General features: G+C 43.7%; 3 protein-coding genes across 3 annotated transcripts; all 3 read right to left on the bottom strand.

The window, feature by feature from the left end:
* Positions 1-47748: 47748 nt before the first annotated feature.
* Positions 47749-49367, bottom strand: C5H6orf15 (chromosome 5 C6orf15 homolog). The gene is made up of 2 exons (XM_077159192.1): positions 49183-49367; positions 47749-48999 (listed from the first exon to the last, which is right to left on the bottom strand). The coding sequence occupies exons 1-2, from the start codon at positions 49265-49267 to the stop codon at positions 47927-47929; spliced, it is 1158 nt and encodes a 385-aa protein (XP_077015307.1). The 5' UTR covers positions 49268-49367; the 3' UTR covers positions 47749-47926.
* Positions 49368-52073: 2706 nt separating this feature from the next.
* CDSN (corneodesmosin) lies at positions 52074-56203 on the bottom strand. Its single transcript, XM_077161260.1, has 2 exons — positions 56072-56203; positions 52074-54139 (listed from the first exon to the last, which is right to left on the bottom strand). The coding sequence occupies exons 1-2, from the start codon at positions 56154-56156 to the stop codon at positions 52767-52769; spliced, it is 1458 nt and encodes a 485-aa protein (XP_077017375.1). The 5' UTR covers positions 56157-56203; the 3' UTR covers positions 52074-52766.
* A 13450-nt stretch (positions 56204-69653) lies between these two features.
* On the bottom strand, positions 69654-71179 carry PSORS1C2 (psoriasis susceptibility 1 candidate 2). The gene is made up of 2 exons (XM_077159193.1): positions 71035-71179; positions 69654-70405 (listed from the first exon to the last, which is right to left on the bottom strand). The coding sequence occupies exons 1-2, from the start codon at positions 71087-71089 to the stop codon at positions 70050-70052; spliced, it is 411 nt and encodes a 136-aa protein (XP_077015308.1). The 5' UTR covers positions 71090-71179; the 3' UTR covers positions 69654-70049.
* Positions 71180-71552: the final 373 nt, after the last annotated feature.

Here is a 71552-nt window from a genome sequence, read left to right on the forward strand (position 1 = left end):
AAATAATTATAGAGTTGAGTTGAATTAAAAACTTTAATTGTTGCCTTGTGTTTTAGTTTGCTAAGGCCACTGGAATGCAGTATACCAGAGATGGATTGGCTTTTAATAAAGGGATTTATTTAACTACAAATTTACAGTTCCTCGGAGGAAAGGCAGCTAGCTTTCATCTGAGTTTCTCTGTCACATGGAAAGGGACACGGTGATGTCTGCTGACCTTCTCTTCCGGCTTCTGGGTTCCACCAGCTTTCCCCAGGGCATGTCTTTTCTACATCTCCAATCACGCAGGTCTGAGCTGCCTCTGAGCTGCATTGTGTTGGGGCTGCCTGGGCTGAGCTCTTTCTCTCTCTTCTGACCTCCTTCTCTAGCTTCTAACCTCTCGTTTTAAGCCTCAAGCATTGCGAAAGGCATGCCCCTTAGCTGACCACAGACGTAATCAGCCATAGACAATTCCACATGCTGATGATTTAAGGCCACAGCAACAGAACATCTGAACACCATCACTGCACCAAGTTGACACGTGAACCTAACTACTACACCTTGTAGAAGAGATAATCCACAAAGGAATTTTAGGAGCTGGGATTTTAGGGAATGACAGAAGGAAGACATGGAGAAAGCGGGATGCTGCCTAGTAGCATTCATTTCACCCCAGATTATCCACTGATTACTAAGGAGTACCCCCCAAAAGAAGTAATTTTAGTTGAATGGAGAAAGCTCTGGCTCCACTTTCCCTGCAAAAAAAAATCAACTTGATGAGATTTTCCCTCCCTCATTGGAATTACCTAAAAAATTATCAGTATTTTCTTTGATTTGCACAAATGTTTTCTGCAATTCCTTTGAGTTTTAATGTATTGCTCATGCTTTGAAACCCCTTTTTACTTTTGCTTAGTGTGATGTTGGTATATCTCCTTTGCTTATTTCTAAAAAGTTCTCAGAAATGGATAGAATTTCTATAAACTAAATCAATCTTGCTTTGATTTTCAACATTGTGCAATAATTGACCAAAGTGAATGATGCAGCTCTCAAACCACAATTTAAAAAATTCACTTCCATAATTTCAAAAAAATTGCTTTCAATGATGTCAGGCATGTGGTGATAAATATTTAAAGGAAAGTGTGGGGCAGATGAACTATAATATTTTATTGTGACAAAGAATTTAAACTCTGCCAAACATATAAGAAACTGGTTGTTGGAATAATATCCAATGGGAGAAAATAAAAATGTCCCAAGTATTGTCTGGTCCTTTAAATTTGAGGGTAACCCTATTTCTTTCTTAAGAAGCTTCTCTTCTGTAATGATCTCCAATGCTTGGGATTCTAAGAAACTTTGAAGGACACTTACTTAAAACTCCCAATGAAAGCAATAATTTTTTTCCTTTATACCAGATGATAGTTTTCCATTCTCTTCCAGAAGACATCTTATGACAGCAGGTGGAAATTAGAGGTGAAAAAAGGAGAAAATTTAGGAACCTGAAATTCTGGTTGCTCAAAGAGGAAAGGAATTGGGAATTAAATAAAGAAAGAGGTAATCTGGAGATCAGGAAACTATGAAACTGGGTTTAGGAGACACTTTGTAGTGTGAGAAAGAACGTCTGATGAGAGAAATCATACAAATGTGGTCTAACTAAGGTGGTGGAAAGAAACTGGCTGACATTACAAGAGAGACGACCTTCCCAAATGTGCCACAGCTGGGCTCTCAAGGTTTCTAAAAGAATCTATAAATAACTGAAATAGTCTTTCCTGATGACCCAGTCAGCTTATTCTATCAGCCAATTTCAGCTCATCCAAGGAAGAGCAAAGCTAAATTCATCGTTCTCCAACTGTCTTTTTTCTCTCTCTCTCCTCTTTCTTCTCTCTTTTATAAACTTTGTCTTTGTCCACCATCAGAGTGACCTGACTATACTCCTTTCCATTCATTTTTTTTCTATATAATTCTTCCTCTATTTCCTAACTATTGAACTCTGCTTCCTCAACCCAAATCAAGACACTTCCAGCTTCAACAGCACCATCATTGTCATAACCACCATTATCATCACCACCACCTCCATAATAACCAGCACCATCATCTTCATCATAATCACCATCATCATCCCTCCGTGTCCATCATCATCACCATTGTCATCATGACAGCCACCACCATCATCACCATCACCATCATTTGCTCCAGGTCTGTAATAAGCAAAAAGTACATCATCTAATCCTTTCAAGATCCTCAAGTAGGTACCATGATTTCCTTTTAAGAAAATGGAGGTACTGAAAGGTCAAATAACTTGTTCAGAGTTGTATATTTACATAACATTTAAAGCTAGGCCTGTTCAATTCCAAAGTTCAAACTCTTATTCACTACTCTACACTGAACTGCTTTTAAGAGTTTCTTCTAACTCTTAATATTTTTATGACTTTTTTACATTTCTATTTCTTAGTTCAAGTTTCTAATAGAGAGAATTTGGTTGGTTCAACTCAACTTTCAGTGCCGTCAGGCTATTCCGCTAGTCACTGACCAGCCTCTGGAATGGCCGACCTTGAGTCAGGTGCCCATCTCTGGGCCAATCATCTGTGGCCAGAAGGTGCAGGGGCACATAACCCAAAGCACAGCCAGCTGCCTGGGTCTGCCCTCCCAGCAGGGATATGGGGGAAGGGGCACTGTGAGCGGCATGGCTGGTACACAGGGCATGTCTGATGTCCCCTGAGAGTGTGAAGAAGGGAAGGACAAATTTAAATGTACATTTACTAACACTTCATCTCTCTCCATAGATTATTTGGAGTGGTTTACAATAAAAGCAAATACATATACAACAACTATTAAAGAAATTGAAATCGATCAGGTTTCAATTGGAGATCAGAATGAAGCTGATAGGGTTGGGACTAAGGTAAATCAGAATACAGGGGTAAGGAGGACATTGTCTGTAATTCAGAACATCACCTATCCAATGTGATCAAAGGAAGAGAGGTTTATTTTTTCCAATACCTAAATTTTCTGTAACATATAATCTAACTCAAACTGTCTGGATAGATCATTTAAACAATCCAAACACACAGAGCCCAGAATGGGAATGAGGGCTTGTAATTCTGTATAGTTTAACGTAGTGCCCAGATACGTCCCAGAGGATGTTGAGCAGATAATTTTAAAGTATTGGCAAATTCTTGACTCCCAGGGGTGTGGACCTTCCTAGCAACGTGGGACAGAAATCCCAGAATGAGCTGGAACTCAGCATCAAGGGATTGAGAAAACCTTCTCAAACAAATGGGGGAAGAGTGAAATGAGACAAAATAAAGTGTCAATGGCTGAGAGATTCCAAATAGAGTAGAGAGGTTATCCTGGAGGTTATTCTTATGCATATCACCTTGTTAGTCAAGATGTAATGGAGACTAAGAAATGATCATGATGATGAATAAAATAAATAAATAAATAAAAAAGAAATGTAAGCGAAAAAAAAAAAAGATGTAATGGAGAGGCTGGAGGGAACTGCCTGAAAATGTAGAGCTGTGTTCTAATAGCCACGTTTCTTGAAAATGATTGTATAATGATATAGCTTTTTCAATGTGACTGTGTGATTGTGAAAATCTTGTGTGTGATGCTCCTTTTATCTACCTTATCGACAAATGAGTAAAACATATGGAATAAAAATAAATTATAGGGGGAACAAATGTTAAAATAAATTTAGTAGATTGAAATGCTAGTGATCAATGAAAGGGAGGGGTAAAGGGTATGGTATGTATGAATTTTTTTCTGTTGGCTTTTTATTTCTCTTTTCGAATTGATGCAAATGTTCCAAGAAACGATCAAGTTGATGAATATGCAACTATGTGATGACATTGTGAATTATTGATTATATATGTAGAATGGAATGATCGTTTGTTAAGAATGTTTGAGTTTTTTGTTGTTATAGTCTTCTTTAAAAATTAAAAATAAAAAAAAAGTATTGGTAAAGTCTCTTGAGGGATGGGAGAAAATATATAGAACTATTAAACATTATCACAGGGGAAACCCCCGATACTATCTCAAATATTAGGGACTCCTAAGTTAATAGGCCAAGCCCTTAATCTTGAGACTTACTCTTGTGAAGCTTATTTATGCAGTGGAGAAGCTAAGTCTACCTATAGGTATGCTTAAGAGTTACTTCCACAAAACTTCTTTTGTAGCTCAGATGTAACCTCTCTCTCTAAGCCCAACTCTGCAGGGAAAATCATGACTCTCCCCACTACATGGGACATAAAATCCAGGTGTGAAGGTCTCCCTAGCAGTGTGGGACATGACTTCCAGGGATGAGCTTAGCCCTGGCACTGTGGAATCGATAATGCCTTCCTGACCAAAAGGGGAAAAAGAAGTGTAGCAAAATAAGGTATCAGTAGCTAAGAGAGTTCAAATGGAGTCAAGAGACTATTCTGGGGGCTACTCTTTTTTTTTTTTTTTTTAGAAAACAAACAATTAAAAATCAAAGTTTATTGCCTATATGAATGCATACTAATGCCTACAGAGGATTAGATGAGCATGGAGAAAACTAAGGGACATAAATTTTTCTCCATGCTCAAGGAATTATCAGGGGTTACCTTGTGATATAAATAAATTTTCCCATCTTCTTACTAGACTCATAAATGTCTTCTAGAAGCTATTCTTTCTCTGCTCCATTTCGAAGTAAACCCTTTCATGAGATTTTAATAGGAAACATCTCTGATACAACAGTTCTTGCATTTAAAATTTTAAATTTGACTTTTAGTTACATAAGTCAAACAACACATTCTGGTTTAAAAACTGAAAGCATTATGGATAAAGCTAAGATTTCCTTTTGGGGCCTACCTTTACCCATTCAATTCTGCAAGTAGTCATTATGAGTTTATGCATATTTCTAGATATTTTTACTATGCACCTTCATACACAGCAAGTATAAATTTTATAGTCAACTTAGTTATGTGCATAAATGCAATCACCTTTTTTTTCTGTATGTGAACCTAATCCATGAAATCTCTGCATCCCCATTCTGCCAAGTGCAGGCAACTTAATCTGCTTCTGGGTTTCATTATTTCTCTCTATTCAATCCAGTGAGTTTTTTTTTTAGGTCGGTTCAGGATTTACAAAAGCAGCCATAGTCTGCTTGGAAATTCTTTGACCTCACCTTGTTTTTCCTCTTATTCTGATTCTAAAATCCCAGAATACCCTGCCCTCACCTACCTCACCATCCTTGTTTCATTCCCTATCACTTTCCCTTTTGTTCACTGCCTTCCAGGCACATTTTTTCTATTCCTGGAATATGATAGCTTTGTCCTGTTGTTTGTACCAGTAAAGCTTGTATGCTCATTGCCCAGGCCCTTATGAGGTTGAATCCTGTCATCCAGGTTGAAGGACAAATATTACCACCTTTGGGACCCCACCTCCTATCAATCACATCACCCTGGTGACATGTGGCGAGACCTAATGTGTAAAGTCAACTCACTGGTCATCTGGTCATATGGCAGCCAAGTATTCTCATCCTGACTAACTACCTTGAAAACCAGGCTTCAGAGAGAAGAATGGAGCAGAAGCTCTGAGAGCTGCAAACATAAGTAGAGCCCAGACACCAGTATTTCCAGGTCATGTTTCCATTCGTTTCCTGAGGTATGGCTGAATCCTGAGCCCATAGATCCCATGAGTAATCTCAATGTCATATAATAAAAGTTTGTTCTTCTCCCTTTTTGGTGGTGGGGTGGGGTGTGCAACATAACCCAAGATGGGTATTGTTTCTAGCAACTAAAATCTTAATACAACTATATTATTTAGTGGATAGTTGTAATTGTTTCAGATACTGAGTATTTAAACTCTATTCCTACTTGAGGACATTCCTCATTATGAGATAGCTTGGTGAGAGCAAGAGCTCTGCTGACACCACGGAAGTTCAGGGGGTTAGGTGCTCCCTTTGAATCTGGGGGCAACTCTTTTACAAGCTTCAGCTAGATATTGCTGATTACCATGGTTTGTCAAACACTAACCAACATCATTCATATTAACCCTGAGGAATACCTATGGCTATATCTGAAATTCTACAAAAGTTTCACGCGTTAAGATTCCTTTCCAGAAATCTACAATCTCCAGATGATTCCTAGGCCAGATAAACGCTGAAACTCAGCAAGGCCAATTTCTCTAAGAACATCAACTAGTTCCATCCGCCTATCCCATATTGTCGACACCCCTTTCCAACAGCAAAAAGTTAAAATACCCCTAACAATTGGGAGAAGGATCAAAGGAGAAGGAAGAGTTATAACAGAGAAGATAGGATTTTACAAATGACTATGACTGCCGAATAACTACCTCTATATTCCTTTTAGTCTCCAGTGTCTTGGAGCAGCTAGAAGGAAAAACCAAAAATTGTGGAACTGTAACCCATACCAAACTCTGACATCTCTTCCATAATCTGTTCTACTTGCTACAAAGTACTTTGAAATTTATTGCGTTTTTGTATATATGTTATATTTAACAATAAAAATGTAAACAAACAAAAAGCACACAAAATGAAATGGCAATAAATAAATATACATGACAATTTTTTAAAAGCCCACCCCGGGCGCGCTCTGCTCATGTGCAGCCACTGCCCGGACTCCCGCTGTCATTATCAGTGTTTCCACTGTAAGCGAAGGAGGGCTGTGGAGCATCAGGGTTCCACGATGGCGCGGAGGGCGGTACTCGGCCGTGGTCGCCAGGTGTGGCCGAGCGCCTGCAGCCTCCCCTTCTCTGGCTTCATAGTTTCTACCTTTTCCCAAGAGCAGCAGAAATGAATAGATTCCAGGGAAATTCTGAGTCTTGCCAAAAAGGCCACTTTGCAGCAACTGAAGCAAGGCAGATCTAATGCATGGGAGGGAACCCAGCCATGGCCCACTGCTTGTGAAAGGACTGAAGGAGGATTTACAGTGGAGGCTACAGAGGGCCAAGATCATGAAAAAGAGTTCTTGAGTCAAACTGACTCCTGGGCTCCTCTCGCCCTGTCTAGTTTGCGCATTCAGTGGCCCAGTTTGGGTTCATAGAAGATGCATTCCAAGATTCTATGGGATAGTGAGTTCCAAGAGCTGCAGATTAGGGGTCCTGCACAATGCCGTGATTCCTGTGGAACAAATAAAATCCTGTGAAGTAAGAGGGATGGAACCACTGACACAAAATCCCACCGGGAAGAGAGACTGTGGCATTTGTGCTCTGCAGAATTTCAGAGCAGAGACACAGTCCCAGACAGGAGTAGATGCTGGAGCTGCAGGGCCGAGCAATTCTTTATCCCCTAGCTGAATAATATTCCATCATATGTATTGGCAATTATGAATAATGCCACCATAAACATTGGTGTGAAAATGTCTATTTGAGTTCCTGCTTTCAGTTTTTCTGGGTATATACCTAGTAGTGGGATTTCCGGGTCGCATGGCAGTACCTTACTCAGCTTCCTGAGGAATTGCCAAACTGTCTTTCACAGTGGCTGCACCGTTTTACCTTCTCACCAGCAGTGAGAAGTGCATGGGCCGGGAATTGAACCCACGTCTCCCGCATGGCTGGTGAGACTTCTACTGCTGAACTACCCTTGCACCCCCCTCTCCACCTGTTTCTTATTTCCAGCTTCATTGTATTGTGGTTAGAGAAAGTGGTTTGTATAATCTCAATCTTGTTAAATTTTGAGATGTGTTTTGTGACCCAACATTTTGCTTATCTTAGAATATGATCTATGAGCACTTGAAAGCAATGTATATCCTGTTTTGGGGTACAATGGTCTATATATGTCTGTTAGGTCTAGTTCACTTATTATATTATTCAAATTCTCTGTTTCCATATTGATCTTCTCTCTAGATGTATTGTGTATTGTAAGAGTGATATATTGAAATCTCCCACTATTATTGCAGAGGCGTCTATTTCTCCCTTCAGTTTTGCCAGTGTTGGCCTCATGAATTTTGGGGGACTATGGTTAGGTGCACATATATTTATGGTTGTTATTTCTTTATGATGGATTTCCCCTTTTATTAATATATAGTGTCCTTCTTTGTCTCTTAAAACAGTTTTGTATTTATAGCCTATTTTGTCAGATGTTAGTATTAGTACCCCAGCTTTTTTTTGTTTCTGTTTGCATGGAATATCTCTTTTCAGCCTTTCATTTTCAACCTATTTGTGCCTTTAGGTCTAAGGTGAATTTCTTGTAGACAGCATATTGTTGGATCATACTTTTTTATCCATTGTGCCCATCTGTGTCTGATTACGGAGTTTAATCCATTCACATTCACTATTGTTACAGTAAAGGCAGTACTTATGTCAACTTTTTCTTTGTTTTTTAAATATTTTTTTATCATGAACTATAATATATATACAAAAAAGCAATAAATTTTGAAACAGATTGTGGGAAAAGAATTGTAAATACAAAGAGAAAGGAAAATGAAAATGCCCCACAGTTTGAGGTTGACAATATTGAGGAGATTGAGAAAGTTTTATTTGAAGCTTTCTGTGTATAGAGACATGAGCAGTCTATAGACCTTAGGAGTAAAAAGAAGCAAGCAGAACTTTTTCTGGAAGTGAATTCTAAAATAAATTCCTCCCAAGGTGTTTCTAATAAGGGACTCTGGGTATTGCAAAGGTGAAGAAAAAAAAGTCCTCAGCAAAATTTCTGTACCATATTCTCAATAAATGATTTCATGATATTGTTCCCTATAGCAAACTTAGACAAGGAAACAAGACCATTAAACAGAACTCAATATAAGAGAATCCAGGATGGGTTAAATATATATATATATCACAAGGGTATACAATGTCTGTGATTGAGGGACAGAATTTAGGGAGTAAAAATGTTGTTATATCCGGGCTGATTGTAAAAACTCAGAAATGGACAGCACAACACTACCTAACTGTAATACAATTATGTTAGAACACTGAGTGAAGCTGAATGTGAGAATGACAGAGGGAGGAGGCCTGGGGGCACAAATGAAATCAGAAGGAAAGATAGACGATAAGGACTGAGATGGTATAATTGAGGAATGCCTAGAGTGTACAATGATAGTGAGTAAATGTACAAATTAAAAAATGTTTTTGCATGAGGAAGAACAAAAGAATGTCATTACTGCAGGGTGTTGAAAATAGAGGGTAATTAATATTTAAAAATTTTAACTTATGTGTGAGACTAAAGCAAAAAAATGTTTATTTGGTACAGAATTTATATTTTGACTAGTGCAGTTCCTAATATAACTTATGTGGACAGGTTAATTGAACACCATAAGTACATGGAATCTTGAGTAGGGCATAAGATTTTGTAGGGCTGTCCAGAGTGATGTCCCTATAAATTCCAAGTGATTTGAACAGTGAGTAAAAAATATTTGCAAAGTCCCCTTGGGGAAATGGTGAGAAAGGGGGAAAATTCAACTTCCCCAAGTGGAGAATTCTTGATATTCTCACAAGCAGTGGGGACAGCCACAGCAATAGGCTGAGTCCCCAATCTTGGGGTTTGTTCATATGAAACTTAACCCCACAAAGGATAGGTCAAGCCTACTTAAAATTAGGCCTAAGAGTCACCCCCAAAAGAACCTCTTTTGTTGCTCAGATGTGGCCTCTCTCTCCAGCCAACACAACAAGCAAACTCACCACCCTCCCCCTGTCTATGTGGACATGACTCCCAGGGGTGTGGACCTTCCTGGCAACATGGGACAGAATTCCTAGAATGAGCTGAGACTCAGCATCAAGGGATTGAGAAAACCTTCTCGAACAAAAGGGGGAAAAGTGAAATGAGACAAAATAAAGTGTCAATGGCTGAGAGATTCCAAACAGAGTCAAGAAGTTATCCTGGAGGTTATTCTTATGCTTTAAACAGATATCACCTTTTTAGTTAAGGTGTAATGGAGAGGCTGGAGGGAACTGCCTGAAAATGTAGAGCTGTGTTCTAGTAGCCATGTTTCTTGAAGATGATTGTAAAATGATACAGCTTTCACAATGTGACTGTGTGATTGTGAAAACCTTGTTTCTGATGCTCCTTTTATCTACCTTATCAACAGACAAGTAGAACATATGGAATAAAAATAAATAATAGGGGGAACAAATGTTAAAATAAACTGATTGAAATGCTAGTGATCAATGAAAGGGAGGGGTAAGGGGTATGGTATATATGATTTTTTTTTCTGTTTTCTTTTTATTTCTTTTTCTGAATTGATGCGAATGTTCTAAGAAATGATCATGATGATGAAATACACCTATGTGATAAAAAAAGAATGTTCATATTGTTAAAAAAAATCGCTTTTCACATGCAGTTAAGTAGAAAAAAAGTATATTTGGGGAAAAATAAACTAGGAGGAAGATACCCAAATCTCTTTGTATTGGCATTAGAGATTATTTTTACTTTCTTAGTTATAATATGTATCTTTTTCTCCCAGAAGGTTCCAAACCCAATACATGTTATTTTTAATGGAAGGAGGGAAGTTATTGAGCAAAAGACAGCCTCTTTCACAGTTCTTAAGATTGCCCTAATACTGTTCTACAGTCCTTGCCCTTGGCAGCAATATAAAAATGCAGATGTTTTATGAACATCTATAGTTGGGAATGCAAATTAGCCCACTTATATTCACCCTGTTTTGTTTCTCATCATTATTTAGGGGTCAAAAAAAGTAAAAATAAAGCTGTAACCTCCCTGGTGTTGTTCCTGGAAACCATCTCCATAGGATGATATGGCAGTAGCATTCTCAGCTGCCCCATCCACCCAGGAGAGGATTTTGTTGCAAGACCCTTGAGCCACACAGTGGAGTAGAGACTCAAGGGCTACCCAGGGGCAGGGGAGAGCCAGAGAAAATGGAGAGGAATCAAAAAGAAAGAGTCCTCACGCCATTTGGTTCTTCATGGCGCCAGTCCATCCATACCAGGGTCCACCAGAAATACCAGAAATATGGTGCAGGAGTTTTTAAAAAGCCTGAACCTGGGACAGGCCACCGTGGCTCAGTGGCAGAGTTCTCACCTGCCATGCTGGAGACCCGGGTTCGATTCCCAATGCCTGCCCATGTTAAAAAAAAAACAGCAACCCAGAACCTGCAAGGTCAAAAAATAACAGGAGACTCTGCAGTCTAAATGGATATATGAATAAATCGGGATCTGGACAGCAAATGGACAAATGTCTTACAGATAAGAGAAAGTAAGAGGTAAAATGGCAGTGAGAGAGTCCCAGAGGCAAGATGATTTCACAAGGCATAATGTAAAGTACAAAAGGACTGAGCCAACTACCTCCAAAAGTGGGATTCTAAGAGGGCCCCAAGGTATTTATGTGACTCCTGAGACTCAGAGTTAGAGCTCTGAAACTATGAAAGTCAGCACTACCCCATACAGCAACTGTTTAAAAAGTTGGAAAAGGGATCTGACTTTGACTACAGATGTGAAGGAAGCTGATCTGGAGAGGACTAAGGTAGAGAAGAATACAGGGTAAAGGATGATATCATCCCTATTTTAAAACTTCAACTTTTGTGTGAGACCAAATGGAGAGATGTTTATTTCATGCAAATTTTATATTTTGGGTAGTGCATTACCTAATTTAACTTGTATGGCCAGTTTAATTGAACACCATAAGTACATGGAATCTTGAACAGAATGTGAGAATTTGTTGGTTTGTCCAGGTTAATGTGATGCCTCGGTAAATCCCAGAGTAATTTGGGCAGTGAATAAAAAAGCACTTGCAAAGTTCCCTTGGGGGACTGGGGAGAAAGGAGGAAATATTCAGCCTCCCCATGTGGAGAATTTCTGATATTCTAGCAAGCAGTGGGGACAACCAAATCAATAGCCTGAACCCTTGATCTTGTGGTTTGCCTCTATGAAACTTATTCCTGCAAAGGATAAACTAAGCCTACTTAAAGTTAGGCCTAAGAGTCACCACAGGAGAACCTCTTTTGTTGCTCACATGTGGCCTCTCTCTCTCTCTAAGCCAACTTAGCAAGTGAACTCACTGCCCTCCTTCCTATGTGCGACATGACTCCCAGGGGTATAAATCTCCCTGGCAACATTGTACAGAACTCCCGGGATGAGCTGGGACCTGGCATCAAGGGATTGAGAAAGCCCTCTCAACCAAAAGGGGGAAGAGAGAAATGAGACAAAATAAAGTTTCAGTGGCTGAGAGGTTTGAGAGTCAAGAGATTATCTTGGAGGTTATTCTTGCACATTATATAGATATCTCCATTTTACTTAACAGTGTATTGGAGTGGCTGGAGAGAAGTACCTGAAACTGTTGAGCTGTATTCCAGTAATCTTAATTCTTAAGATGATTGTATAAAGATACAGTTTTTACAGTGTGCCTGTGTGATTGTGAAAACCTTGTGTCTGATGCTCCTTTCATGCAAGGTATGGACAGATAAGTGAAAAAAACAAGGATAATAAATAAATAAATAATAGTGGGGATAGGGGTAAAATAAATTGGGTAGATGGGGGAAAGAAAAAGAGGGTCCAGGAATGGAAGTTGAAGGTCTGTATAAGATGCCATTGGAGCCCAGATCCCCTAACTCACCCTAGATGGCAGAGTCGCTCCTGGGTGGCCACCTCACTGAGAGGTCACATGAAATGGAAGGCCTCCAGGTCTCCTTACCCCAGTCAGCTCTGCCCTGGCAGCCCAACTTCCCCCAGGAAGACAATGAGGAAATTCCCTCTGGCCTGAACAAGAAAAAACCCTACAGACACCAGGAGTAAGGAGTTGTGTTGGGTATTAAGTTCCAGCCACAGTCCCCACCCCTGCTAAAACCACCTTTGCCAGTTGGCCCCCTCTTATGCTTAGAGGGAGGCTGCGAGGCTGTAGGGGGAGGGGTCTTGCTCCCTGACCTTTGCTTCCCTATCCTGTCAGCACCCCCCAGCAAAGGGTCTTCAACCCGGCAATAATGGTCGATTCCAGTTGCAGTGGTTGGCCCCAATTGCAGTTTTTCCACACTCCTAGCATCGACCTTCTTACACCACCTCAGATACCAGCCCCCAGCCAGGTCAGAGCCACTCCTCAGAGGTTTGTTTTCCAGTTCCCTGGGGCCTTCATTCCAAGATTCTAAGATGTAATCATCCCAAGCTCTTGCTTTGGTTCCCTAGCCTCAGGGTCCATAGCTGCTTCCAACACTTTTTGCCTCTGTAGATCAATATATGCTTAACAATTCTTTATATAAAATTTTAATATAAATTTAAATATTTTTAGTTTTTCCTTTGGCCAGATCAGACCCTGTGTGATTAAAAGGATCTCCTGGAGAAACAGTTGAGCCTAATCAATCTACAGTTAAGATACAAGCTGAAAAAGCTACACCCACACACCTGAAGCTCCCAAAGAGCTTAAAATATGAGCCAAGAATTATTGCCTCAGGCAAGGTCCAATCCAGAGACAGAAGCTGTGATGATTAAGTTCATGGATCAACTTGGTCAGGTGATGGTGTCCAGTTGTTTGATCATATAAGCACTGTCCTGACTGTTACTATGAGGGTATTTTGTGGCTTTAAAGAATTTGCCTGTTGTTTGCATCTGTGGTTGATTGCACCTACAATCAACAAAAGAGATTTCCTTCAGCTATTAGCCCTCATCCAATCAGTTGGAGGGCTGAGACAGAGAACTGAGGATTGTGGCAGTCAGAAAAAAAAAATTTCTAACTCTACTTAAGCTTCTCCTGGGAATTCAACGTGAATACCATGTTCTCAATTTGTGGCCTGTCCTACAGAATTCAGACTTGATATCCTGTTGGTTCTGCTTCTTTCTGTTTTGGGTTTTTTTTAACAAGTGTTTTTACTGACATATCTTCACACACATACAGTCCATAGATGGGGGACAATCAATGGCTTACAATATCATCACATAGTGTGTATTCCTCACCATGATCATTTTTATAACATTTGTATCACTCCAGAAAAATAAAACGAATAAAGAAAAAACTCATAAATCCCATTACCTTTACCCCTCCCTCTCACTGCCCACTAGTATCTCAATCTACCCAATTGTGTGGTGGTGTTTTTTTTACCCCTTATCCCCTTATTTATTTTTTATCCATATTTTTTTACTCATCTGTCCATACCCTGGATAAAAGGAGCATCTGACAGAAGATTTTCACAACCCCACAGTCACACTGTAAAAGCTCTATCATTATACAATGTCTTAAGAATCAAGGCTACCGGAACACACTTCAACAGATTGTACACCATTGTATGGACTGTATGTGTGTGAAGATTTGTCAACAAAAATATTTTTAAAAAAACCCCAAAACAAACAGACTAACCAAATACAGAACTTCCCTCCAACCACTCCAATACACCATAAACTAAAAAGGGATATCTATAGAATGCATAAGAATAACCTCCAAGATAAGGTCTCAACTCTGAAATCTCTCAACCACTGAGACTACCTTGTCTCATTTCTCTCTTCCCCTTTTGGTCAAGAAGGCTTTCTCAATCCCATCATGCCAGGTCCCAGCTCATCCCAGGATTTCTGTCCCACGTTGCCAGAGAGATTTACATCCCTGGGAGTCATGTCCCACATTGGTTCTATTTTTCTGGCAAATTCAAACACAGAAAGTAAGCTCTAATGAAGCAGGGAAAGTTTAATACAGAGAATGATGGCCTAACTGGGGAGTGACTATAAGGATGTAAAGAGACTCTAAAGACTACCACAGAGCTGAAGGAGAAAACCCAACGAAGAACGAAGCTGAGGGGGTCTCCATATAGACCTACCAGGAAGGGTGTGGTTGAGCCCACCGCATGGCACAGAGGTTCACCGGGATGGGGGCCAAAGCTAGGCCACGTGGTGGGCTGCAGCGGAGGCTGTTTGAGCATGGAGAACCCACCCAACACATGCAAGACCGCAGATGCAGTGTCCACGTCCGCACCAGCTCCCGGAGGGACTGCACGCTCTCGGCAGGCGGCGGGGAGGAAGCCCACTGGGCGTCAGCACCAGCAGTGCTGATCCGCGGTGCAGCAGGAACAACAAGAATTAAAATCTCCAGCTCACTGAACGCAGGTAGGGAAGTTCCTTCCTCCTACAACATCCCTCCAGCGCCCTCTACTGACATAGACGAATTCTGTGCTCGCTGCAAGGAGAAATGCTTACAGCTCCATTCACAGAGCAGGTAGGCAAGACGGTGCACGTTCGCGGTTGAGGCAGTAATTGGATAAACCAGCACAGTCACCATTTAAAGAAAGCCACTAAAATGAAAAACAGAGATTGGGAAAAAAACAAAAAATAAGAAGCTCAGAAGAAACAGACATTGAAAAGAGCCCAATAAAACTAAGAAATTATCCATATGAAATAAAACTATAAATTAATTGATATGTTCTTAGAAATAAGAGAAGGTATTGCCTCCATGAAAAAAAGAACGAGTCTATAAAAATTAAACAAAAGTAAAAGGAAATATTGTTAATTTTAAAATATGATGTTAAAAGCAAAAGGTTTGTTAGAAGTGTTGGAATTTAAAGTTGAAAAAATATCCTAAAAGAAAGAAACCAAAATAAAGATATGGATATGGGATATAAGATATATGAAAATTGGATGATTAATTTGAAAGAATAATAGGATTTCTAGGAAGAAAAAGGAAATTATAAAAAAAAAAATTCAAGAAAATTTCCCAAAACTGAGACACATAGATGCCAAACTGAGAGGGATTATTCAGTGTCAGGCAAAAGGAAGGATGTCCCAGTTAATCATGATGAATTTTAAAAACACTGGGGGGTGCACAGGCGGCTCAGTGGTAGAATGTTCGCCTTCCATGCAGGAGACCCGAGTTCAATTCCCAGACCGTGAACCCCCACCCCACCCCAAAAAATAAACAAACAAAAAACCACAAAGAGGAAAACCCTAAAATATTTCAAAGAGAAGAAGACAGGCCACATAAAAAGGATTAGGACTCTGATGACAGGGATTTTCAACAGCAGTATTGAAAATAATGAAGAATTTAGTTGGAAATCAAGATTGAGATGGAAATTTAACAACTTAAAATTCTATGCTCAGTAAAATTATTAATGAGATGTGACAACAGAAAGTTATTTTCAGACAGAGTCTCAAAAATTTCTCTCCCTTGCCCCCTTTTTCACAGAGTTACTGAAACATGTGTTTTGACAAAGCTAGGAGTTAGATAAAGAAAAAAGACATGACAGCTTACTAAGAGAGGCAAATGGAAACCACAGGATGAAAGTGAGGGAACATTCCAGGATGCAGGAGACCAAGGAGCAAGAGGTCCAGATGAAAACAGGGGTTTCAGGCCAAAATTTTGAAGGAAAAAAATAGATCCCTTTACTTGGCTCCAGAAGGAATGTTTCCAGGGCAGAGATGAAATTGATTAATTACCATGCATTTGAATGGAAAGGAAATCTATGCTTCTGGAGAAGAATTTGGAAACAAATTAGTGATAAATTAATAGAAAAGCAATCAAAGGAAAATTCAAACAATCATAAACTCCTAGGAAAGAAATATATAGGAAATGAGATATAATTGCAATATGGTACATTGTTTAGCCATGAATTACACTTACATTGTCATGATAATATAAATAATGAATACCATTCGAACCAAAAATTGTTTTAGAACTATACTGCTTGGATGAGAAGAGAAAAAAATGCATTATAAAGAAGGAGGGAGTGAAAAATAATAATAAACCCATCTTCCAATGTATGAAATCAATAGATATCTAAAAATGAAAAATCAAGAAATAGCTGTATTAAAAATGTTCTTGGAACAATGGATTGACTCACTCAAACTCCTTTCTACCTTAGATGGAGAGGCTGCAAAGAAAAATCTATCTTTCCCAGATGCCTTTGCAGCTAGAATTCTTTTTACAAGTTAGATGCTTCCAAAGAGGTCCTCTCATACAAAATTTGGAAGCTTGAAATAAGGTGGATAGCATCTGCTTCACTTTGCTAAAACTGCTGGCACACAATATACCAGAAATGAGTTGGCTTTTACAATGGTGATTTACTACGTTACAGATCTACAATTCTAAGCCATGAAAACATCCAAATTAAGGCATCAAGAGGAAGCCACCTCACAGGAAAGGCTGCTGCATCCAGGGTTCCTCTGTAATGTGGGATGGCACATGCGACATCTGCTGGTCCTTCTCTCCAAAATGTCTCTGAGCTTCTGTGGGCGCTTTTCTATAAGCTCTCTCCAAAATGTCTCTGTGGACATTTTCTTTCTCCCTTAGCTTCTCTGAGCTCTCTGAGTTTTATCTGTCTTTTACCATCTCATAAAGGACTCCAGCAAGGAGACTGAGACCCACTTTGAATAGGCTGGGTCACACTCATCTCCATGGAAACAACCTAAGCAAAAGGTCCCACCCACAATGGGTCTGCTCCCACAGGGATGGATCAAAAGAGCATAGGCTTGGGACTTCCGGAGAAGATGGCGGCTTAGTAAGACGCGCGGGTCTTAGTTCGTCCTCCAGAAAAGCAACTAAAGAAACAGAAACAATACGAAACAGCTCCCGGAGCCACGACAGAGACCAAAAAGATAGCGTACCCCATTCTGGAACGGCTGAACAGGCAGGGAGAATCCGCTGCGGTGAGATACCCGAGGGGCGCGCATTTTCCCGGCCGGGGCGGCTGGCGACTGGGGTCCCCTCCACGCACGTGGCTCCCCGGTCTGACTGGGAACGTTGGATAGCGGGACCCTCCCACCACACTTGGCGTCTCGGGCCAGCTGGGCAATTTGGACCGGCACTCCCCCAAGCCGTGGCGGCCGGAGACCCCCCTCCACGCGCGCGGTTTCCTGGGCCCGACTGCGAGATTCGGATTGGCAAGCTAAAGGAGCCACAGCATCTTTTACTGGTGGGCCCCGCAGACAGACGAGCACCACGAGCGCCACCTACTGGGCAAGAAAAGAAAAACAGAGCCCAGAGATTTCACAGAAAAACCTTTCAACCAGCTGGGTCCCACACCCAGGGAAATCTGATCAAATGCCCAGACACCAGCAGAAAATAATGGATGACGCTCGGAAAATTGAAGATATGGCCCAGTCAAAGGAACGAACCAATAGTTCAAATGAGATACAGGAGCTGAGACAACTAATGCTGAATATACAAACAGAAATGGAAAAACTCTTCAAAAACCAAATCAATAAATTGAGGGAGGACATGAAGAAGACATGGGCTGAACAAAAAGAAGAAATAGAAAATCTGAAAAAACAAATCACAGAACTTATGGGAGTGAAGGACAAAGAAGAAAAAATGGAAAAAACAATGGATACCTACAATGGTAGATCTAAAGAGACAGAAGCTACAATTAGTGAACTAGAGGATGGAACATCTGAATTCCAAAAAGAAACAGAAACAATAGGGAAAAGAATGGAAAAACTTGAGCAGAGTATCAGGGAACTGAATGACAATATGAAGCGCACAAATATACGTGTTGTGGGTGTCCCAGAAGGAGAAGAGAAGGGAAAAGGAGGAGAAAAACTAATGGAAGAAATTATCACTGAAAATTTCCCAACTCTTATGAAAGACCTAAATTTACAGATCCAAGAAGCACAGCGCACCCCAAAGAGAATAGACCCAAATAGGCATTCTCCAAGACACTTACTAGTTAGAATGTCAGAGGTCAAAGAGAAAGAGAGGATCTTGAAAGCAGCAAGAGAAAAACAATTTGTCACATACAAGGGAAACCCAATAAGACTATGTGTAGATTTCTCAGCAGAAACCATGGAAGCTAGAAGACAGTGGGATGATATATTTAAATTACTAAAAGAGAAAAACTGCCAACCAAGACTTCTATATCCAGCAAAATTGTCCTTCAAAAATGAAGGAGAAATTAAAACATTTATAGACAAAAAGTCACTGAGAGAATTTGTGACCAAGAGACCAGCTCTGCAAGAAATACTAAAGGGAGCACTAGAGTCAGATACGAAAAGACAGAAGAGAGAGGTATGGAGTAAAGTATAGAAAGAAGGAAAATCAGATATGATATATATAATACAAAAGCCAAAATGGTAGAGGAAAATATTATCCAAACAGTAATAACACTAAAAGTTAATGGACTGAATTTCCCAATCAAAAGACATAGACTGGCAGAATGGATTATGACCCAGCAATACCACTGCTAGGTATCTACTCAAAGGACTTAAGGGCAAAGACACAGACGGACATTTGCACACCAGTGTTTATAGCAGCATTATCTACAATTGCAAAGCGATGGAAACAGCCAAAATGTCCATCAACAGATGAGTGACTAAACAAACTGTGGCATATACCTACGATGGAATATTAGGCAGCTTTAAGACAGACTAAACTTATGAAGCATGTAATAACATGGATGGACCTAGAGAACATTATGCTGAGTGAGTCTAGCCAAAAACTAAAGGACAAATACTGTATGGTCCCACTGATGTGAACCGACATTCGAGAATCAGCTTGGAATATATCATTGGTAACAGAGACCAGCAGGAGTTAGAAACAAGGTAAGATAATGGGTAATTGGAGCTGAAGGGGTACAGACTGTGCAACAGGACTAGATACAAAAACTCAAAAATGGACAGCACAATAATACCTAAGTGTAATGTAACTAGGTTGGAACACTGAATGAAGCTGCACCTGAAATATAGTTTTTTGTTTGTATCTTTTGTTTTTGTTTTTTTCTTTTTCCTTTTTATATATATATATATTTTTATTAGTATTATTATTTTAATTCTCTTCTCTATATTAACATTCTATATCTTTCTCTGCTGTTTTGCTAGTTCTTTTCCTAAATCGATGCAAATGTACTAAGAAATGATGATTATACATCTATGTGATGATACTAAGAATTACTGAGTGCATGTGTAGAATGGAATGATTTCTAAATGTTGTGTTAATTTCTTTTCTTTTTTTTTATTAATAAAAAAATTAAAAAAAAAAAACATTCAGAAGAGAAAGAGCACCAGGAAGGTTCAAAACAATTTCCTGCATACCAGGTACTGAGATAAATGAATCCATAGCTTTTGATGAAACTGAGATATGAGACATTCTTCTGGTTTATAAAAGGTTTATTATATATAAATATACATATATATAACAACAAAAAAAAAGAGCATAGGCTTGTCAAGAGGCTATTCTGGAAGCTACTCTTATGCGAGCTTCAGTTTGATAGTGCTAATTGCCATGGTTTGCTAAGCCCCAACCAACATCATTCCTGTTGATTCTTAAGAACACCCAGAAGGGTGTGCAAGTGTAGTTCAATAGCAGAATTCTAGACCCAGATTCAATTCCCGGCCTGTCTGCAACTGCCCAGTCATGGGCAGAAACAAGCTTGTTTGAGAGCTTGTCTGGAGCCTGTGCCTTCCCCAGAGGAGAAGTGAAGCCCAAATCAGGTGGATTCCCTCCCTCAAGGAATGCAGACACCAGGGCTTGGTAACTTGAAACCATTAAAACCAGCCTACAACTTCTCCTCTGTCACCACCACGCCCCTAGCAGGGAGAGTCTGCAAAGTTAAAGGTACCACATCATCTTATGTTGGTGGGACCTGCAGGCAGACAAGTGCCACATACTGGGCAGGATAAGAAAAACAGAGTCCAGAGATGTCACAGGAAAGTCTTTCAACCTGCTGGGTCTCACCCTCAGAGAAAACTGATGCAGGTGACTCTTTCTTCCTGACAAGAGGCCAGTTTGGTCTGGGAAAGTCCGGCTGGGGTCTATAATACCTAAGTAGACCCTCCTAAGGGTGAGGGAGGAAGGTATCATACAGGTAGGGCAAGAAACAAGAACTGAAAAATTCTCCTCTGTTAAACAAACCTAAGCTAGAGGTCCAGAAAAAGCTGAACTGAATGTCAAAGAACAGATAGACAACAAATTCATCCAGCAAGAAAACCCTAGGTAAAAGTGTTAGGTCAGTGGAATGGAGAAGCGCACTGCAACTGGAGCTGCGGAGGCTGTGTTGCCCCTCCCAACATGACTTCTGGAACCGCCCCTTCCAGACATCACCTGACCCCCTTGCTTAAAAACTGCCCACGCCATCACCCAGGTGCTGACTCACCTCCCTCCATCTTGTATTCGGTGAGCTCAGCCCGGGAGTGCAGAAATAAACCCGCCCACTTTAAATTTCCCAGTCTACCTTCCTTCTTTCTCACCGTTTCACCTCCTAAGCCTTTCAAAAAGAAGTGAAAACAATCTCCAGAATAAACTAATTAAGGTAATTAAATGCCTAGACACAGGCAAAAAATAACAAATCACACTAGGAAAATTGAAGATATGGCCCAGTCAAAGGAACAAACCAACAATTCAAATGAGATACAGGAGTTGAAACAATGAATTAAGAATGTTCTAACAGACATGGAAAACCTTATCAAAAATCAAATCAATGAATTGAAGGAGGATATAAAGAAGGCAAGGAATGAACAAAAAGAAGATATAGAAAGTCTGAAAAAACAAATCACAGAACTTATGGGAATGAAAAGCACAGTAGAAGAGATGAAAAAAACAATGGAAACCTACAATGGAAGATTTCAAGAGGCAGAAGATAGGATTAGTGAACTGGAGGATGGAACATCTGAAATCTTACAAGCAAAAGAAAATATTGGGAAAATATGAGCAGGGACTCAGGGAATTGAATGACAACATGAAGCGCGGGAATATACGGGTTGTGGGTGTCCCAGAAGGAGAAGAGAAAGGAAAAGGAGGAAAAAAATTAATGGAGGAAATTATCACTGAAAATTTCCCAACTCTTATGAAAGACTTAAAATTATAGATCCAAGAAGTGCAGCGTACCCCACAGAGAATAGATCCAAATAGATGTACACCAACATACTTACTAATCAGAATGTCAGAGGTCAAAGAGAAAGAAAGAATCTTGAAAGCAGCAAGAGAAAAGCAATCCATCACATACAAGGGAAGCCCAATAAGACTATGTGTAGATTTCTCAGCAGAAACCATGGAGGCAAGAAGACAGGAGGATGATATATTTAAATTACTAAAAGAGAAAAACTGCCAACCAAGAATTCTATATCCAGCAAAACTGTCCTTCAAAAATGAGGGAGAAATTAAAACATTTTCAGACAAAATATCATTGAGACAATTTGTGACCAAGAGACCAGCTCTACAAAAAATACTAAAGGGAGCACTAGAGACAGATACGAAAAGCCAGAAGAGAGAGGTGTGGAGAAGAGTGTAGAAAGGAAGACTATGAGTAAAGGTAAAAAGAAGGAAAACTAGATATGACATATAAAATCCAAAAAGCAAAGTGGTAGAAGAAAGTACTACCCATACAGTAATAACACTAAATGTTAATGGATTAAATTCCCCAATCAAAAGACATAGACTGGCAGAATCGATTAAAAAACAGGACCCATCTATATGCTGTCTACAGAAAACACATCTTAAACCCAAGGATAAACATAGGTTGAAAGTGAACGGTTGGGTTGTATTTCATGCAAACAACAATCAGAAAAGAGCAAGAATAGCTATACTAATATCCAACAAATTTGACCTCAAATGTAAAACAGTTAAAAGAGACAAAGAAGGGCACTATGTATTAATAAAAGGAACAATTCAACAAGAAGACATAACAATCATAAATATTTATGCACCGAGTCAGAATGCTCCAAAATACATATGGCAAACACTGAAAAGAGAAATAGACACATCTACCATAATAGTTGGAGACTTCAATTCACCACTCTCATCAATGGACAGAACATCTAGACAGAGGATCAATAAAGAAACAGAGAATTTGAATGATACAATAAATGAGCTAGACTTAACAGACATGTATAGAACATTACACCCCACAACAGCAGGATACACCTTTTTCTCAAGTGCTCATGGATCATTCTCAAGGATAGACCATATGCTGGGTCACAAAGCAAGTCTTAATGAATTTAAAAATATTGAACTCATACAAAACACTTTCTCAGATCATAAAGGAATGAAATTGGAAGTCAATTCCCGGACTGTGCACTTCCAAAAAAAAAGATCAACAAATGGTAATGCAATAATGGGATAGTCACATGGAAAAATAATAATGAAATGTGACCCCCACCAAACAGCATACAAAATAAAAAGAACACCTAGGGCCTGAACTGCGACTCTATAAGGGTTTCATGTAGTAGGTTTGCCTTCCTGGAAGATATAATTCCCAGCGAGTTCGTAGGTCAGATAAATCCTGAAACTCAGAGGAACCAGCCTCTCCAGGATTATCAATTAATTACATACCTCTGTCCTTTAATATTGACTCCCCTTCTCAACATTAACAAGTCAAAATGGTCATTGGGAGAAGGAGTAGAGGAGGAGGAAGTATAAGAGTAAATAAGATTTAACAAGAGAGTATGGCTGCTGAATCACTATATTAATATTCCTTCTAGCCTCCAGTGTTTTGGAGCAGCTAGAAGGAAAAATCTTGAGTTGGTGAAATGGTAGCCAATGACATACTCTGGAATCTATTCTGTAACTACTTGTGGATGTGTGCTTTGAAAATTATTGCTTTTTTCTTTCTTTGCTTTGTATATATGTTATATTTTACACTAAAAAAAGTTTGAAAAAAAAAAGAGCATAGAACTGCCTGAAAATGTAGAGCTGTGTTCCAATAGCCATGTTTCTTGAAGATGATTGTATAATGATACCGCTTTCACAATGTGACTGTGTGATTGTGGAAAACCTTGTGTCTGATGCCTCTTTTATCTACCTTATGGACAGATGAGTAAAACATACAGAATAAAAATAAATAAATAATAGGGGGAACAAATGTTAAAATAAATTTAGTAGATTGAAATGCAAGTGATCAATGAAAGGAGGGGTAAGGGGTATGGTATGCATGATTTTTTTTCTGTTTTCTTTTTATTTCTTTTCCTGAATTGATGCAAATGTTCAAAGAAATGATCATGATGATGAATATACAACTATGTGATAAAAAAAAAAAAGCATTGGCTTTTCTGGGGTACATATCAGGTTCAAACCAGCACAGCATCTATGATGGTTAAATTCATGCCTCAACTTGGCTAGGATATGTGTCAAGTTGATTGGTAAAGCAAGCCCTAGCCCAATTGTTACCGTGAAAGTTTTTGTTAGATGGATTTGCATCTACAGCTGATTGTATTTATAAATCAACAAAGGAGATTGCCCTCAGTAGTGAGGGGAGTCTCCTCATCCAATCAGTTGGAGGTCTTAAAGCCAGAACTGAGGATTTCAGAAGTCAGATAGAAGAATTTCTGCCTCTACTTCAGCCAGTCAGATTCTCCTGGGAAATTCAACTTCACTTTCATCAGAGATTCCAGCTTGCAGCCTGCCCTACAGAATTCAGAATTCTCAATCCCATGGGCCATGTGGGCTAATTCCTACAATATTCTGTTGTGTCTGTTTTTCTGGAGGGCCCTGGCATATACAGCATCTTTCTGAGACTCTTAGCCATTGTTGATGACTAACAAAGTTATGTTTTCCCTGCAACAATGTTCATGGATCCATCCTCCATCTTCTCTGATGTGAGAACTGTTTGTGGCAGTGGTGACAGCTGATCAGTGACCCTCAGAGCTCCCCCAGCAGATCTGTTTTGTGTTGGGCATTGTTTCACGAGGCTCAACCTAGAACCTGTTCCTTCCGCCCTTCGCTAAGATTTCTAAAGCAACTAATATCCTTTGTAAAATCACTTCCTGCTCAATTTACCTGGCATAATATCTATGCCCTACACTGTACCTTAACTGAGACAATTTGCTATTAAGAAATAGGGAGATAAAAACCAATTGAGCATTGAAATGTTTGCTTCTAGGAAGTGAGAGTTAGGGACTTGGCTGGGGTGGGGGTGGGGTATGGTAGTAGAGACCACAGGCTTTTGCTTCAAGCCTTGTAGAATTATTTAGCTTTTTAAGTTGTACAAATCTGTTTAAAAAGTTAAAATAGTCAAATAAAGAAAAACTCATTCGGGAGATAATATGCGTTAAAGCACTAACACCTATACTGGGTGTTTTAATTTATTAAAGCTGGCAGAAAGTAATATACCAGAACTGGAGCGTCTTTTTAAAAGGGAATAAGTTGCAAGTTTACAGTTCTAAGTCTATAAAAATGTCCAAACCAAGACATCCAAAGAAAGATACCTTGGTTCAAGAAAGGCCAATGGGTCCAGACCACCTTTGTCACCTAGAAGGCAAGTGTGGCTGGCATCTGCTGGAATCTCTGGCTTCTTGCTTCAAACATCTTCCCTGGGGGTGTTTTCTTTCTTTATCTCCAAAGGTCTCTGGCTCTGTGGGCTCTTTCTGCACTGAAGATTTCTCCAAAATGGTTCCCTCTTAAAGGGCTCCAGTAAGAAACCCCACTTTGAATGGGTGGAGACACATCTCAATGGAAACCATCTAATCAAAAATTACCACCCACAATTGGGTGGGTCACATCTCCAAAAATAATAAAAAAAACTTCACCCAGGAATATTGAATGAGGATTAAAGAGCATGGCTTTTCTGGGGTACATGACAGTTTCTGGGCCTTACAATCTCCACCATCCCAACTGCTGCTCTCCTCTCTGATTTATCCTAACTGTGCAAAAACCCAAGTTTTCCTTAGACCTCATCCAATAAAGTTGCTGTAGTTGCAAATAGCCTGACCCCCAAAGCCCATGAGACCCAATATGCTGTCTGTCTCTCCCAATCTCGACCTGCACCCAAGAGAAAGGCAGTTCATCTTGAGGTTTGTTCTGTGCACATAGCCTTCTCAATTTCATCTTCCAGACAATGCCAGGTGTAGGCCAAGTCTTCAAAGATGAGCTAACCAAGATTCTAAATCCTAAAATACTCCATCAGTCACCTAATGAGTGGCTCCCCCAGGTTCCTGGGAATATAGGCATAACGGACCCTTAGGTAAAAGCATTCTCCAAGGCTGGTGTCTAGAAAATTACGTAGAGCCTCTTCCTGCTGTTTAAGTCACCGTTCCTGTCCTCTGTAGGCTGCAGGGTAGGCTGACACAGGCTATCACCCATCCCTGCCTCTTGTCTAGGCAAAAAGAGGCCACATGGAGTGTACATGCTCCCTAAGGGAGGAAACCATAATAAAACCAGGAATAAAAAGACTTCCTCTACCTGGAATGTCCTCAACTTTTTAATGGAGCATATATTCTTCATGTCCTCCTTCTCCTCCTCCTCTCCTTCTTCTCATCTTTAACTTTTCTTTTAGTTTTGAAATAATTATTGATTCACAAGAAGTTGCAAAAACAGTTCAGAGATATCCATGTACCCTTCACCCAGCTTACCCACTGTACATCTTACATACAGTTGAACATCAAAACAAGGAAGAATGCATGCATATTTTCCGCAGAGCATGGAGTTGCCATAGATAGATGTGGGTACTTGAGATCCTAGAAATATATTTCCATCTATCACAATGAACAAAAAAGAGTCATAGCTTGGTAGATCAGCCCTTTGAAGAGAGAGCTGACAATTCTTTGAGTCAGCTAAGTCATTCTTTAAGGTGCAAGGGTCTGCAGTTTTCTGATCTAGTTTGCTTGCAAAAGGCTGACAGTCACTAGAGAGGCAATATATTGAGGCATTCCTGCAGAGAGTGGAGCTAATGGATGTTAAAAGATAATCCAGGGCAGAAGGAGAGCTACAGGGCCAGTGCAATTGGTTACTGCAGATGAGTTATTTGGACAGTTTTCAATGAGGGATGCTTCTCAATTAATTAAGTTTTCTATTGAAATTGATTAAGGTGGCAGAAAACATCATTAAGACGAGGAAACAGTATATTCTAGACTCTGAGAATAATCAACTTATTTTTCACAGACATAAAGTCTCAGTGACTGAGAGATTTCAGACAGAGTTGAGACATTATCCTGGAGGTTACTTTTATGCATTATATAGATTATATAATCTAATTCCAACAGAAATCCCGGGATGAGCCAGGACCCAGCATCAAAGGATTGAGAAAGCCTTCTTCAACAAAAGGGGAAAGAGAGAAATGAGACAAGATAAAATCTCAGTGGTTGAGACATTTCAAACTGAGTTGAAAGGTTATCCTGGAGGCTATTTTTATGCATTCTGTAGATATCCCTTTTTAGTTTATGTTGTATTGGAGTGGCTGGAAGGAAGTACCTGAGACTGTTGAGCTGTGTTCCAGTAGCCTTGATTCTTAAAGATAGTTGTATAATGATATAACTTGTACAATGTGACTGTCTAATTGCGAAAACCTTGTGTCTGATGATCTTTTTATCCAGCAAATGGACAGATGAGTAAAAAAAAATATGGATAACAAATAAATAAATAATAGCAGGTATAAAGGGTAAAATGAGTTGCATAGATTGAAATACTAGTGGTCAATAAGAGGGAGGGGTAGGGGTTATAGTATGAGGCTTTTTTCTTTTTAATTTTTTTTCTGGAATGATGCAAATGTTCTAAAAATGGTCATGGTGATGAATACACAACTATTCGTGATGACACTGTGAGCCATGGATTGTACACCATGTGTGAACTGTGTGTGTGTGTAGATTTGTCAATAAAAATATTTTTAAAATAAAGAGTGTTCATTGAAGTTGCACACACTACTCTTTCTCTCTTTCCGTTGGCCAGAACTTGATTGCACAGTAACATTTAGCTACAGTGGAGGCCAGGAAATGTGGCATAATCGAGGGGGCCATATGCTGGGAATGAGGGACTCTTAGTATGCGGGAATGGAGAACAGACACTGGAGAACGATCAGCAGTTCCTTCTTCTTGATATCAGACAGCTCCCCGGAGAGGGTGCTCTGAGCCCCCACATTCAGGATGTAAGACGGATGGACAGCCTGCAATGCTAAATGGTGCCTGCAGTTTATCTGCACTCACAACCCAGTACAAATGCAGCAGACTGCATCCTAAAACTCCTCTTGGACACACTCCCAGGTCCTGACAACCTCAGGCTCTCCCTCTAAAGAAGGCAGCTGGGATTACCTGCACCCTGAGACAATCCTTCGATAGGGAGGGGATGAATCAGGTTGGGAGGTTCATCGTTGCCCGATGAGTGTGTTAAGGACACTTTCTTGTATGAAATCATCGCCCTCGCTCCTCTTCCTACAGAAGTGCAATGGCTACAGGTCTCTCCTAGTGTACGGTGATTGCATTGCCCCTAGCACATGGACTTTCCATCCTTAAATGCCTTAGGAATGAGATAGAGCGGGGGAAAATATCATAGTTCCAAGACCCTCAAAATGTTAATAACTATTGAAGCTGGGGGAGGGCCGCTAGTATTTTCTGCACTTTGCTGTAAACTTGAAAATTTCAAGCTTGAAATGTTTTAGAGTTGTCCCGGCAGTTCACGTGTGCTGGTAATAAAGGGATAACATTTGTTGGCCTCGGTGGAAGAGAAAATGGAGAGCGGCGGTGTGTTAAGATTTGGGCCTCCTAAATTATTCGGGCTGAGTTTTCTGTGTCGGGAGGGCAGGGACGGCTCCTTCATGGATGCACAGCGCCATCTGGAGGGAAAAATGTCCCTTGTTCAGGAGGATGCTGTATTAGGTTGGTATTAGCTGGTTATCGTTACAACTGTTTTAGTCATTTAATAAGTTAAGAAACTAAAAAATGACTTTAAAAATAAAAAAGTAACATTAAAATTAATGGAATGCTGGAGACCCGGGTCCCTTTCCCGGTGTCTGCCCACGCAAAAAAAGAAAAAGAAAAAAAATTAATGGAAAAAAAAGACAAAAATTGAAAATAGGCAGGCCAAAAATTTTTTAAACTTAAAATGAGAGAGAACCATATTATATGAGTAGGACGTCATGTAAAACTTAAAAGAAAAGTATAAAATAAGAAAGAAGCAGAGCACAGCAAAAGGGAAAAGGACACCACAAAATATTGGAAACCAGTGAATAAAAGAGTAAAATTTCAAAATAACACAATAATCTAGGAAATTCAAAATAATATAAATGAATAAAGGCTCTAGGGGAAGGCGGGTTTATATTTGAAATTAAAATTGGTGCCAGGGCAAAAGTTGTGAACCGTCTGATAAAATAATGACACCTCTAGGCTACAACAGCTATGAAATCCAGTACAACTCATATCTGTCTCCTCAAGGCTGGGAGCTTGTTGCAAGGGCCCCCCGAGTGGAACCTCCCAGGTCCCCATTTTCTCTGTCATATACAGGCCACTCCCACCAGGGTCACGTCCCTTACAAGAGGCTGCCACAGAAAAGACAAAGGCCTGGGGCCCTGGACCAGCATCTGCTAAAACATGACCAGTGCTGGGAGTGAGAGCAAAAAGAAAAGGAGAAGAAGAAGAGCGAAACAGAAGAAAAGGGGAGGACAGAGGAGGAAGTAGCAAAGGAATGGAGAAGGGAGAGTCCAAGAAAAGGAGGAAAAGCAGGAGAAACCCCTGACAAAAGACAAGAAAGAGACATAAAGTGAAGCCCAGATGACCAGCTGCCATTCTGGGACCACTGCCAGGACTTTTCGTTCTTCAGAGCTGCAGGCTCAGTCCCAAACACCTTATCTAGAGAGAGAAAAAATAAAATTCCTGGGTAGCTACAGTAGCAGCTGCTGTTCGCTGCGCAGTAGCAGCTGTTGTTCGCTGGTCCTCAGGCTTTGGAAAGTGGAATTCATTTTGGATAGAAGTTTGGGAGGTAGTGGGACTCAGGAGGTCTGAGCAGGGAGAAAGGGAAGTCAGTAGAAATTGCTTTGGGCCTGTGTTCCACAACCATCCCCTGTTATCACCCAACAGTCATTTTTTATAACTCCCAGTGTCGCCATCACTGTGCCCGGGGAAGGACAGACAGCCTGCCTTCCCAAGGCCTCCAGGTTATCACAGAGGGTTCTGCTTTGGGTCTGCCCTACTAGCCCCATCCAGTTCAGCTCCCACCCTCTGTCTGTGAGGGTGGGAAGGGAAGGGGGTCACGCCTCCAGCAGGGGGCATTACTTTAATTAAGTCTAACTAGTCCATCACCAGAACTACCATGGTGAAAGTCAAACGAGATAACGGATGTAAAGTTCTGCAGACGGGAAAGATGAATGTAACTTGTTAAAATTCTGCTTAAGGGAGAAATCCCAGTTGCCCCAGGGGATTTTCTGTTTGCCGTCCTGCATTTATTTATTCCAGTGGAAGAAACCAGAGGGTGGAGGGAAACCAGTCCTTAATCTCAAAGAAATAGAGGAGTTGGGATTGTCAAAGGGGAGAGAGGTGGTAGACGGTGGGCTTAAGCGTCACTGAGAGCAGTCACAGGGAGAAGACGCTGCCGCCATGAGAGGCCGTGGGCTGAACGGTGACTTCAGGAGCAGAGGAGGTGGCGTACTTTCCAAACTCTGGTGCTCACATATATTCAGCCAGTGTGTAAATGTTTCTATTAATCCAAAATTGTTGACCTCTCCTGACTCTGAGTCCTTGGTCACCAAGCAATGTTCTGATTACCAGCTGGCCTTCCGGATGCGTTTCCTGCCCTTGCAGAGCTACCCTAAGGTGCTGGTTCCCTCGCAAGGCAACTTCTCAGACTGCCCTCTAGTGGAAAACTCCGGTATGAAGGGAGCGTGGCTTTCCCACCCCACCCTGCCCCGCCCTGTATTCCCTGTTTAAAACGCATGAATAACAATACGTACCTCACTGGATTGTAGCAAAGATAATTAGTAATTATAGTCTTCACAGTAATAAGAATGGCAATAGTCATAGTAGCTGTGCTGAATGATTTACATGAATCATCTTATTTAATCCATACAAAGAAGGAATTGATATTATACCCATTTACAAATGAAGAAACTAAGACTAGAGAATTTCTCTAACCTATCCAGGGTCAACAGCCAGTACTGCCAGAATTAAACGCATTCATGCAATAAACATTCTCTGAGTCTCTCCTTAGTGCTAGTTCCTTTCTCAAAAGCCTTCTCCTGAAAAACATCCTTTGCTCTTCATTACACATGGGTTCACCTCGTACTCAGTGGGACAAGGGAGTGGCTGCACTGTGTGTCTTGCCCCAAGCAGCTCCCTTCTGAGTTCTAGAGCAATCCTCCCTTCCAGGGATGAAACTGGGACAGATGCAAGATCATTAGTGGATCGCCAGTTTAGCGACCACTCAGTGCTGGAAAGTCTCAACCACAATCCAGGATGGACACTTCCTTGAAATAAGAGATCTCAAAGGGAAAGCTAGCTGGCAATCAGAACATTGCTTGGTGACCAAGGACTCAGAGTCAGGAGAGGTTCCCAATTTTGGGGACATCTCATCCAGGTCATGGTGAAATCCTATCCCGCAATAAAACATTGCATTAATTTATACCAGTCTTATTTTAAACTGAGATAGCTTAAACATAGTACAATGCAATTTAAAAAAAAAAAAGATAAAACAAAGGCAAATGAGTTAGAAAAGTCAGATAAAACCAAGAATGAGGTTAATGTAAACATTATGCTTAGGATGGAGGGAGGAGGCATATTTGGAACTGAATTCTCCAGCATCCAATTCAAAGACGGAAACACGATCATTACATGGTTTCCAGTAGCCATAAAGTAAAAAGAGACCAGATTCTCACAGCTATTCCTTCCCCTGACACCAGAGATTGTTCTCTTCTGGGTCCTCATGGATTGGAATCATCTCAACCACATCCTTACCATTAATACAAATTTCATGGGATTTGGTCATTTTCCCCAGTGTCCTGTGGCATCTGGTGGCACTGTGTTCAGGCAGAATCAGTGTCTGTGTGCCCACACAGCTGGCTGGCTTGATCAGGGGCAGGTTTTAGTCTAACCATGAACTCGGTAGAACACACATTCTTTCATCAAACACCCATGTTCACTCATCTTTTGATTCAGAGAGTGTGACTGTTAGTTCAATGTTATACCCATTGTAGCCATTTGGGGCTACTGATTAAGAGTAGGTTACAACAACGTATTCATGGACAGAGCATCCACTCTCCCCATGGGGAGTGATGACTAAACAGCTCATGATTCTTGTTCCTTGGACCCCATTTCTTAGATTCCATAAATCCCACTCCTTTCTGCAGCTACGGTTTTTTTTTGATGGACTCCATTACCACAGATTCGATTTTTGCCTCCTTAATTATGATCTCCATCCAGCCATGCTTCCCTGGGGTTGCCCTTTGATTGGACTTCTTTGCTCATGAATTTTCTTATTACCACCTGTGATTCCCTCCACAGATGGTGCCTTTTGTTTGCTGTGTACAGATTCCCACAACTTTCACTCAGGGATGATTAACTTCCATCTACTTTCCAGGAAGCCATTCGCTAGCTGTATGATTTTAGTCAAGTTACTAAACCTCTCTGAGCCATATTTTCATCATTTATAATGTTGATGATGCCTACCTTGGATGGTTTTCGGAATTAGATTCAATTGTAATAATTATAACAGCAGCAAAAGTTCATTGAGTTCTTGTGGAAGACACTAGACTAAGCATTTAGCATGCAGATATTTGGTTGAGTCATCTCAACAACCTTATCATCTAGCTACTGGACTATCCCCATTTTATAGATAAGGAAACTGAGGCTTAACTTAGTACCTGGCCCATTAGTTACAGTAGTTGCTACTTTGTCCAGTGTCATGAGAAAGGCACCAGGTGCACGGAGTTCAGTGGATGAATCATTTGCATGTGAATGAGCTTTTCTGTTTGGTTGTTTTTACTGTAAGCCCAGTACTGTATATACTCCTTGAGAAAGACCAAACAATCCATCCAAAGTAAAAAGCCGAAAAACTCCCACCACCAAGGAGTAACCACAAACATCTTCACAGACGAAAGGAAATCAAGCTGTACATCTACATTATTTTATTTTTTCTGAGTGACTTTTTTTTTCCTGATTTTCACTACAAGCATTGCTTTTTGTGAATTTGTTTCAACTCCTCCAGTAGTTTAAAACACGGACTTTGAAGTTCCAGTCTAATCTCTGATTGCTCTTAACTTTTTAACAAAGCTATTTAAAGTTCTATTTTTATTTAACATGAGAGATTAATCCGTTTCTTTATATCTCCCCTAAACCAAACTTCTTCTGCTTCTTTCCTCCTCCCAATTCCCCCATGGTAATCTCTCAGGTTTTGTTCAAATCTTCTGGAAATGGACTCTCTGGTGATCGAACAGACCATTCAGTAGGCAAAGAAAGAGGAAGCAGCTGGATGCCAGAAGCAAGGGCACAGAGTGGCCTCCAGCTGGTGGGTTGGCACAGTGTAGCTCAGCAGGGTGGGGGCCTGGTGCCTTCATTCATTCATTTGTTCCTTCATTCACTGGTTCGGCAAACATTCACTCCAGTGATGCCTGCCCTGGCAGAGAGCAGGGGCCAGGGCGGAGAAGAGGAGCAAGCCAGTGCCCAAAAGGCAGCCAGCACCGTGACTGAACAACAGTGAGAACTCCTGGCTCTGCAGCCCGCAAAATACTTAAGCAGGGGAGCGATTCACCTGGAGCTGATTTTGGGATGAGCTGGAGGAGGCAGAGCCTATAGGTAGGAGACCAATTAAGAGATTGCCATAACCACCCAGGCAAGTGTCCACGAGGATTCTCATTTGAGAAAGAAGGGTGTAAACAGGAAACATATTTAACAATTAAAGAAAATTACCCTCCTTGTTCATGGGGCACGCACTAAATCAAGCCCTGCAGAGCTGTCCCAGGAGTCATTTCCTCTCTCAGAGCCTTGCCTGCTAGAGTTATCTCTGGAAAATGTGATGCCACTAAACTTGCTGTCACTGAGCTCAATCTCCCTTTTCTGCACCCATTTGTTCAACAAATCATCAAAATCTATCCCTTCACTCATCCACACTTTCTTCTCTCCAATCCCTTCTCCACCCAGAGAAATCAGTTTGTTTTTTTTTAGTGGGACAAAAATTTTGTAAATTTATTTACATATGTCTTGGAGTATAAAAAGACTCACTAAGCAAGATGCAAAATCTCAAATCTTAAAGGGAAAAGAAAAATAAATTTGAACACAGAATTAACCAGGCAATACTTAAAATTAGGCCTAAGAGTTACCCCCAAGAGAATCTCTTCTGTTACTCAGATGTGGCCTCTCTCTCCAGCCAACAGGACAAACAAATTCACTGCCCTCCCCCTGTCTATGTAGGACATGACTCCCAGGGGTGTGGACCTTCCTGGTAATATGGGACAGAATCTTAGGATAAGGGATTGAGAAAACCTTCTTGACTGTAAGGGGGAAGACAGAAATGAGACTAAATGGAGTGTCAGTGGCTGAGAGATTCCAAACGGAGTTGAGAGTTTATCCTGGAGGCTATTCTTACGCATTAAATAGATATCACTTTTTTAGTTAAGGTGTAATGGAGAGGCTGGAGGGAACTGCCTGAAAGTGTGGAGCTGTGTTTCAGTAGCCATGTTTCTTGAAGATGATTATATAATGATATAGCTTTCACAATGTGACTGTGTGATTGTGAAAACCTTGTATCTGATGCTCCTTTTATCTGCCTTGTCAACAGATGAGTAGAACATATGGAATAAAAATAAATAAATAATAAGCCAGAAACAAAGGGCAAAGAGTGTACAGCCACATTTAGGAAATGCTTATAAGAAAATTAGGGCCTAGATTATAAACTTTTGCAGCAGTCACATTTATTCCTGAGTTTTAAGCGTTATTTCTAAATTCTGAGATTCTGTGCTCTTTGTGTGTAACTTGGTCGTTTCCTGGATTTATAGGTACCTATGTGACACCTAAGATGCAGAGTTAGAATTCTACAGCTCTGAAAGTCAGTAGTACACCATATAGCAACTGTTAAAGAAGATGAAAAAGAGATCAGACTTCAATTAGAGACATGAATGAAGCTAATCCGGTTGGGACTAAGGTAAACCAGAATACACAGTGTGTCGGTCTGGAAGGATTGATGTACCCTAGAAAAGCCATGTTTTAATCCTAATCAATCTTGTGAGAGCAAGTTTCTTCTAACCCATATTCAGTACTATAGGTTGGAAACTCAATTAGCTTATCTCCACAGAGATGTGACTCAATCAATCGTGGGTATTAAACTTGACTAGATGGAGGTGTGTCTCCACCCATTCTACTTGGGTCTTGATTAGTTGACGGGGATCCTATAAAAGAGGAGACCTTTTGGAGAGAGTCTTTCTTTTGAGAACGAGGAGCCGTGGAACCACAGCAGAATGATGAGAGAACCACAGAGTCCACCAGCCAGAAACCTTTGGAGATGAAGAAGGAAAATGCCCCCAGGGGTGCTTCATGAAACAAGGAGCTGGAAGCAAAAGCTAGCAGACTTCACCGTATGCCCTTCCAGCCAAGAGAGACCCTGCACGTCATTGGCCTTCTTGAACCAAGGTATCTTTCTCTGGATGCCTTAGATTGGACATTTGTATAGACTTTCTTTAATTGCCTTAAAACTGTAAACTTGCAACTTATTAAATTCCCCTTTTCAAAAGCCAAAAAAAACCATGAGACAATAAATGTTTGTTGTTTTAAATTTACATTTTAAAAACTGTATGCTGTCTATAAAAACTGTGCTGTGATTAAGGATCCAAAGATGAACAAATATAGATATTGCCCTTGGAAATCTTAAAAATAATAATAATACAAAAGATAGGTCAAGCCTACTTAAAATTAGGCCTAAGAGTCAACCTCTTTTTTTGCTCAGATGTGGCCTATCTCTCCAGCCAACACAACAAGCAGTCTCACCACCCTCACCCTGTGTACGTGGGATATGACTCCCAGGGGTGTGAACCTTCCTGGCAACGTGGGACAGAGATCCTGGAATGAGCTGAGACTCAGCATCAAGGGACTGAGAAAAACCCTAGAATGAGCTGAGAATTAACATCAAGGGATTGAGAAAACCTTCTCGACCAAAAGGGGGAAGAGTGAAATGAGACAAAGTGTCAATGGCTGAGACTCCAAACAGAGTCCAGAGGTTATCCTGGAGGTTATTCTTATGCATTAAGTAGATATCACCTTGTTATTCAAGATGTAATGGAGAGGCTGGAGGGAACTGCCTGAAAATGTAGAGCTGTGTTCCAGTAGCCATGTTTCTTGAAGATGACTGAATAATGATATAGCTTTCACAATGTGACTGTGTGATTGTGAAAACCTTGTGTCTGATGCTCCTTTTATCTACCTTGACAACAGACAAGTAGAACATATGGAATAAAAATAAATAATAGGGGGAACAAATATTAAAATAAATTTAGTTTGAAATGCTAGTGATCAATGAAAGGGAGGGGTAAGGGGTATGGTATGTATAAATTTTTTTTCTGTTTTCATCTTATTTATTTTTCTGAATAGATATAAATGTTCCAAGAAATGATTATGATGATGAATATTCAACTATGTGATGATATTGTGAATTACTGATTATATATGTAGAACGGAATGATCAAAATAGGAATGTTTGCATTTTCTTTGTGTTTTTTGGTATTTTAAAAAATAAAATAAAAAGGTTTAAAAAATAATAATAATAAATAATAGGGGAAACAAATGTTAAAATAAATTTAGTAGATTGAAATGCTAGTGATCAGTGAAAGGGAGGGGTAAGAGCTATGGTATGTATGAGTTTTTTTCTGTTTTCTTCTTATTTCTTTTTCTGAATTGATGCAAATGTTCTAAGAAATGATCATGATGATAAATATGCAACTATATGATTGAAAAATAAGAATGTTCATACTGTATATTGATTGGTTTTTTAATAAAAATTTTTTTTAAATTTTGTTGAGAGAGGAAACCCTGAACTTCATTGGCCTTTCTTGAGTGAAGGTAACCTCTTGTTGGTGCCTTAATTTGTGCATTTTTATGTACTTGCTTTAATTGGGACATTTTCTTGGCATTGGAACTGTAAACTTATAACTTATTAAATTCCGCCTTTTAAGTGCCATTCCATTTCTTGTATATTGCATTCCAACAGCTAGAGAACTAGATCACTGAGGGTTAGGATTTCAATATATCTTTGTAGGAGATGTTTTTCAACACAGGGGCTGTACGTGAAGGGGTTGAACTTGGTCTCACCCCCAAATGTCTGTAGTTCAAAAAGACCCTACCTGTATAAGAATGACAGATAGAAAAATCCCTGAGCCCTTCATTCTGTCCCAACCTGATGACTTTTAATCTCTATAGTTAACTGGCTTCTAATTACCCAGGCACCTCAGCCCAGGGTGTTGCCAAGTTCACACGCTCCAGCATGCCCCAGCCCTGCGGGGGTCTTCGTGTGTTCCTTCCATTGGTTCTGAAACATGATCTGGTCCAAGGCATGTCCCCTTTTTAAGGCTTGCAGTGGTTCAGAAAGTCTTCGTGCAACATCCCACACTCTAACAAAAGTAGGGTACAATAAACATATTATACTAAATTAGAAAATTCGATGTCAATTAATTATCTTAAAAGTAGCCAACAAATGAGGGAGATGACTCCCAGGGATGAAGTCTGGCCCTGGCACCCTGGGATTGACAATGCCTTCTTGACCTAAAGGGGGGAAAGAAGTGTAACAAATCAGGTATCAGTGGCTGAGAGAGTTCAAATAGAGCTGAGAACTACTCTGGAGGTTGCTGTTATGCAAGCTTCAGTTAGACATTGCTACCTACCATAACTACTTGCCAAACCACAACCACAACCGTTCCAGCCAATCCTAAAGAACACTTAGGGCATTATATAAGATTCTACAAAGGTTCAATGCACTAGGGTAACTTTCCAGAAACCCACATTCAGGACTCCACATGGATCCCTGGACCAGATACGTCCTGAAACCGAGAGGACCCAGCCTCTCCAGAACATCAGCTAGTTCCATCTCCCTACCCCATATTATTGACAGCCCCTTCCAACATGAAAAAGTTAGAATGGGCGCAGCCCAAATACCCTTAAAGAGTGGGAGAAAGATCAAAGGTGATGGTGGAGTTAGAGAAGATAGGATTCAACAAATGTATATGATTGCTGAATCATTATATTGATATTTCTTTTAATCTCCAGTGCCTTGGAGCAGCTAGTAGTAAAAACCTAAAATTGTGGAATTGAAACCCATAACAGACTTTGAAGCATGTTCTACAACTAATTGTTGCGGTGTACTTTAAAATTTTTTGTTTTATATATATATACATGTTATTTTTCACAAAAAAGAAAAAAGTCCATTGCGATGATAAATGCACAGCTATATGATGATACTGTGAACCACTGATTATACACTTTGGATGATTACATGGTATGTTATAAAATATATATCGGTAAAATTGTATTTTAAAAAAAGTAGTCAACAGAGGTAGCAGTGTTTTTGCTACCACTCTCCTAAGGACCCCCAGCACCCACCCTCTGATTTCAAAGGCTATTCTTCATTTAAAGAACTAAGACCCTTTAGAAGCCAAGGCTGAGATGATAGCAGTTTCATGTCCCAGGGAAGGAGTGAATCAGGACCAGACTTAAATATTCCGTTTTTGCCTTCAAGAATGTCAAGCTAAGTGCTAAAAAAGAACAAAGGAGCTACCATAAAAGAGCTCTTATTATTTGCTGAGACAATTGAGCATGAGAAGAAAGAACATGAGGGGAGGAATGATAATTATGGTTAATTGAAATAAATTGAGGCTGTAGAAGGCCATGAGCTCATTATGATACTCAAAAGATAAAAGGTAATATAACGTGCACAAAAGATGGCTGTAACACAAAAGAATGGAGATTTTTTAATTGATTTAATAAAAAGGGAACTGTTCATTTTGTTTCTTCTATTAATTATGTGTCTGTTTATAAAACAGAAATAGGTGCTTATTTTAATCTATGCAAGCAGAAAAGAAAAACACAGGACTGATGAAGCAGCCAAGTAACCCTAGTATAAGTATGAACTTGAGCAGAAATAAGAATGTCTGAGAAGGGAATGACATCAGAGAGAATAATGAAAGAGAAGATGGTTTCAATGGTAGATGCCAAAATGATAAATTAACCAAAAAATCGTTAAAAAGGCAGGGCTAAGTAAACTCAATTCCTCATCTCCTAGGAGATTATCCTACTATTTATAATGAAATATAAATAAAGAATGCATAAAATTTAATAGTGCTAATAGATCAAATCAGTATATTATAATGAGAAAAAATCACATAATAGTAGCAAAAGATGTTCATAGTATGATTTATTAAGGAGGGAAAACAGGTTGAAAAATTTTTCAATCTAAGGGAAAGATGTGCATTTTAAAAAGTTTTAGTCCACAGTGAGATGCCCCTTCACACCCAGTAGGAAGGCTAGAAGAAAAAAGATAGACATTAATGAATGTTGGCCAGAATGTGGGAAAAATGGAACCTTCATATACTGCTAGTTGTAACATAAAATGGTATAGCCAGTTTGGAAAAGACTCTGGCATTTCCTTAAAAGGTTAAATATAGAATCACCATATCACTCAGCAATTGCTCTCCTAAGTATATTCCCAAGAGAGATAAGAGCATATGTCTAGGCAAAAACTCGTACATGAATATTCAAAGCAGTATTATTCATAATAGCCAAAAACTGGAACTAACTCAAAATGTCCATCAGCTGTTGAATGGACAAATAGAGTGTGGTATATACATAGACTAGAATATTATTTGGCATTAGAAAGGTGTAAAGAAGTCCTGATACATGCCACAATGTAGATGAGCCTTAAGCACATTTAGGCTAAGTGAAAGAAGCCAGCCACAAAAGACCACATATTGTATGATTCCATTTATATGAAATGTCCAGAAAAGGAAATCCATAGAGTCAGAAGTTGGGTGGCTGCCTAGGTGTGGGGGTGGGTGTTGGGGAAGAAATGGAGAATGAGTGCTGATGGCCAGGGGGCTTCTTTTGGGATGATGAAAATGTTCTAAAATTGATTGTGATGAATGCTGCCCACTTTCGTCAATGTACCAAAACTACCATGTTGCATGGTAGTTTATATCTCAAGAAAGCCACTCTGGAAAAAGTTAACTAGTGAAATTTAGTTAAAAGGAGGAGGAGATAACGTAGGACATGACATTCAGGGGTGAAAGTCTCCCTGGCAACGTGGGAGATGACTCCCAGGGATGAGTCTGGCCCTGGCACCGGGTGTGTCAGTTTGAAAAGATTTATGTACCTTAGAAGAGCCAGGTTTTAATCCTAACCCCATTTTGTAAAGGCAGCCGTTTCTTCTAATTCCTGCCCAGTACTATAGGCTGGAAACTTGATTAGGTTATCTCCACGGAGACGTGACTCAATCAATTGTGGGTATTAAACTTGATTAGACGGAGACATCTCCACCCATTCCAGGTGGGTCTTGATTACTTTACTGAAATCTATTTGGAAAAGATTAAAGATCTGAAAGAGCCGCCAGAGTGATGGGAATGACATAGCCATGAGAAGCAGGGAGTCCACCAGCCAACAACTTTGAAGATGGAAAAAGCCCCTTGGAGAGCATCATGGACAAGAGGCCTGAATAGCAAGCTAGAAGACATCGCCATGTTCTCCATGTGCCTTTCCAGCTGAGAGAGAAACCCTGAACTTCATCGGCCCTTGGAGATGAAGGTAACCTCTTTTCGGTGCCTTAATTTGGTCATTTTTATAGACTTGCTTTAACTGGGACATTTTCTCGGCCTTAGAAACGTAAGCTAGCAACTTATTAAATTCCCCTTTTTAAAAGCCATTCCATTCCTGGTATATTGCATTCCAGCAGGTGGCAAACTAGAACACTACAAGATCAACAATTCCATCCTGACCAAAAGGGGGAAAAAGGGTAACGAATGAAGTATCAGTGGCTGAGAGAGTTCAAATAGAGCTGAGAGGCTACTCTGGAGGTCGCTCTTCTGCAAGCTTCAGCTAGAAATTGCTACCTATCATAACTTGCCAAACCCCAAGCAAAACCATTACAGCCAATCCTAAAGAATACCTAGGGCAATATATAAGATTCTACAAAGGTTCCATGCACTAGAGCAACTTTCCAGAAACCTACAACCTCCAAATGGGTCCCTGGGCCAAATAAGTCCTGAAATACAGAGGGGCTAGCCTCTCCAGAACATCAGGTAGTTCCATCTCCCTACCCCTTATTATTGACAGCCTTTCCAATATGAAAAAGTTAAAATGGGCATAGCCAAATATCCCTTAAGAATGGAATAGAAAGATTAAAGCTGATGGTGGAGTTATACAGAGAAGGTAGGGTTTAACAAACAAATATGAATGCTGAATCATTAAATTCATATCTCATTTGGTCTCCAATGTCTTAGAGCGGCTAGAAGTAAAAACCTAAAATTGTAAAATTGTAACCCATATCATACTCTGAAATGTGTTCCACAACTAATTGTTGTGCTGTGCCTTGAACTTTATTACTTTTTTGTATATATGTTATTTTCACAAAAAAGAAAAAAAACGTTGATTGTGATAATAAAAAAATATTTATTCCTTCTAACCTCCTATGTTCTGGAGCAGCTAGAAGTAAAAATCTGTGATGTTGGTATGATAGCCCAGGACAAATTCCAACTATCGCTTTTTTCTTTCTTTGTTTTGTATATATGTTATATTATACAATTTAAAAGTTCTTTAAAAGTAAAAAAGAGGAGGAGGAGAAGCAGCAGCAGCAATTCAAGCTGGTGATTGGCAGTTTGGGTCTAAATCACCTTGAACTGTGTAAGCTGATGTTATGTCCAACAGAAGCTCCAATGGTCAAAATGCAGGTCTAACAATATTGAGATGATTTTTCTTTTTCTTTTGGATTTATTAAGATTTTTGCAACCTCATAATGGTATTAAAAATAGAAAATACTGATATTCTAGAAAGATAATCCAAGAATCGAAGAAGAAAGGGAAGGAAAAGAATGAGGAAACAAATTTAAATAAATGATACTAGCCTTTTGTCGCTGAGTTTTGGTGGAGGTGTACTGATTGGTTTTGTAATCATTATGATAGTCTTTGCATTTGCTTGCTTCTTAGGGTGCTTAAGACATTTAAGAGAATCCTGTATATTTGACCTGAGATTTTAATTAAGTACTTATTTGAGCTTAAGTTTAAAATCGATATTTAATATTTGAAGAAATTTGGCTTATTAAATCCCTAAGTTTTTATGTATTCGTTGCATAAGTGGTATGTTAATAGAGCAATGTCGTTTGCTATTAAATGTTAATTGCTTAATAAATTATAAGGATAATAAAATTTACATTAAACAAATTAGAATAAATAACCGAAATGCCTTAAAATCCTTTAGATACTGACAGTTGTCTCAGGAGGAGAGAGAACACCCTGAGTTTGCAGTTAAGGGCTCACTAACAGAGAAGATCAGGTCTCTCTTTCTAGGTTTGTCATCTTCAACCCTGTTAATCACTAATAGAGTTACTTCTGAATTCATCACATTATCGTGGCACCTTGACCAGAGAGACCTGAAGCAATGGGATCCAGGAGAGGTGAGTTTTGATGGATGAGGTGAGAGGGAAAGTCTAGTGCATGGAACTAGGAGGGCAGAACCGAGCAAAGAGGAGTGGGAATGGATGCTCCAGGGTAGTGAAGGAGAAGTTTGAGCGCAACAAGCATCGGAAAAGGAGGTGGAAAACAAAGACAGAGGACAGAGGGAAAGGAAGTGTGCCAGTTTGAAACCATTATGTACCTAAGAGAAGTCATGTCCTTTAATCCTCATTCAATATTGCTGGGTGGGATTTTTTTATTGTTTCCATGGAAATGGGACCCACCCAATTGTGGGTGGTAACCTTTGATTAACTGGTTTACATGGAGATATATCTCCACTCATTCAAGGTGGGGTTGTTCTGGAGCCCGTTAAGTTTTTGGAAAAAACTTTAAAGCCATCAGAACCAACATAGCCCACACAGCCAGAGACTTTTGGAGCAGAAGAAAAACACACCTGGGAAAGCCTTATGAAATGAGAGAAAGCTAGCGGATGTCACCATGTGCCCTCCCAGCTGAGAGAGAGAGAAACCCCAACCTTCAGTAGCCTTTTCTTTGGAGTTAAGGTATCTTTCCTTGAATGCCTTAATTTGGACATTTTCACAGCCTTAGAACTGTAAGCTTACAACTTAATAAATTTCCTTTTTAAAAGCCATTCCCTTTCCAGTACATTGCATTCCAGTAGTTTACAAACTTAAACAAGGTGCTAAATAAAACAGCTTCCCCTCCATCAGTCCTGATTGCCATCTTGAATTAAATGGTCTTGAAATTATTTCCCAACTTGCCTCTACCATCTTTCCATAATGGGGCTTATCTAGCAGGAGGTCATCTGAGGCCAACAGTCATTTCCACTATCATTTCCTTCCTGCTCTAGCCCACTCCTTTAGAGCAAACAACAGTCACACACTACCTTTTACTAAGACCTTGAGATAAGCCCTATACACCCCATCCATCTCTGTGGGGCCAACAGTGCTCCTGGAAGAGCCATGGCCACTGAGAGTATAAGAGTTGTTCCCCGCCTGAGACCTAAAGCTCCCGCTATTCTCCCACCGTCCCTACCCCTAGACTGTACAGGCCTCCATGAACAGGATCATCTGTGAGTGGATAAAAGAAAAAAGCCAGGTGTGAAATGCCATTCCTGAGAGGGTTTGTGTGTGTGCTCACTCTCATACTGAATTAGTAAACCTGGGGTCTTCACAAAGTGTTCCCCAGTTTCCTGACAGTCAAGGGGTGAATGCCAACCTAGAAGGAGAAGAGAGGAAGAAAATAAGGGGCATCCTTCCAGCTGAATAGTAAGAGGAGCACAAAAGGTAGGGATCCAGTCTAGAGAGAGATAAAAACAGATCAGACTGCCGGCCTTTGGGTGTCGTGGAAGGTTGGCTGGAACTGAACTTAAGGAAGGAAGGACTCCAGGTGGTGATAAAGCCAAGGGGCTGGAGAATCTCGTGTTGACCTTCTCTGTGGGTTTGTGCCACCTTTCCCCACCCCACTCTACCCCATGATTGCAATTTCCAAATGGTACCATAGCCAAGCTCCACCTCTGATTGTCTTTGTGGCCTTGGGCAAGTTATCTAACCTTAGTAAATCTCAGTCTCTTCACTTGTAAAATGGAAATAATAGGAGTAACTACATCACTGGATGATGGTGGGGATTAATTGAATTATCCCTGTAACATGCTCAGTGTGTATTTAATATTTAGTAAAGGAAGGTATTATTATTGTCACCCAAAAGTATGTGTTAGGTAAAAAACATCTGACTAAATGAACACAGTTTGTTTGAGTAGTAATATATTTAAATAAGAAGCCAACTCTCCCATCCTGGAATAATTCCCTTGTGTGTAAATCCCAGCGGGAAGCCTTACAAAAACCAACTATTAACTGTGAAGGTCAACAGTGGCCACTTCACCAGACCAGCCTCCTTCCAGGACTGTCACACTGGGACCATTCATTGCATTATTGATTGATTGATTGATTGCATAGGCAAGCTCCAGGAATTGAACCTGGGTCTCCGGCATGGCAGGTGAGAATTCTGCCACTGAGCCACGGTTGCACTGCCCCATCTATTGCATTTTAATCAATCTTTTACAACTGCTTTTCAGTCTCTAAAGCACTCTATCATTATCTTAACCAAACTTCATAACAACCCTGTGAGGTAGGCTGGATATCTGCTTTCATTCCATTTTACAGATGATATGACTCAAAGAGGTAAATGACTCACCTAAGTGGACATGGCAGGGAAGGTTGTGCAGCTGCTAAGGTCTTCTAAATGCTATCCATGTGCCCTTACTGCTGTAGCACCTTGCCACCCAGGGCAGGAGAAATGACTTCTGCTGTTCCTGCCACCACATCACCACCAAAAAACATAGAAATGAGTGACCCAAGTGCATTACCCAATTTAACTTGTATGGTCAGTTTAGTTGAACACAATAAGTACATGGAATCTTGAATAGGGCATGAGATTTTGTTGGGTTGTCCAGGTTTGTGTGACGCTCCGAAATATCCCAGAGTAATTTGGGAAGTGAATAAAGTATTTGCAAAATCTCCTTGGAGAACTGGGGAGAAAGGAGGAAATATTCAACTTCCAGCCATTTGGAGAATTACTGGAATTTCAAGAATTCTTGATGTTCTCACAAGCAATGGGGACAACCAAATCAATAGGCTGAGCCCTCAATCTTGAGGCTCACACCTATGAAACTTATCCTAAACAAAGTCTACTTATAATTTTGCTTAAGAGTCACCCCCAGAGAACCTCTTGTGTTTCTCATACGTGGCCTCTCTCTCTAAGTCAATTCGGCATATGAACTCACTGCCCTCCCCTTTACATAGAACGTGACTCCTAGGGACTTAAATTTCCCTGGCAATGTGGGACAGAACTCCCAGGATGAAGCATGACCCAGCATCATGCGATTGAGAAAGCCTTCTTGACCAAAATGGGGAACAGAGAAATGAAACAAAATAAAGTTTCAGTGGCCAAGAGATTTCAAATAGAGCCGAGAGGTTATCCTGGAGGTTATTCTCACGCATTACACAGATGTCTCTTTTTAGTGTATGCTGTTTTGGAATGGTTGGAGGGAAGTACCTGAAACTGTGTTCCAGTAGCCTTGGTCCTTGAAGACAATCGTAAAAAGATGCCGTTTTCACAATGTGACTGTGTGATTGTGAAGACCTTGTGTCTGATGCTCCTTATATCCAGGGTATGGACAGATGAATAAAAAGTATGGATAAAAAATGGATAAGTAATAGGGATGATAAGCAGTAAAATAAATTGGGTGGATTGGAATACTAGTGGTCAATGAGAGGCAGGGGTAAGGGGAATGGGATGTATGAAGGTTTTCATTGTTCTTTTTATTTCTTTTTCTGGAGTGATGCAAATGTTCTAAAAATGATCATGGTGATAAATACACAACTATTTGATGATATTGTGGGCCATTGATTGTACATATGTATGGACTGTATGTGAGTGAAGATTTGTCAATAAAAATATTTATATAAAAAAAATGAGTGACCCAACAGCAGCCCCCGTTATTGTATCACAGATGACCGACCTCTCCCCACTGTCTTGTTTTTGTCTGTTGGTTGGTTGTTTGGTTTTGTTTTTAATAACAACTGATCTCAAGGCAAAGACCATCCCGACAGGGCTAGTCACAGGTGCCCCAAGACCCTCCCTTGGTGCAGTTCCACTTTCTATGAATCACAGCAAAAATTACTGGACGAACTTCGCTGAGTTACCCCTGTGCACTGCTTGACTCACTTTCCTCTCTGGGCCTCAGTGTCTCTCCTGTACAATGGGTGCAGCAGTGCCCACCCAGTGGAAATGCTAGGAGAATTAGCCAGAAATGTGTGTGTGTGTGTGTGTGTGTGTGTGTATGCAAACACATCACCCAGCGTCAGGCACATAGTAGGAGCTCTAGTCATTTTTTAATTACGTGTTGTACTTGAAAGCTCCCTGGACAGATAATAGGAAAAATTAAGTTTGAGTCATTCACTTTGTCACTTCTTGACTATGTAATGTTGTGTCATTTGCTTAATCCCTTTGAGTCTCAGTTTCTTCATCTGTAAAAAGAATCTCATAATACCTTCTTCACAGATAGTAATGAGGATTAAATGATGTAGTGTCCATAGCATTTTATGAGCTGAGAAGGGCTTTGTGAGATCCATAGGGACGTGTTGGGGGGGCCTTGGAAAGGCCATGGCAGGAGACCATAGACTGCGTGCAGTCGTGTGGCTCCAGAACAGGTTGGAAGAAGAGAGAAAACAAGGATGGTTCAGCAAGGGAAAGGGGGAGAGAGGGCATTTGTTCATTCACTTACTGTTTCCCGAGGGTCTACCCTGGTCCAGACAATGTTTCCCTGTCCCCACAGTGCTCACACTCGCATGTGTGGGGACAGAGAGGCAAAGTGCGATACAGAATGGGATAATGAAAATAGGGGTGAATAGCGGATGGGGCGGGCAACCAGAAAGCAGGATGGAGAGAAATGCAGCCCCAAGCCTGAGGGAATGAGCCTGAGCTTGTGAACAAGACAGGCTCTGAAGACAGACCTGTTTGCCTTACAACAAGAAGAAACCAAGAAAACCCAGGGTGAGCAAAGAATTGGGTGAGAAGGTTGTAATGATACAGAAGGGGGCGTGGTGGTGAGAACCCCGGGCTGATGGGGAACGTGTCCCAAGAAGGAATTCTCAACACAACCTGGTTGTGGCAGAAGCTGGAAGAGGGGGATTTTCTCCTACTTGGGCAGATAGCGCCTCATCTCTGCAGTTCTGGTGTTTATCCCCCCAACCTGCCCTATTTTCCCCCCCGGACCCGCAATGGTCACAGGCCTTGGGGAAGACGCACGCACCTGGGTCAGTGAGGGTGAAGTTCACGGCCTGGAGAGAAGAGGATGGGGAGGCCGCTAGAAGTACACCCTTCCAGAAACCTCCTCACCTCCAGCATCGCTCACCGACTCCTGTTAGTGCTTCCTTGGATTGACTTCCCCCTCCTCTCACTCCAGCTCCTATACACCGAAGCCAAACTCTTGGGAAATCAAAGGGAGGGCGGGATAGAAAACAGTGTCACCAAAGGAAGAGATTGTATTATGATTTAGGAATAAAAACATCATATGCAGCTGCTAATGGGATGTTGACATCAAGATTTCCCCCTCCTTTTTGCTTTCTCTCTTTCCCTTCTTCCTTCATTAAGGTCTGATATTTATTCGGCAAATGATCAAAGACCATGGTTCTCTAGTGCACAATGCACCGAGTGAGGTGTATAAGGGAGGAGCTCAGAGTATCCTCCTGGTCCAAGAGACTTAACTTCCCAAGGAAGAAAAGAGAAGTACAGACCATGTGAGTTGTTGTGACTCTGTGTATCTCTGTGAATCAAAGGCTATTCATTCCCCGCCTGGCCCTGGTATCTACTTCCTGCACCTCAGCCTTGCCTCCTACCACAGGTACCATCTCAATCAGTTGTATTCCCCTCTTCCCTTTTTCAGATTCTAGGACAATTCTGGAGTGGGCTTTCCTACCTAGGTAGGGTGAGACCATGGGGCTCCACCCTCAAACACCTGGGCTTTGATCTCTTGCAAAGGGGAGTGGGGAAGGGAGCAGGAGACATATGGGTAGGTGGGGGTGAGGGACCATGGAAGGACATGGAGATGGCTAGGAAGGATAAAACTGACTTCAATTCATGCTCAGAAAGAAGGACACTGAGAAGAAGCAAATTCCATAACTGCTTGTGTTTTATTGGAGAGCAGCCAGGGGGGAGCAGGGGAGGTAGTGAAAAGTGGGACAATGCTGGAAACAGGCTGATTGAATCTTGATACAGCTCACACTGCAAGGGGAGGGAGCAGGACTCCCCTTTCTAACTTCCAAACTAGGGTTTTCCCCTCTGTCACACCCCTAACCCCACTGGTTTTGAGGATTGGGGAAATCAGCTGGGATGTCCCAAGAAGAGCCAGGAGGATGGAGAATTCTTGGAGGGGACTTATTATCAATACCTGGGGGTAGATGAATATTCTCCCAGCTGCCTCCTGGATACTGATTAATATTCCCCCAGTTGGCACTGGGGTATTCATTATTGGTATCCCAGCTTCCCACGGGATATGCTGGCACGGGCCTTGTCACAGGGTATTTTGGCACGGGCCTTGTCACGGGGTAGGTTGGCACAGGCCTTGTTCCCCAGCCAGTTCCAGGACCTCCACCTCCCCAGGACCCACTGGGGTTCGGAGTTCCCCAGGGGTGTCGAGGCAGAAAGGGTTGACGAGGTAGAAGGGGTTGACGAGGCAGAAGGGGTTGACGAGGCAGAAGGGGTTGACGAGGCAGAAGGGGTTGACGAGGCAGAAGGGGTTGACGAGGCAGAAGGGGATGTCGAGGCAGAAGGGGATGTCGAGGCAGAAGGGGATGTCGAGGCAGAAGGGGATGTCGAGGCAGAAGGGGATGACGGATCTTGTTGATGGGAGCCCCGAGTGAGTGTTGGGCAGAGATTTCTCCCTGGGCTCCCTGTGGATTAGAATGGGGTAGCTCCGGGTCCAGGGGGAGAAGTAAATCCTCGGAGGAGGGGTCTGCAGAATATGCAGAGGCACCTGCAGGCAGAGGACCACTGTCTGGAGGCAGGGCACCAGCACTAGGAAAATGAGTTAGTCCTTCTGGCAGCACTTTCCCAACATGGTCCTCAGCTGCAGCCGTGAACATCTGCCAAGGATTCTCAGATGGCCAGCTGTCCACTGAGGGCAGCCCCTGGGATGAGGGCCACTTCTGCACTTGAGGGCCTCCTGCCAGTTGGCCGCCATCTGGAGAAGCATTGGGCCTCTGAGGAACCCCTGATAAAACATTAGACCCAAGGTCTGGTTTGGGCTGTGGATGTTCAGAGTTGGAGGGGGCAGACAAGGAAGGTTGTCCAAGCAGAAGCAAGTTGGTCCCCAAGTCTTGGGGGACTTTCTCCTCCACCCCACTGATACTCCGAGCAAAGAAACCTGCAGAAAAGGGAAGCTGAGGTAACCAATGAACTCAAGCATTTGGTCCCAATGCCATCCATTCCCTGATTCTCTCCACTTCAAGTCCTTTTACCTCCCCTCCTCAACTCTTACTTGGATCATGGACCCAAGCATGCTCCCCTCCCTCTGCTATCCATTCCCTTAACTCCACAGCCTCCATACCTGGGAGATGAAGACAGACCAGGAGCAGGCCTAGAGGAGCTCGGCTCCCGGCCACACAGCCCTGCATCTTGCTCAGCTCCAACATCTCCCTTAGCCCCAGGAAGCTGGCTCTTTATCCTGTAGTGGGGCGGCGGACAGCAGAAACAGGCTGGGCCAGTGGTTATGGAGACAATCAATCTCCACATTCCGCCCTCATTCCTAATTCAGTCTGTGGCAACAGGTGACATTTAAATGTCCCAGAGGAAGTTGGGTGTTTCCCTGCTCTGGCTCCTTTCCTTGAGCTCCCTTCCCCTGTCAGGCATCCTGGCTCACAGCTCATCAGAGGTTGCCATCCCAACCCCTCCCGGGTGCTCACACCAAGCACATGAGGACCTTCATTCTTGAGTCCCAATCTCTTCCTCACCTTTCCTCAGTGATAGAAACATGTGGTTCACATCTCTTTCTCTTTGAAATTCAGATCTTTTTCCCCTGGGATCCTGTTCCCATGCATCCGCTTATCTCCTGGGCTCTGACCCCAGTAGGTGAGACCTGTATCTAGGGAAATAGACCTGGTTCCCATACTTAAGAGATGATAGTGTGTTGGTTTTGTAAGCATGTTGCAACAAATGACCACAAATTAAGTGGCTTAAAACAACACAAATTTATTATCTTACATTTCTGAAAGTCAGAAGTCTAAAATAGATCTCACCGGGTTAAAATCAAGGTGTTGGCAGGACTGCGTTCCTTCTGAGGCTCCAGAGGAGATCCCATTTCCTTGCCTTTGCCAGCTTCTAGCGGTTGCCCACATTCCTTGACTAGTGGCCCCTTCCTCCATCTGCAAAGCCAGTGACCGTGGGTTAAATTCTTCTCACATAATATTGCTCTAACCTTCTTTTCAGCCTCCTTTTTCCACACTGGGCCCACTTGGATAATTCTAGGTCATCTCCCTACCGTAAGGTGAGCTGATTGACAACCTTTCTTCCATCTGCAACCTTAATTTCCCTTTTCCATGTAACCTAACATACTCACAGGCTTCAGGGATTAGACAATGGACCTCTTTGGGAAGGCCATCATTTGGCCTACCACACATGGTCAGATGTGTCCACAGAATATGAGGTAGTCTACATGACAGAATATAAGTGGATGTTTCCAAATGACAGAAGAGGAAGACATTTAATTGACCTTGTCCAATGGGTATAGTTGGTCACTGCTAAAGCTTGGTGATGGGGCCACAGGGATTTGCTAACTGTTCTACTTTTAAGTATGTTTGAAATTTTTCATAATAAAGAGCTTTTAAAAAAGCTTTATCGGGTGGTGCTACAGTGGCTCAGTGGCAGAATTCTCGCCTGCCATGCCAGAGACCTGGGTTCGATTCCCAGTGCCTGCCAATGTAAAAAAAAAAAAAAGGCTTTGTCTTCTCCATTGCTTCTAGGAGGCTCCTGAGGTGTACACATTAGCTGTCCGCACACTTTACTGTTCCACCTGCATTCACCCCAGCTGGCAAGCTACTGGAGATGTGGAGAGCTCCTCTTCAGAACTGGCCAGTGGGTGGAAGGCAGAGGCTCTTTTGGGTGACATCCACCAGTTTTGCAAAAGCCCTTGACTGGGGCCACACGAGAGCTTTGAGGAGTCCCCACTGGAGAGATTGTAGCCCTCTCTGCGGTTCCAGCCCGCAGAGTCCTGATCTCCTGACTCCTGCCATTGGCTACAGTCCAGAGACTAGATGCTGGATTAAGGGGTCTGGACAGTGATGACCAAAACAGGACTGTTCTGGAGACCTGCTTTGTCTTCAGTCAATCCTGCAGGGTGGCTGAGCTACCCCAGGCCATTTTTTTTTTTATCATAGTTAATATACTTCTGCTGGTTCAGTATTTAGAATTTAAACAGCACTAATTTTGGAACCAACTACACCATCCTAATAGGAGGAAATGGATTAGATTTCTCTCCGGTGAGAGCCAAGCAGAGGTTCTCATAAGGAGCCTGTGCTTTAGAAGGGGCCTTTCTTTTATTGGGCCAAGCCCACACCCCCTCCTTGGGATATGAGAACTTCTTTGGCCTCATCCCTTCCTTGACACAAGTCAATAGCCCTCAAACTGCCCCTTCCACTTTCTCTCTCTCCTCTCCCATGTAGACCACCTTTCTTTCTCCTTTAGAGCACCTTGCCCTTGCTCACCCTGCCTCCTGTGTACACCATATCCCACACGGCTGAAACTCTAGAACCACAGGAGAGGCAGCAGGAGGTGTGGAGGTGGAGAGGTCACTATCAGCCTCTGGTCTCCTGAGCTGCCTGCCACCAGCTGGAACATTTTTATATAAGCCAGTGAGTCACCGCCCTTGACCATGTTCCGTGTCATGCTCCTATCCTCTCTCTCTTTTACTCTCTCCACCCCCAGATTCCAGACCAACATCCACCCAGTCTCCTACTCAGTCACCTGGAATCTGGTCTGGGTTGTTGTGTCCTAGGCGGTCCCAAGATTCCAGGAGTCCCAGAAACTCAGGAAACTGACACGTATTGGAACTCCCAGAGAGAATGGCATCTGAAAGGTGAGGCAAGCTAATGGTGGAGATAAAGGAGGCTGGATGGGGAGGGGGAAATAATTAGGGCTCTATATAGGGGGAAGGGTGGATCATATGGTAAATGCGGACTGGGGTGAGAATGGATTTCCTGGAGGAATGAGAGAGAAGAGAAGTGGGAGGAAGGATCTTAGAGACCAGGCAACCTTTGTATTCAGTTCAACAAGTATTTATTATTCTCCCTCTTTGTGGGAGGAGTTGTAATATATATGAAAAAAAAAATACTGGGCCAAGTTATGAGTTGAAATGGGGGTCCCAGGGACCTCTAGAGAGATAGAAGGAGTACCACCCAGATCCTAAGAGGAGATCTAGGGTTTCAGGAACGCAAAAATTCTGCATCTAATTTGCACAGTTTATTGAGGTATCTGCCCAGGATCAAGAGAAAGCAGGGAGCCTGCTCCAGTCTGCAAGGTGTCTTGGTGTCTCCTTCACACAGGGCATCATTTAAGCACTGAGAGAAGTGGCAGCCAGGAAGAAAGGCTGGAATGGAGACCATAAGAAGCAAGGAAGTTTGTTGAGATTCACTGGGTGCAGTGAACACTATGCTGGAGGGGGATATTGAGTTGGTTGACCAGATGGTGAAGAGAGTCCAGCTTCTTGGGACCAAGCTCAGTGAAAAGCAGTCATTTTTTCTGATAACAGTTTGGGTTTTGCTTTATTTGGGGGGTTTCCCAGCCAAGAGCCTGAATGGATAGGGCTACCCAATGGACTGTACCATCTCCAAGAAATGGCAGAGGGAATTTTAAGGGCTAGTTATCTGGCAGAGAGGGCACTGCAGTGGAGTGGGAATCTAATCAGTAGGAGAGAATGAGGAGGAAGGGATTCACAGTTCACTATTGTGAAGTGATGAAGGAAGAAGAGGTGCTAAGGAAGAGTTTGCGTCATTGGGGTAATTGGAGAAGTGGAGCAGCTCTCTAGGGAGGAAGTGGAGAAACTGAATTGAGCCCATGCCTGAGCCTCTTGAATTTTCCCAATTGCAGATGGTGTGTATATATGTGTATACCCATGCATGGGTGTGTGTAAAAGTTGACTTATGAGCTCTGATTTAACTGTTCCTTGGGTAAGAAAACTTTGGGATCAGCTAGCTGGGGCCCCAAGGGCTTTATTTGGGTCAGGATGTCCCGGATGGAGCGGCAGGGGTTCTTTCCAGAGCTGCTGGAGCCACAGGGCTTGGCACCAGCTGAAGGGTCAGGATAGGGGGAGCCATCAGGACCCCCACTCAATGTCGAGGAGGAGAAAGAAATGCAAGGTTGACGAGAGGAGCTGGACTTGCTGTTACAGGGCTGAAGGATGATTTTGCCAGTAGATTGGGAGCTGGAGCTGCTACTGACAGAACCAGTGCCCCGGGAGGAGCAGGGGCCCCTAGAGCCTGAGAAGCCAACCCCGCAGGGCTGGACACCACCAGAGCCCACAGGCTGGAAGACAATGGCTGGGGATGCTCCAGACTGATAGATGTTGGAACTAGAAGAGCTGTGGCTGGGGATGATGGGGTTGCTGGAGAAGTATTTGCCCTCAGAGATAGGAGGCCCAGCCGCAAAGGATGGGACCCCTGGAGAGCCTTTGATAGGATTATCTTTGGTGAAGTAGCCTACAGGGTAGATTTTACCCCCACTGTAGGTCATGCCTGGTACCAGATAACTGTTGGAGGAACCACCTACCACCTCATACCTACCATAGGATTTATCTACAGAGGTGATAGGGGGGCAAGGCTTGCCTGGAAGGCCACCACTGCCACAGGGGACTCCTTGAACCACTCCAGGACCTCCAGAGCCATGCTGCTCCACCACCACCACCACAGGCCTCTGACCCCCAGACACCGAGTGGGAGCTTGAGATGTAGGGGCTAGAGTGGGAAACAATGGGTCCCCCACTGCAGGGAGAGTCAGGGATGTCGGCACTACAGGGGTGCAGGTTGGAGCTGACTTTCTGGCGACCACTGCTGGACGTTGAGGAAGTTTGGGAACCAGAAGAGCTTGAGCTTCCTCCAAACTGCGAAGAGCTTATTACAAAGCGGGAGGATCCACTGCCGGCTGGTAGAGCTGAGCCAGACCCTGACTGGGAGGAGCTGGATGCCCCCTGTTGAACAGAGCTGGATCCTGAGGAGTAGCTGATCTGGGAATAGCCGGTGTCTGGCTTAAATACTGAAGGTCCTGATGAACCACCCTTGGAGACACTGGATCCGCTTGAGCTCCCACTGGAACCACTGAAACCACTGGAACCACTGGAACCACCACTGGAACTACCAGAACTAGAAAAGTAACTGCTGGAACTGCTGGAACCGCTGGAGCCACTCTGGCCGCTGAAGCTACTGGAGCCACCAGTGAGACAGGGGTCATTAGGTGAGGTGATGCGGGTGGGGTCCTTACAGGGGTCTAAGAAGGTCCCAATGCTCTTAGTCAAGGTTCCTGTGGAGAAAAAATAGTGGTTAGTTAAAAAAAGGCTTGGCTTTCTCCTTTACCTTTCAGCCCCATCTCAGGGATCCACCACTCTGATTTCTCCCAAGAGGAGCCCAGGGAGGGTCACAAGCAGGAAAACAGGTTGTTGTTGCTAAAGGATGCTGTGATGGCAGAAGGACAGCTTCATTGCTTTGGCAGGGGGAGGAGAGCAGCAAGCATCTACTAGAAAAAAATTGAGACTCAGAAGTTGAGACCTCAGAGGAGTATGGAAAAGGTGAAAAGGAATGGAGGGGAGGCAGGAAGAAATAAGTCTAAAAAAGAGGACCCCAAATACAGAGGGTTGGAGAGACTGAGCTTCTGAGAGATGGGGGCATAAATCCAAGGGAATAAATTCTAGGCAAGACTCTAGGACCAAATGGAAAGAGAAGACAAAAGACAAAACAATTGGGGACTGAGAAGAGAAGGGAAAATATAAAAAGTGAGGCTAGGAGAAGAGACACAGGGTGATAGAGGGCTGAGGGAAGGAAAAGGGTAGTTAAGGATTAAAAACTCGGTCACTAGTTTATTCATGAGAGAGTAGCATTGGATAAAGGATGAAAATCTTGCTTCCTGTCCCAGCACTGTCCGTGTCCATAAAGCTGGATGGAGGCCAAGATGTGGGGGCACCAACTGTTGCTTCAGAACCTGCTGATACCAGTGTAGCAGGGCACCGCACCCAAAGACATCCCTGCTCTCTCTGGCCCAGCCCAGAGGCACTGGATGAAACCTTCCTCTATTTCCAGCTCCTTGCTTCCCCCACCTGGCCATTGTGAGCCTAAGCCTGCCACCCCCACCCCCACCCCCACCAGGCCACCATTGGACTTCGTCTGCCTTTACTTCCCTTGGGGATGGAGAAACAACACTTCTTTCCTTTAACTGACCCTTTAATCCCACCAACTGCCAGACCCAATTTATCCCCTGTCCTTCCTCTTCTCCTCTCTTTCTCTTGGTTTCCTGGCCCATCCCAACCCCTTCAGGTCCCAGGTACAGTGGAGTGGACAAGACCACATGCTAACTGTGATGCTGGGTCACTTACCCCCTCTGAGCTTCAGTTTGTACATTCAGAGGCTGAATCCAGCCTGCCTCCCTCACCACATTACTCAAAGACTCAGTGAAACTATCTACATGGAAGGGACCTTAAAGAACCCAAGGCATTATGATCTATTGTTGCCGCTCATCTTGGAACCTTCTGCCAACAACCAGGTCTTCATAACCTATGATGTTCTGTGCTGCCCTCATTCTTTCCTCAAAAAGATATTCTCTACATCACCTCCACCCCGAGCCCCAACTCTGGCTACAGCCCCCTTCACGGAGCTGCCCGAACCACCAAGCATTCCTTCTCTTCTGCCCTGCTCCCTCAGACAGAACTGGGATTGCCCTCTGCACCTCTGGACTATGGGTGGGAGGGCCGCATAAATCCTCAAGAGCCATACAGCCAGAGGTCAACAGCTGACCTGTCATCTTGAGCCAGGTTCCTAACCACGTCAAGCCTCAGGGTCCACACTTGCAAAAAGGGAACAACAAATCTCTGATGTGGTTATCATAACGAATGGAAGTGCTAAGGCGTTTAAAGTGTATGGAAGTGACTGACACATAAAAAGGATAACAATACTATCACTTCTACGCATCCGATCTTCATTTCTAATGCCTCAATAATAATAACAACAATCAGAAACCACATTTACATAACCCTCTAGAATTCCCAAGGCACTTGTCACATACATTATTTAATTTGAGGCTATTTTAACAAAGAGACTACACTGGGGTTTTATTACTGAGCCTCAATCCCCTGGCTGGGTCCTCTCCTGGATTCTCCCAGCACGTTAGTCTCTCTCCCAGACTTTGGATCTTTGAGCTGGTGTCTGCCCCCACCTGCCCACCCAAGGGTCCCCAGCCCCCTACCTGGCAGGAGGAGACCAGCCAGCAGCAGTGCCATCATTCCTTGCCCTCCCACACACCCCATCCGGGGTGCCCTCCAGGAGCCCATCTTGGTCCACGCAGCCTTCTGACTGACGGCAGCTCGTGGACACCTGGGTCCTTTATGCCAGGGCTGGACATTCTCTGGGCAGGAGTCACTGTGGGGAGGGGAGGAGAGGCGGAGGGGGTGGTGCCTGGGGGAAGTTGGCGTGGCCGGGAGGAGATGCTGTAATCAGCCCTCAGCATCTGCCAACTCAGCAGCAGCAGTGGCTGGAGTGTGGGGTGCCACGGCCATGGGTCCTAACGACTCCTGCCACCTGACCAGTCTGCCTCTGGCTCCCCGTTGCCTAACCCGGAACCAGGCGCCCCACCCCAAAGGCTGCCCACTGACCTGCAGGGCCCCTTCCCTTTCCCTCCCCAGTGTTGGTCTGCCCCACTCCCCATCCTCCCTCCACTTGCAGACACAGGCACTTCAGCTTTACCCTCTGGGCCCTTGCCCAGGCCAGCCCTCCGAACCAGGGTCCCCATCGCAGCCCCCCCATCCTTCCCCTTAACTTGGGGTTCCATCACTCCACCTCCACTTTCCTCCTCCAAGGCTCTGCCTTCCCCAAGCTGTCCCTGTTGTTGTCGCCCCATTAGCATGCCTGCCTCTCACTCAGGTTCTATCGTCAGTGAGGGAAACTTTTCCCAGATGGAAACTAGGCATGTATGTCTTGAAAACCAGCCCCCTGACCTCTCCCTTCGGTGGTGGGATGGCCCCAAGGCCCCAGGGACAGCAGGGGGTTCTGGAGAGAGACCTGGGCTGAGCCTTGCTGGGTCCTGGTTACTCACAGGCAACTCACAGCCCCTCCCCCGTGGCCGGTGCCCCTGACTCCAATGGTGAGCAAGAGGCTAATCAGGCTAATTGGGAAGGTGGGGACCCCACGGCCAATTAGCTGGCTCCCTGACCTGGGTGAGTGGACAGGAAGCAGCCAACTCGTGTTTAGGATGAACAAGGGCTGGCAATAACGCCCCCCAACACCCCTCCGGGATCCCCCAAAAATAAAAGAGTTGGAAAAGTGGAAAAGACAGGACGGAAAGACAGAGCCTGGGATGTGCTCAGAGGTTTCTCCCCCATCACTTTGGCCCTTGCCCCACCCCAGCCAATTAATTGCTCACCAGTATTGCCAAGAGTATCAGTATCAGGGGGAGGAGCCTGGGAGTCGGGTCAAGCTGTTCTCTCCCTCCGCAGGAGCCGGGCCTGGTGGAGCCCCTTGCCCACCTCACCCCAGACTTTCATTGACATCACTTCCCTGTGATGTAGTGCTATCCCCAGAGGCCTTGAGCCACTCTGTCCCTTCCCCTCCACCTCCAGACCTGCTTTGAAATGTTTTATATCTGCAAGCTGCCGGATGCAGCAGTCCCTAGCCAGATGTGGCTGCTGAGCCCTTGAAATGGGGCTAGGACAACCAAAAAGCTGAATTTTTAGGTTTAATGAACTCGATTGAAATAGCCACATGCAGCCATCCAGCCTAACCCTTGACTTTCTGGCAGCTTTCATCAAGGGAGTGGGAGGGAAGGGGCCTGGGGGAGCAGCAGGAAGAGGAGACAGTGGGGTTGCAGCCCCTGAAGAAGGCTAGTGCGGTAGGGCCATGGGGGGGGGGAGGTCTCCGGCTTTAGAGTCAGACTGACGTGGGTTCAAATCCCAGCTAACCCCCTGGCTTTGGGCAACTCACGATACCTTTCTGAACTTCCATTTCTTCATCATGTAACATGGGGATATTTTAAATAATGTCTGCCTTGTAGAATGTTTGTGAAGATCAAATGAGCAGACATGACTCCCAGGGGTGTGGACCTTCCTGGCAACATGGGACAGAAATCCTAGAATGAGCTGGAACTCAGCATCAAGGGATTGAGAAAAACCCTAGAATGAGCTGAGACTCAGCATCAAGGGATTGAGAAAACCTTCTCGACCAAAACAGGGAAGAGTGAAATGAGACAAAGTGTCAATGGCTGAGAGATTCCAAACAGAGTAGAGAGGTTATCCTGGAGGTCATTCTTATGCATTAAGTAGATATCACCTTGTTATTCAAGATGTAATGGAGAGGCTGGAGAGAACTGCCTGAAAATGTAGAGCTGTGTTCCAGCAGCCATATTTCTTGAAGATGATTGTATAATGATACAGCTTTCACAATGTGACTGTGTAATTGTGAAAACCTTGTGTGTGATGCTCCTTTTATCTACCTTGTCAACAGATGAGTAGAACATATGGAACATAAATAAGTAATAGGGGGAACAAATGTTAAAATAAATTTAGTTTGAAATGCTAGTGATAAATGAAAGTGAGGGGTAACGGGTATGGTATGTATGATCTTTTTTTTTTCTCTGTTATCGTTTTATTTCTTTTTCTGTTGTCTTTTTATTTCTTTTTCTGAATTGATGCAAATGTTCTAAGAAATGATGAATATGCAACTATGTGATGATATTGAGAATTACTGATTATATATGTAGAACAGAATGATATGTTAATGTTTTTGTTTGTTCTTAATTTTTTAATTAATAAATAAATTTAAAAAACAAAAAATTAAAAATAAATTTAGTTTGAAATGCTAGTGATCAATGGAAAAAAAAATCAAATGAGCACTCATCCCAAGGATTAAGTGGGACAAGAGGTTTTTCTGGCACAGGCGCCCTGCAGTTGCTGCCGTGGTGTCTTCTCATTGGCGAAAGCAAATAGGACATTTTTTTTTTTAATATTTTTATTGACACATCTTTACATGCATACATTCTGTACACAGTGTACGATCAGTGGCTCATAATCTCATCACATAGCTGTGTATTTATCACCACAATCATTTTTTAGAACGTTTGCATCACTCCAGAAAAACAAATACAAAGAAAAAAACTCATGCATCCCATATCCCTTATTCCTCTCTCTCATTGACCACTAATATTTCCATCTACCCAATTTATTCTACCCCTTACCCCCCCTATGATTTATTTATTCCTTTTCCATACTTTCAATAGGATGGTTTTCACCCGTCCCGGGTGCGCTGTCTCCGAGCCTCCTGCCCAGTGACACTAGAAGATTCCCCTCTCTTCCCTTCCCGCCGAGACAGAGACGGGCACAGAAGTGGAGACGGGCTGCTGTCCTCCTGTGAGTCCCTCCCTGCTGCCCTGGAGTCTCAGGCCCTGGAGAAGGCGGGCCGGGGCTCTGGGAGCTGGGCGGGGAGCAGCCGGGAGGAGAGAGGTGCCAGCAGCCTTGTGGTGTGGAATGTGCTGGCCCATTCCCGAGCAGGGGTGGAGAGCGGGCGGAGGACCAGCAGGGCCTGTGGGGTATTCTTTTCCAACACAAACTTCCCTCGCCTGAGCCAGGAGTGGCAAAGTGTGTCTTGTTGTCTCCCTTACATTCCTCCCGGGTGCCGTCAGAACCTTGCCTGGGCCAGCTGGGGCTGGAGGAGGAGGAGGAGGAGGAGGCCGAGTCTCTCTGGGCCTCCAGCCAGTGCGGCAGCCACCCACTCAGGCTTGTGTTTCGGCTGCATTCCTTCCTCTCCACTGCTCCCCTCCTGGCCACTCCAGCCACCTCCCTGGTCTGCCCCGTTCCATGACTGCCATCCCCACATCTGTTCTCGCTCCTCGTGTTATTCCTCTGCTGGCTTCCCCTGTGCTCACCAGCAACCTTCCTCCCAGCCCAGGCAGTGAAAACCCGAAGCCAATGGGGCTGAGGAGGGAAGGGAAGGGATGTCGGCGGAGGGTGCCACCAGGGCTGGGGTGGTTTTCGGGCAAGCTGGCCTGTCTGACGATGCCCACAGTAGCCCAGGCGGGTCCGCTGCCTTCCACAGCCACAGATTCTAACCCCAGCCTCAGCCCACAAGTGTCCAGTGCAGTGGATGGATTGGGTGAGAGTGTGGTGGCACCTGGCAGCCCCAGTCCAAAAAAAACCAAGCCTAAATCGAGCACCTCCCAGAAAGCAAGAGATCAGGGTCCTTCTCTCTGTCCACTCTGAATCACTGCGTCCTGCCCCATGCAGCTGTCTTTCCTGTCCCAGGTCCAGGTCCAGGGCTGCACTTTAGAGGTTGCTGCAATGAGGAAGATGAGTTATTTTTGCTGGGGATGCACAGCAGAAGAAAGAAGAAGGCTAAGGTGGGGCGGGGAGGCAGACACTTGGCTTCAAGGGGGAGGCAAGTCTTTTGGGGGTCCTTGAGCAGTGAGCAGGAAGTCGGCAGCTCAGACTCAGAGTTCTGGTGACGCTGAAGGTATATTAGAAATGGTGGCTGGCTTGGGTGGTGGGGGTGACATAGACGCAGAGGAGCGTGGGGTGGAGGGATGGAGAGATTGGAGGTGACCTCTAGCACCATGGGAGAAGGGCCTGGTCAGAGGGGAAGCCCGGGGAGGGAGCCACCCCTTACTGAGTGCTCAGGGAGCACCAGAACTCCTCCCAGGGACTCAGTTGTCATGTGCAATCCTCACAACAGCTTCATGGGGTAAGTGATCTTTCTCCCCATTTCACAGATAAGGGAACTGAGTGTAAATCATTTGCCCCAAATCAGCATGCTAACAAATAGAAGAGTTTGGAAAGGACCCCAATCCAGGCCTACTGGACTTCAGAGCCCTGTAGTTCTCATAAACTATGTAGCTGGCATCACAGTATAAATTCATGGTGGTGACTCACAGACAGATTTCAGAAGTTTCTTGCACTCCATAAGAACCTGTGCAGAGTGTGCGATGGAATAAAATCTCCAAGAGCTACATTACAGATTTTTTCAGCAGGAAATATCACTATAACAAGGCCCAGTGTCCAGGCTGCCGCTACTGCTGTGGAACAGATTTAGCCATTTGTGTTTGAAAGCAGGAGAGAAATTTTGTAATTGTTCATTTCATTGGTTAGAAGCCCTGTCTGAGCACATTTTAAAACCTGCTGCACAGTTTCCCAATATAACTTATGTAGACAGCTTAATTGAACACCATATAAGCACGTGGAACCTTGAGTAGGACATGAGATTTTGTGGGTTTGTCCTGAGTGATGCCCCGTTAAATCCCAGAGTGATTTGAACAGTGAATAAAAAAGTATTTGCAAAGTCCCCTTTGGGAAATGGTGAGAAAGGGGGGAAATTCAACCTCCCCAAGTTGAATTCTTGATATTCTCACAAGCAGTGTAGACAAGCAAAGCCATAGGCTGAGCCCCCAGTCTTGGGGTTTGTTCATATGAAACTTAACCCCACAAAGGATAGATCAAGCCTACTTAAAATTAGGTCTAAGAGTCACCCCAAGAGAGCCTCTTTTGTTGCTCAGATGTGGCCTCTCTCTCCAGCCAACACAACAAGCAAACTCACCACCCTCCCCCTGTCTACTTGGGACATGACTCCCAGGGGTGTGGACATTCCTGGCAACGTGGGACAGAAATCCTGGAATGAGCTGAGACTCAGCATCAAGGGATTGAGAAAACCTTCTCGACCAAAAGGGGGAAGAGTGAAATGAGACAAAGTGTCAGTGGCTGAGAGATTCCAAACAGAGTCCAGAGATTATCCTGGAGGTTATTCTTACGCATTAAGTAGATATCACCTTGTTGTTCAAGATGTAGTGGAGAGGCTGGAGGGAACTGCCTGAAAATGTAGAGCTGTGTTCCAGTAGCCATGTTTCTTGATGATGATTGTATAATGATACAGCTTTCACAATGTGGCCGTGTGATTGTGGAGGAAAAAAAAAAAAACAAACCTGCTGCTCATTGGACCTAATAGGAGAGGAAACTGGACCAACAGTGGGGAGGAGGTGGACTCTTAATTCAGTCACAACCACAGTGTAAGCACCAGTCCCTTTGGGTTTTATTTCAAACCTTGTTGTGATATGAAAGGAAGTTTACAAGCCATGACATTGTTGCTTTTACAAAAAGACATTCTATTTATTTCCACAGTAATTCTGGTGTCCTCTCAGTAGTGCTGTCACAGCTTAACATTATTTTGTTGTTGTCGTCGATTTTTTTTCTGGTTTGAGCTAACGTGTTTTCTGCGTGAATTGCCTTTCACAATTTTGTATGCTTTATATGGGAACCAAAATAACCTGTAAAAGTTATCTTTTTCAATTGAAGGTGCACAAATAAAAGTTTGGAAAAGAAAAAAAAAAAGAACTTGTGCAAAATCCCTGTGTGTGTGTGTATGCGTCATCCTAGAGAATCCCAGCTTTTGTCAAAGGGTCAAAACTCAAGAAGCCCTACGTGAGAGTCAGGGGCGCTGTGTCCCTCCCTCTCAACCTTCTCATCTCTGTGTGTCCCCTGTGGACCCAGGAGAAGGCCAGGACAGAAGTTCTAGAACAGATGTTGTGTGAGGTGGGCCTCGGTAAACCTGGGCTTTAGGCTTGAGAGAAGGAAAGAAGGGAGCTGAAAACAAGACAAAACAAAAAACATATGAACAGAAGAAGCCTGGAAGAGGAGCTCGTTTTGTGGCAGGAGACCACCCACCACGGGCTCTCTCTGCTCTGTTGACCTGAAGGCATCTTCCTCTCGCCCCCTCTCTTTCTCCATCGCACCTGCTCTGCCTGTGATGGACTCGTGTCTAGTAAACCACCCTTTCTCCCTCCTCAGGAAGCTCACGCTCCTGCCCACTCCCAGTCAGGTATGTGCTCAGAGTTGTTTTTCCTGTCGTGGGGATGGGTGGACATGAATCATCCACGCTCTTCGCTGGGTTCCTCTCGTGACCAAGAACCTAGAGGGAGAGGACGCACATGCAAGAGCAGATCTGACCCAGTCTGTGCTGGGATGGACCCTCGGCAGCTTGGGGATTCCGGGGTGACAGGCTAAACTGCTTCACCTGATTTAACTCTCCCTCTCTGCCCGCCTCTGGGACTGCCCCACTCACTTCCGGGGTGCCTTCCCTGTGACAGGCGATCTCTCCATCTTTCCTGACTCTGCCCCCTCTGCCTTCTCCTCACATGGTCTCTGCAGCACGTGATCTGCACAGCCCCCACCACGGGTTCCAAATGCAACAGAAGCTGTTTTCCACTGGCCTGTGGGCTCCCTGGCAGCAGGCGAAGCACATGTTCTTGCAATTCCAAGAGCCTGGCCTTGGTAGGTGCCTGATGGTTTTCAGGAGCAAAGGAATGAGTGAATGTGTCCAGGCCAGGCCTCCCCTTCCACCTGACCCTGGAACACATCTCCCCCCTCTCTGGCTTCGTGCCCTTCTCACCACTGCTCACAGCCTGGTGCTGGTGGGGGGCGCCAATGGGAAGACCTTGCCTCCAGGAGCCCTCAGGCTTGCAGGTGGCAGGGGTGGGGGGTGACTCCCGCATCTTATGGGCCTCGCCACCCACCCATGTTCCTCATGGTGACTGTCTCCGCAGAGCCCCCTCTTCTCCCTGCTGAATTATCTCTTTTTTTTTTGAAGGCTCTAGCACATTTTTCCTGCACAGGTGGCCATGGTGAGGAAGTAGCAGCAGCTCCCCCTGGGTGATTCCGTTAGGTGCCCCCTCCCCGCACACACTGTTCTCACCTCCTGGAAACTGCCTGGTTGGACTCCACTTCCTGCCCCCACCCTCCCAGTCCCTCCAGGGGGCACAGGACGCTGCCTCTGGGACCCGGAGGGAGGCCTGGGCTCAGAGCCAGATGCATCTATCTGCCAGTCACGAAATCCTGAAAGAGGGAGGACTTGGTGGGTGGGGGACTCTTCCCACCAGGCTCTCTGCCAAAAATGCCCCAGGGGTTTCCTTTCACCCCCCCTTCCCAGGAGCAGCAGGGAATCAGCTGAGCGGCCGTCATGGCCCCTTTGGCCACCACCCCTCTTGCTGTCCTTTGAGCAAGTAAGCACACAGGATGTGATTAGCCCTCAGAGTAACAATAATATTTTTTTCTCTGCTCTGTTCTGGCACAGAACTGAGTGCTGGGGAAACCTGTACTGTTGTCTGCTCATTATGCATACCTATTAAATACTCATTCTTTCCACTATGGTTATTAACGCTTTTTATTGTTTTGGGTCACCCAGAATTAGAGAGCCGTCGAGCCACAGTTCTCCCGTCCAACCCCCACCCCCACCCCCAAGGATGGCCACCCAGGAGAGGATGAACATGGCACCAGGCGCGGTGTGAAGAAGCTCTCCGGGTGGAAGGCTGGGGCCTGGAGGGGCCTCTAGGCTGGGCGTGGCATCGAATCTGCATGGGTTCATCTCCCCTCCTTGGCTCAGCACCCCTTGGGGGCCGGGAGCTTCTCCCATTCCCCAGCATCTCCCTGGTATCTGACGCACCTGAAAGGTGAGCAGTAAATACAGAATTCTACTGAAAGGCTGGGACCTCGTATCTGGCTTGGTTCTCTTGAGCCCCAGAGAAGGACACCAACTCTTTGGCATTGTGCTGCATTCAACCCCTTGCAGATGCTTGCACACACAAGACATTTCTTGGGTCTCTGAATGATCCTTGGAGACAGGAGTGAGTATTCATCCTTTGGAGTTGCAGATATAAGTTCAGGAAGGAAAGCAAGACGCCCACTACTAGTAGCTGGGAATTTTATCCTGCAATCTTGATGTAGGTTTCCCCTCTTCTCCCCAGATGTGCCCAAAGGCATGGATCGCACCCCCATCTCATTCATTTTTTCCTCACCTGTCATCTCCCAGGTAGATGTTCCCTGAGTCTTCTATTTAAAATTTTGCCCCCGCCCCCACATGCACCATCACTCCATTTCCTTCTCCTACCTTATTGTTTTTAATAGCTCTCATTGCCACCTGACATAGCCTTTTATCATCAAGCCTGATCCGCCTGTGGTTTAGTCCCCTACTAGAAGGCAAGCCCCATGCAGACAGGATGCTCATCTCTTTGACTCACTGCTGTATCTACAGCCCTACGGCACTGCCAGGTTTGTGGAAGGAACTCTATAAATAATCAGTGAGAGAAAGAATGAAGGTGTGAATCACTTGGCCAAGCAGCCTGTGCCTGAATCTCTCTGATATTCCCCTTAGAGGGGTCCACCTTGACTGTCAAGGATGGAGGACAGATGGCAGAAAGGTGAAGCAAAGAGCAAGAATTCTTAGAGGAAAACACCCAAGAGGAGTCTCTAGGCTGCCCTCTTGTGGCTGACGCTGGAACACCCACACACTATCCTATTCAACCTGCCCCCATCACAGGGGTTAAGATTATGCTGCCAAAGGAAGGCTGGGGGTGATTGATTACTGGCTTGATATTTTTAGGGCTGAATAACTTTCAAGAGATGGATTTGATTTAGTTCAACAAGTCTTTTGAGCCAGTGCCAGACAACTGATGGGCACTTAATTAAATATTGGATGGAGAGAAATGTACAGTAAGGGAGGTTAAGTTTATACCAAAGGAGGTCTCGTCACATTTGAAACAGAAAATTGGCAGAGGAGTTGGGACTTCCCTCCTGGGCTCCTACCTTGGGTGTGCCTTCTCTAATTTTGATCACATTTTATTGCCATGATTTACATGTTTGTTTCCTCCCTAGACACAGAGCTCCTTGAGGGCAGGGAGGACTGAAACTGTTTCCAGGGATTGTCACCGTCCCTGAGCACCCAACACTCAGTAGATGCTCAATTAATGTTTGTTGTGTGGGCCAGTGGGTGAACAAATGAGTGGTTTGGAGTTTCCCTGCCTGGAGAGCTTCAAAACCAGACAACCATCTCTTCTGTCTATTCATTCACCCAAAGGCTGCAGGGCTGTGCCAGATGCTTTCCCATGGTAACTTGCAGCTTGCTTGAAGCTGCTTCTATAATTAGATTGTTCAATGATACTAGTTCTAGGTTCTTTTTTTTCCATGGGCCAAGTGTCTATTGACTGCTGTTTCTGAAGTACTAGGCTATTGTTCTATAAATCTGAGGTCCTGTTCTATTATTTAATTCCATGACTCCATGTTGACGTAGACATGGTGGTGCCCCAGTTGCATTCGCTCCCAGGTGACGTCAGCCCAGGCAGGTGGGGAGGGACTTAGCATTGTCTACTGTGAACCAGAAAGCTGGATTCAGCCTCCTCTCCAGCTATTTAAGACGTCGCATTTGAGAGTTGATACCCACTGCCTATTAGTAGGTTTTAATCTCCAGAGTGAGCTCGTGCCTCCCCTCTTCGCTCACCCACAAGCCCACCCAGGTGTTGAAATGGGAAGAACTGGTTCGGAGCCAGGCAGCCCTGGCTTTGGAGAGAGGAAAGTCTCCTTACTCAGCCGTTTCCTCATCTGTGAAATGGGGTTATTTTATATTTTGCTTATTGAATACATTGGACCAAATACTAGAAGAGTGATAAGGGATCCAAAGACAGTTTATACTTTACAAAGGAAGACAGACATGGAAAGAACAAAATGTTATGAAAAGTAAACAAGTGGCATGATAGAAGGAATCCGAGCTTGTTCCCTGAGCCCTCACTCTCTTTTAAGAGTTCTCTCCCTCCCTCTCTCTCTCATCTTTTCTTTTCCCAACTAAACTCCCTCTTGCTGGCTTAGGGAGTAGCTGAGGGTCAGTTTGAGGGGTTCAGTCTACCATCTTCCCTTCTACCCCATGCTTCCCTGGCTCCGAATACCCAGACCTGTGTAGATCAGCCCACCCCTGGGCTCAGTTCTAACAAGAGAAGAAAGAAGTTTCCCACGCACAAGACCTTCCCCAACCTACCTGTTCAACAAGAGCTTCCTCTTCTTCCGGTTATTAACCCTTCACCCAACCGTTTTGATCAACTCTCTCTTGCCTAGAATCACCACTCATTAGTGAATTCATAAACCCATATTAAGAGTCCATTAAGGCCCAGGCACTGTATTCTGTGTTGGGTTACCAGGATGAATAAAAGAGATGGGATAATGTGGTGGTTAAAATCAGAGACTTAGGACAGACCTGAATCCAAATCCCAGCTCTGCTATTTGTCGCCTGAATAACCTTGCATGAGTCACTGTACCTCTCCTGGCCTCTGTTTCCCTTTTCTGTGAAATGGTGATAACGATAGGGTTGTTGTGTGAATGAAATGAGAGCTCCATCTGTTGAGCATTTGGCAACAGTGGGTACAGCACATGCGCAGTAAAAAGCAGCTGTAATGGTATGTAGCAAATGATATTTTGTGTCGTACATTGCGCTCCCCAGAAACAGACTCTGAGACAAAAGATTCACGTGACAGGGGGTTACTAGAAAGTATGAAGATGAGTGGTGGGGGTGGAGAAGCAGGCCACGCAAAGGTGTGGAACCAAACTCAGTCTCATGGAGAATAATTTCGGCGCAGAGAGGACTGGAGCGTTTAATTCCGATATCTGTGTGTCATGGGTTAAGAGCTGGGGCTGTGCTAGGGGAGTGGAAGGAAGGGAGATTAAAATGTCCAGATGCTCCCAGCAACCCCCAGCCAAGCAGGAGGCAGAGGCAGGGCTGCGGGGAGTGAAGGCCCACTGGGAAATAGCAGGGGGGGAAATGGCAAAGAGAGTGGAGAGGAAATATTCAGACCCCAGTCTTGGCCCCAACAGCCTTACGGCCTAGGAAGGCAGGGCAGACGTAAATAATCACTGAAGACTTGAGTTCTGTGCCATGCACAGCGGCACCACAGAACAGAGAGGCTGTGGGGGGTGTTGGTGGGGCCCGTGGAGGCAGGGGCACTGGAGAGGCTGCACGGAAGAGGAACGCAGTCCGTTGGGGAGCTAGCGGTACGTGATTCCTGGCTGAGAACAGCATGCGCAAATGTAGAAGCCACAAACCGCCCGGCGCCCACCAGCCTCAAGCGAGGTCGCCACAGCGCAGAGGGGCGCGCGGCTCCCGCGCCTGTGCGCGGCTGCCCGCACTGCCCAATACGGACATATCCGGCCCTTCCCTCCAGCCGCTGCCTCCTGGAAGCCTCCCCTGACTACCTGCTCATCGTGCTTCTCTTGCGTCTCTGAAGTCATGGTGTTTACTGCCGAGGCGATTACTTAGATACTTACTCATGTAATGATTTAGTTATATGCATCCTAACTATCTGTGGCATTGCTATTTAAGTTTGTGTGTAGATCCTGTTTCCCCTGGCTTAATTGTAAGCTCCCTGAGAATGGAAACTTTATGCTTTTCTCTCTATTATGTACCATACTTGGCACTGGTAGGCATATAAAGGGTATAAAATAATGAATGAGTTAATGAACAAATGGATGAATCTAGTCCACTTTGTAATCCATTACATTTCACTAGGATCAGCCCTATCATTCTTATGTGTCCTCAAATTATTTCTTGGCCCTAACTTTAATTTTGTTTCCATCCCACCACATGTAGGTTTTAATGGGAGTTACCGCTGAGTGATTTTTGAGGTAATGCACCCTCAATTTATTTTAGCTCCTCTCTAACCCCAGCCCTGGTCAGTCACTCCATTGATGACAGACCATAGGGATCACTGGGCTTGTGTCCTTTGAAATCTCCTGCTCAAATACTCCCTTAAAGAATTTAGAAAAACTATATATAACTCCTCACACATTAAGTCCACATCTGACATTTTATTATAAGTTTAACTAGTTGCAAACTTATAATTTCCAGGGAGCCATAAATATTCACATATTAAAATAGAAGTCACAGCCTCCTATATTCTGCAGCAGCTTGAAGGAAAAATCTAAAAGGATCATATGGTAGCCCATGACAAACTCTGGGATCCGTCCTGTAACTACTTATTGAAGAGTGCTTTGAAAACTATTGCTTTTTTCTTTCTTTGCTTTGTATATATGTTATAGTATACAACGAAAAACAAAGTTAAATAGAAAATAGAAGTCACATCACTCTCTCAAATGTAGTCAAAAGCGTGTAATACCATAGTAATTTCATATCCGATATACTCTTTTAAGAAATAAGTGAACAAGCCCTCCTTTAACCAATTTACCTTGTTCTTTTCTCTCTGATTCCTTTTACCATTCCTTTTCCTTTACAGAATTTAATTCTAATGCAATGTAATTCAATACTTGAAAGTCTTCTATTATGTATCTCTATAACAACAATGTTTAAAAAGTTGAAATGTATTTCCATGACCATAAGTGTTAAAATGTTATTCTGCACCAAGTTTAAAATTACAATGTTACAAGACGCAACTGAACAAAATGGCAAATACAGACATTAGTAAGTATAAAAGTAAGCTCTTAATGAGATGAAAGGGTTGACTTCTATATCCCATTAGCCTTTGTTCAGCAGTCCCAAAAGTGTGTCACGCTCAGATTCGGGTAAGCCAGAGAGCTCCGCCTTTCTCTGTGGAAGAAAGGTGGTTTCTGAATGGAAATGATGGTAGAGAAGAACACAGAAGTTCTGGGAAGGTTTATTTTAGGAAGGGGCACACATTCATCTGGAAAGTGATTCCCTGAAAACCCACCCTTGTTGCCCACATGCCCCCCAGGAAAGTTTTCATATACTTCCAAGGATATGTGACCCATAACCAAGAGAGATAACTTGGTTTCTCACCCTTCAAAACAGGAGTTCCAGAAAGAGCTCAGGGAGTAACAGGGAACTGAATATCCTGGTAACTTTGAGAGTTACATTTCCAAACCTCCTTCTGCTGAGCCCCACATTCTTACACATAAGGACAAGACCAAAACTCGAATTACTTCCAAATGTCGGTAAGTTTAGGGCTGTGAGGAAGGCATGTGAATGTTCAACAACTTAGTCATTGGCAAAGAAGCAGCCTAGATTCAGAATTAAGAGAACGTGGTTTTTATTTTTCCATTTCAGGGATGCACCATCACTGTCTGCTGCCAGTTCCCAGAGGTGGACCACCAGGTGGCAGCAGAGAACACCCTGCGGACATCCCCGCCCCGGGGTGGGGGAGAGACAGTGGGAGGGGAGGAGGGAGAGGACTGGACTGAGGTAGAGGTGCAAGCTGGGGCTGTTGGAGAAAAAAAGAAAGGCAAAATGGGGGCAAAAAAGGATTTGAAGAGGGGAGGAATTGAGGACAGGAATTCAGGAGAGGAGTCAAACTGGGGAGAATTATAGGGGAATCAGAAGGGGGGGGTGGGCTCAGGTGCACTCTGCCTATGGGACCAGACGTTGACCCAGCGTGGGCGCCTGGGTGAGGGTGGGGGTGAGCTCCCCCGCTACCTGTACTCCTCCCGGGGAGGGTCAAGGTCTGGCTCTTCCTGAAACCCGTGGCCCACCTCAGGGGCAGGTGGCCAGCTGTTCTCTGGAGGCTGGGGTCCCGCTGGCCAGGGGTCATCAGGCCGGGGAGGTTCAGGGGGATCGGTCCTAGGGAGCTCGGGGGGCCACACTCCATTATCGGGCAGGTCTCTCCAGGGACGATTGAGGCCTGGAGGCGGAGGGTCGTCAAAGACAGGGGGTACACCTGGCCAGGGATCACCGGGGAGTGGAGGGCCCTGTGGCCATGCTGGGGAGCTCTCCTCCTCCGGGGCCTCTGTTGGAGGGCGAGACGGGTGGTCCCCACTGCCTGATATACCTGTAGAGGAGGAAGGAAAATGGTACGAGGCATGGGAGGAGCGGATCCTCCCTCAGCTAAGACCAAGGCGGCCACAGCCTCCGTGGGGTGGCTCCCCGTCCCCAGCGAGCCAACCCCACAAACAAATCAGTGCTAACTCTCAAAGAGCTCTCCACGCATTAGAAAATACCAGAATGACATGGAAACTCCACACTGATCTGACCCATTAACTTGATCAAATTTAAACTGACCAGCACACCGCCCCTCCCCCCCCAAATAAGTCCCATATAAGCCCCATGCCACCCTGGCTGGCCCCTGAGTTGGTCTGCAGCCCCGATGGCACCTGGGCCCTGCCTCTGGAACGATCTCCACCCGACTCAGTCAAGCCCACAGCACCAGAGAATACTCTCCCCACACACCCAGAATTTGCTCTAATCTCTGCCTAGAACTACCCCTGAGCCAGCACATTAATAATGGGCTGAAATGCACCTTTTTGTACCACCTGCATCCCCCTGACTCTTCCCTTCATGAGACTCCCAGAATCTTCTCCACCCCGGTGCACCCCATCCTTCTTAGCGGTCACTCTCACCTTATCTCGATCATTCCCCCACTACCCCCAGTTGTGCTCCTGGCCTCTATTCCCAGCTCACCTCCAGCAAATAGACAAAGGACCAGGATCCCCAGGAGTTTCCAGTTGAGCGTCATGGCTGTCTCCTGGCCCCCCAAATCAGGGGTAGGCTGAATCTGGGTTTCTGAGAGCCCCAAGAGGCTTTATAAAGGAGGAGGGACAGGAGGTGGCACATCTCTGGGGAGGGGCCGGCCCAGTGACACAAGGAATCCCATTTGAACCTAACTGGTCAAACCTGTCTGGAAGGCCATTGTTAATGTGCATGCAACCTGTGACTGTGGCGTCCCTCATTTTAGCACCTCAGCCCAGGACCCAACCATCGCAGCTCTCCCTATCAGTGACCTGATCACTTCTCCCCGTTTTCATGCCCCCCCTCCATACATACCCTGCAGCAACCAGTACCCACCTGTCATCTGCATAATCACAGAGACTTCCACCTTTCATCCCTCCCAGTCATGGGAAGCTGAAGAACGGGAACAAACCACGCGTGGGGAAGCAGGCTAATTACAGGGACTGGGAGGCAGGACGCCCGGGTTGGCG

This window comes from Tamandua tetradactyla, chromosome 5, assembly GCF_023851605.1.
Source record: "Tamandua tetradactyla isolate mTamTet1 chromosome 5, mTamTet1.pri, whole genome shotgun sequence".
In the NCBI taxonomy this organism is placed as follows: Eukaryota; Metazoa; Chordata; class Mammalia; order Pilosa; family Myrmecophagidae; genus Tamandua; species Tamandua tetradactyla.

What these genes read in the sequence shown, in the direction of transcription:
- C5H6orf15 (XM_077159192.1), bottom strand. Translation starts at nt 49,267, where the DNA reads ATGTTGGAGCTGAGCAAGATGCAGGGCTGTGTGGCCGGGAGCCGAGCT. An exon ending in GGTCTGTCTTCATCTCCCAG is followed by an intron (nt 49,000 to 49,182) that starts GTATGGAGGCTG and finishes CCTTTTCTGCAG; the next exon opens with GTTTCTTTGCTCGGAGTATC.
- PSORS1C2 (XM_077159193.1), bottom strand. Translation starts at nt 71,089, where the DNA reads ATGACGCTCAACTGGAAACTCCTGGGGATCCTGGTCCTTTGTCTATTT. An exon ending in CCTTTGTCTATTTGCTGGAG is followed by an intron (nt 70,406 to 71,034) that starts GTGAGCTGGGAA and finishes CCTCCTCTACAG; the next exon opens with GTATATCAGGCAGTGGGGAC.
- CDSN (XM_077161260.1), bottom strand. Translation starts at nt 56,156, where the DNA reads ATGGGCTCCTGGAGGGCACCCCGGATGGGGTGTGTGGGAGGGCAAGGA. An exon ending in GGCTGGTCTCCTCCTGCCAG is followed by an intron (nt 54,140 to 56,071) that starts GTAGGGGGCTGG and finishes TTTTCTCCACAG; the next exon opens with GAACCTTGACTAAGAGCATT.